Raw genomic sequence first — 71,850 nt, forward strand, 5'->3', positions numbered from 1 at the left:
TCACTTTCTCTTTCTGAAATGTCATTCCTAGGAGTATTTTTCCTTTTTTCTTTTGAACTTGTTTTATTTTATATTTTTTTAAATGTACATCCAAATTAGTTAGCATCTAGTGCAACAGTGATTTCAGGAGTAGATTCCTTAGTGCCCCTTCCCCATTTAGCCCACCCCCCCTCCCACAACCCCTCCTGTAACCCTCAGTTTGTTCTCCATATTTATGAGTCTCTTCTGTTTTGTCCCCCTCCCTGTTTTTATATTATTTTTGTTTCTCTTCCCTTATGTTCATCTGTTTTTTCTCTTAAAGTCCTCATATGAGTGAAGTCATATGATTTTGGGCTTTCTCTAATTTCGCTTAGCATAATACCCTCCAGTTCCATCCGGGTAGTTGCAAATGGCAAGATTTCATTCTTTTTCATTGCCGAGTAATACTCCACTGTATATATATACCACATATTCTTTATCCATTCCTCCATCAATGGACATTTGGGCTCTTTCCATACTTTGGCTATTGTTGATAGTGCTGCTATAAACATGGGGGTGCATGTGTCCCTTTGCAACAGCACACCTGTATCCCGTGGATAAATGCCTAGTAGTGCAATTGCTGGGTCGTAAGGTAGTTCTATTTTTAGTTTTTTGAGGAACCTTCACACTGTTTTCCAGAATGGCTGCACTGGCTTGCATTCCCGTAAGAGTATTTTTCCTTGAAGACTTTTGTTTTTGATGGATTTCCATTTGAAAAGTTTGCTGTGACTTTTCTGGTCCTTGTAGTTGCTCATTATTTGTATTCACCATTCATTTATTTCAAGACCAAACTGCTTTTAAGTAATCACAGGACCTTAAAGGGTCTGATCTATTGAAATAGGGTCTTGGTACCAGCCGGTGTGTTTCCACCACTAATACGATATATTGTTCTCTCCCCCCACTGCTGCTGCATCCAGGTAACAAACTTCCAGACTGATTTCTACAGCACAAGAAGGCATAACCATATCTGGGTGGACACGTGTTAATGTTACTAAGGTCTACTACAAAGACAGAATAGAGCATGGTATGTGTACAAGTAGAAATGCTTTGAAATTCCCTTTCATTTCCCCCTTCCCGCCCTCCTTACTGACAACACCAGAGATGAGTGGGTGTTAAGACACACTGATGTGCATTCTCACGAACTGCCTGTCATCTACTCCATTGTTCCTTCCATTCAACTAGCCAATTGTTTCACAACATCTGTTCTGTCATCGTTTTCCTTCTTGCCTCTGTAGTCTTTGATGAGCCTGATGGGAGCTTGATTCCTGTCTGGTATTGTAAGCGTCAGACAGTTTGGGATCTTCAAAAACACCGTGCCAGGTTTTAATAACAAGAATCTGGGAGGGTTGGACACAAATAGAATTGCTCTTTGCCGTGGTTGTCATTGGGTCATATAGGAATGGAAAAAAGGGGCATGGAGAGCTTTCTGTTCTGCTGAATAAGGGTCAAATAAACTTCTCTGAGACGAACTAAAGCTGTAGCATTGCTCTCCTTTGGGCAGTCTCTTCAGTTCGTGATAGTGGAAAGGAACTTGGCTTCTTTTCCAAGTTGGTCTTCTCTAGATGACCTCTGTGCTCTCCAGGGCCCATCATGTCTAAGGGGAAATGGTTGTGGATTAGACCATCTGTGTCTGACAATTTAATCATAAGTTTGCCAACTTAAGGCTTTCTTTCATTGGGGGAGGGGAGATTTTTTTCTTCATTACCATTTGTGGATCCTTAGAAAATGGCATTGAATAGCATATTTGCATGTTTCAAGATGCCGGATTTAGTGAGATAAATGTGGACTAGTGGAAAAATCATAGCAGATTTTCAGTCGGAGAACCTGTGTGGTTTACTTTTTTCTCTTGTGGCCACTTGAGTGAGTGGCGTTTAATGAGACTCGTAAGTACCCTGTCTTGACTGTTTTCTCTCTAACGTGAGGATGATGACACTGCAGGTTCCGGTCCTCAGCTAGGGCCCAGCCCAGTAATGTTTATATACTTGGCGTTCAGTACATGTTTGTTAAGAACATGGGGATGGGGAAGCAGAAACAGAAAAGAACTAAGATGTAGTGGGGAATGGGGGTGAGAGATAATTTGGGATCTTTGCTGCTGTCAGTAAAACGTGACAAAGTTTAATTGTAACTGAAGTACATTAAAAACTTTCCTCTTCAGACTTAGGGTAGGGCTCTAATACTTGACGTCTGCTGACAGTAGAAGTTTTGGGAAAGCAGTAATTACACTTTAATTCGTCAAATATACATGCAAACAAATGTAGTGAGACCCAAACTGCTTAACATACAAATAGGGATAATTGCATATTATAGGATACTTACATCACGCCGATTGTCGCACAGTCGGTATTTTCTCCATTCAAGTATGTTAACAAACTCAAATCTGGGTATGTTTTTCCTCCTGCATCCCATCCGTTTTTCTTTAAATTCTGTTACTGCTTCAGTGTTGGATTCTGTGTAAATCTCAGTCTTAGCCTGAGTCTGTTTTCCCACGTGGTACTTAACCGCCCTTTCAGAACCACACCAAATGGTTATTCGCTGCTTGCTGAAGTGTTCCATCCGTCTTCCTCTGAATGGAAAACGGTCCTTTTTAGTAATTTCTATCAGTTTTTTTTCAGTTCTTTTTTGTATTTCCACAGAAAAATTTAAATCTTGACTTACACCAGGATGAATCCAAGTGGTGTATTATCATTTAATCTTTCATGTTACACGTCCAGTGACTCTCCATCTCAGGTATTCCTCTGAGTTTCAAGTGATGTGGATTCTGAAGCACATTTTTGCCAAGAAGAGCAGAAGAGTGAGGTTTGGCGAGGAATGGGGGAGTCCCACACAACCGAATCACGAGCAGGTCCTCTGACTCCTATTTTGGATCTCTGGCAAAAGTGACCAAAAGCTTCTCAAATTTCAGTTGGGTTTGTGTTTCTTTGTTTGGTTTTAGTTGCAGGAATGTAATTTCCTCTCTATTTAGTGAATTTCTCTTTCTTCTGTGGATGCACCCAGAAACGTGGAATTATTCAAACACAGGACGTTAGACCAGAAGAGAACTCCACAGGCGGATGAGTCAGCCGGCCCCCAAATATCCTGCAATGTCTCCACCAAGGTACTGCCCAGTGATGCTAAACTCACTGTTTCTTGGGACAACTCATTCTACCCTCATGGGCCTGATTGTCAGGAGAATTCATATTTGCTTTCACTGAAACATCTCTCTGAACTGTCACCCTTTGTTAGGTCACCCCTGTTCATTCATTGGGGATATTGTGACTTGATTGTAAATGTAACCGTCTTTATTTACTCTCTCCAGAAAATAACATTACTCTGCCTCTATTGAATATGAACTTTGATAGGTAATGAGATTCTGTGTTCACCTTCAGAGATTTGGTTTACAATGGCACCTGGGATTATGGCATAAAAAAAGGTTAATTATGACTACTGCAATCACAGAACATGAGAATTGAAGTAAGGAATCTGTTATGAAGTTAAGGTCTCCTGGGAGAATCTCTTGGTTGTTTATTTTATTTATTTAAAGAGAAATTTATAGAGCTGGTAAAGCCTTAGGGAACTAGAAACTTGGAAAACTTAAAGCATGTTTTTTCTGAAATGACCATAATGTACTGAAATAAGCTTTAAGTTGCTTTTCAAACAGATCATTTACATAGATTTTTATGTCTATGTACATATTTTAAATCTATTTTATTGCTGTGTGATGTACACATAATAGAAAATTCAAGTGTACAGTTGGTTGAGTTTTGACACGTAGATACGCTCATTTAGCCACCAGTACCTTTATGATGGTTAACAGTATTTCATTCTCCTAGAAATTTCCCTGTGCCCTTAGTAAATGCACTCCCCTCCCCACCTCTGCTCCTGATAACCACTGATGCATTTTCTGTCAATGTAATGTTGAATTTTCTGGAAATTTCTCTAAATGCAGTCTTACTGCATATAGTTTTTTTTGCGTTTGTTTTCTTTCACTTAATCAGATGCTTTGAGATTAATCCAAGTGTTTCTGGTATCAGAAGTTTCTTTCTTTGTATAACTGAGGATTATCTATAATATAGATTGTGTAGATATATCACAGTTTGTTTCTCTAGTCACTAGATGATGGATACTTGAGTTTTTTTCAGTATTTGGCTATTATGAATAAAACATCTATAAAGAGCTCATTTTTTAATGTCTATTTATGTATTTTCAGAGAGAGAGAGAGAGAGAAAGAGAGAGTGAGAGAAAGCACACACACAAGAGCAGGGGGAGGGAGAGAGAGAATCTCAAGCAGGGTCCCTGCTGTCAGCTCACAGACCACCCAATTTGAGGTTCGACCCCTTGAACTGTGAGATCATGACCTAAGCTGAAATCAAGGATTGGAAGTTTAACTGACTGAGACACCCAGCTGCCCAGAACAGTTCATGCATTATCTGAGCATCTGCTTTCACTTCTGTTAGATACATCCTAGACGTAGGATTCCTATGTTTCATGGTAAGTAAATGTTTATTTATAAGAAACTGTCAAGATGTTCTCCAAAGTCATTGTGCCATTTTCATTTGTATTGGTAATCTATCAGACTCTCCTAGTCCCATACTCTTGCGTGTTGGTGTCAGTCTTTTACATTTTAGCCATTTTAGTGCACGTTTGGTGGCATAATCTAAGGTATTACATTAAAAAAATTTTTAAGCTTTATTGATGTATGATTGATAAATGAAATGCATCTATTTGAAGTGTACATCATGAAGATTTGACATAAATATATATTTTGGAAAATTATCGTCACATCCTTCACCACATACAGTTTCCTTTCCTTTCCTTTCCTTTCCTTTTTCTTTCCTTCCTTCTTCCTTCCTTCCTTCCTTCCTTCCTTCCTTCCTTCCTCCTTCCTTCCTTCCTTCCCTTCTCCTTTCTTTCTTTCTTTCTTTCTTCTTTCTGCTTCTTTTTGGTGAGCATCTTTAAGGTCTACTGTGTTAGCAAATTTCAAGCACATTGTACAGCATTACTAACTGTGGTCCTCATGCTGTATGTTAGATATACAGAGCTTATTCATTTTATAACTGAGGGTTTTGTGTCTCTGCCTAGCACCTCTCCATCTTCCTTTATTCCTTAGCTTCTGATAACCACCATTCTACTCTCTGTTTCTGCAAGTTTGACTTTTTTTTATTGCATGAAAAGGTGAGAGCATATATAGTATTTTTTTACATGTTCTATTTTCACTTAGCATAATATCCTCTAGGCTCATCCATGTTATTGTAAGTGGCAGGATTCTCTTCTTTTTTAGGCAGAATAATATTTTATTGTATATATACCGCATCTTCTTTCTCTACTCATCCATCAATGGACACTGAAGATGTTTCCCTATCTTGGCTATTGTGAATCATGATATGATGAACATGAGAGTGCAGATATCTCTTTGAGACACCGATTTTGTTTCCTTTGGATATATACCCAGCAGCGGAATTGCTGAATCTTATGGGCTTTCTATTTTTATGTGTTTGAGGAACCTCCACAGTGTATTCCATAGTACCTGAACGATTCATATCACCAACAATAATGCTCAAAAATGCCATTTTCCCACATCCTTGCCGCCATGTTATCTGTTGTCTTTTTGATGACAGCCGTTCTTTTTTTTTTTAATGTTTATTTTTATTTTGAGAGAGAGTACAAGCAGAGGAGGGGGAGGGAAGGAGAGACAGAGAGAGAGAGAGAGAGAGAGAGTGAAAATCCCAAGCAGGCTCTACCCTGTCAGCCCAGAGCCCAATGTGGGGTTGGATCCCACGAACCATGAGATTATGACCTGAGCCGAAATCAAGAGTCAGATGCTTAACCTACTGAGCCACCAGGAGACCCTTGATGACAGCCATTCTAACAGGTGTGGGTGATTTCTCATTGTGTTGTGATTTGCATTTCCCTGATTAGTGATATTGAACACTTTTTAGTGTATTGACCATTTGCAGGTCTTCTTTGGAGAAATGTCTATTCAAATACTTTGCCCATTTTTCAATGGGTTATATGTTTTTGTTTTGTTTTGTTTTGTTTGTTATTTGTTTGCTTCGCTATTTGAGTTGTATAAGTTTCTTATGTATTTTAAATATTGAACCCCTATCAGGATATATAATTTTCTTTTTTTATTTTTTAAAAAAATTTTTTTTTTCAACATTTATTTATTTTTGGGACAGAGAGAGACAGAGCATGAACGGGGGAGGGGCAGAGAGAGAGGGAGACACAGAATCGGAAACAGGCTCCAGGCTCTGAGCCATCAGCCCAGAGCCCGACGCGGGGCTCGAACTCACGGACCGCGAGATCGTGACCTGGCTGAAGTCGGACGCTTAACCGACTGCGCCACCCAGGCGCCCCAAGGATATATAATTTTCAAAGATTTTTCTCATTCTGTATGTTGCCTTGTCACTCTGTTGGTTGTTTCCTTTGCTGTGAAGAAGTTTTGTAGTCTGATGGTAGTCTCGTTTGTTTATTTTTGTTTTTTTGTTGCCTGTGCTTCTGATGTCATATCCAAAAAAACAAAACAAAACAAAACAAAACAAGACAAAAAACAAACAAAAAAACCAAAAACCAAAAACACACTGCAAAGGCCAATGTCAAGGGGCATTTTCTCTATGTTTTTTTGTTTGTTTGTTTTTTTCCGGGAGTTTGATGATTTCAGGTCCTACATTGAAGTCTTTAATCAATTTTGAGGTACTTTTTGTGATTGGTGTAGGGCAAGGGTCCAGTTTCATTCTTTTGCATGTCGATGTCCAGTTTTCCTATTATCATTTGTTTGAAGAAGCTCTCCCCTTTGTGTGTTCTGGGCACTCTTGCAAAGCATGGATTGATGACTTATGCATGGGTTTATATCTGGGCTTTGAATTCTCTTCCACTGGTCTATGTGTCTATTTTTATGTCAGTACTGTATTGTTTTGATTACTAGAGCTATATTTATAAGATAGCTTGAAATCAGGAAGTGCAATGCCTCCAAATTTGTTCTTCTTTCTTAAAATTTCTTTGGCTATTTGGTATCTTTTATGGTTTCACATGAATTTTAGGATTGTTTTCCTATATTTGTGAAAAATGCCCGAAGAATTTTAAGAAAAATTGCATCGAATCTGCAGATCACTTTGGTTAGCATGAACATGTTTGCAATGTACATTCTTCTAATCCATAAACAGCTTTCCTCTCGTCACTGATTTCCACATATTTGTAGTTTTTCCAGTTCTCTTCTTGTGATTGATTTCCAGTTTCATACCATTGTGGTTAGGAAATTCTGGTGCCTGGTATGATTTCAATCTCCTTGAATTTCTTAAGACTTGTATCGTGACCTGACATAGTCTCTGTCCTGAGAATGTTCTATGTGTGCTTGAGCATAAGATGTGTTCTGTTGCTGTTGGATGTGATGTTTTGAAGGTGCTAGTTCTGTTCAGTCTAACGTATAGTTCAAGTCCAATGTTTTCTTACTGATTTTCTGTCTGAATGATCTTTCCATTGTTGAAAGTGGGAAATTGAAACCCTCTATTATTTTACTGTATTGTTGTCTACTTCTTCCTTCAGATCTGCTAGTATTTGCTTCATTTATTTAAGTACTCTGATATTGGGTGCCTTTATACTTATAATTGTTATATCGTCTTGATGAATTGACACCTTTATCACTATTATCAGCCACTCTTTCTAATCTCCCTCCTCCAACCATGTCAACACTGGTTATTGTCTTTATATTTTGAGATTATCTGAGTTGATCAGGGTAAGTTGTCTTGCTTCTCACAGAGATCTCTGTCTCTGAATACTTACATCTTAGCTTAGCTTAGCTCTGAGACAATAGTAAACAGTTCTTTACCCTCTAAATATTGTTATAATCTCTTATCACTTTAAAGAAGCCATTGCATCATATACTGGCCTCCTTTGTCTCTTTTAAAAAAAAAAAAATTTAATGTTGATTTGTATTTGAGAGAGAGAGAGAACAAGCAGGGGAGGGGCAGAGACAGAGGGAGACACAGAATCCAAAGCAGGATCCAGGCTCTGAGCTGTCAGCACAGAGCCTGATGTGGGGCTCGAACTCACAAGCTGTGAGATTATGAGCTGAACCGAAGTTGATGCCTGAGCCACCCAGGTGCCCCATGGCCTCCATTATTTCTGATGAGAAGTGAAGCATAATGCTTTTTGTTGTCTATTTTTTAATATTGTCTCTTTGTTTTTGCATTTCAGCAATTTTTAGTGATTTCTTTTTTTTGAATTTATCCTAATTGGGCTTCCTAAGAACACACATCCCCTGTGTTCTTAGACCTTTGGGCTGATATGTTTCATTACATTTGGAAAATGTTTTCTCTTCTCTCTTCTAATAGTCTTCTGTCCTGTTTTTTCTCTATTCTATTCTGGAACTCCACTTACACATGTGTAAGACCTTTTGCTATTAGCCCATATGTCTTGGATACCTTTAAAAACTCTTCTTTTTCTTTGTATTGTATTGAAGGTTACTGATCCTTTCCTCTTCTGTTAACACCCTGGAATGACTTGTTGGGATGAGCATTGGGTGTTGTATGGAAACGAATTAGTCAATAAATTATATTTAAAAAAACCGCCATTGAATGGATTTGTTATTTTTCATAGTATAGCTTTTGCTTCCAGCCTTTCATTAAATTCATTTTATATTCTTTTTTTAAAGTTTATTTATCTTGAGAGAGAGAGTGTGTGAGTGGGGTGGGGGGCAGAGAGAGAATTTCAAGCAGGCTCCACACTTGAGCCTGACAAGAAGCTCCAACTCACAAACCTCGGGATCATGACCTGAGCAGAAACCGAGTGCTGGATGCTTAACCAATGGAGACACCCAGGTGCTCCCGTTAAATTCATTTTAATATTGCCCATATCTCTGAGTAAATTTTACATCTTTTCATGGTTGTTTTCCACCATTTTCTTTTTTCAACGTTTTTTTTTTTTTTTTTTTTTTTTTTTTTTTATTTATTTTTGGGGCAGAGAGAGACAGAGCATGAATGGGGGAGGGGCAGAGAGAGAGGGAGACACAGAATCGGAAACAGGCTCCAGGCTCTGAGCCATCAGCCCAGAGCCCGACGCGGGGCTCAAACTCACGGACCGCGAGATCGTGACCTGGCTGAAGTTGGACGCTTAACCGACTGCGCCACCCAGGCGCCCCTCCACCATTTTCACTAATTTCTTTAGCAGATGAACTGTAGTGAGTTTGAAGTTCTTGTCTACAAATTCTAGCATCTGGGAGTATGCTCTCATTGACTAATCTTTTCTCTCAATTTGGGATTATTTTCTTGCTTATTTGCATATCTCATACTTTTTTTATGTTCAACGTTATGATAAAAGATCATGACAGACCAAAGTAGATCGCATGTATCCAAAAAAGACCATTTCCCTTTCTGTCAGGTCACCAGGAAAGACTTCTGGTTTATTGATTTTCTTTGTGATTTTTCTCTATTAATTTTACTGGTTCCTCGTTTTTGCGGTTTCTTTCCTTTTGAATTAATTTGTTCTTCTTTTGCCAGATTATTAAGGTGCAAGCTTAGATCATTGATATGAGACTTCACTTCTTTTTGAATCTAAGCTTTATATAAAAATTAATTGATTAATTATTTTAATTTACATCCAAGTTAGTTATCATATAATGCAATAATGATTTCAGGAGTAGATTCTAGTGATTCATCCCCTATGTATGACACCCAGTGCTCATTCATCCCAACAAGTGTCTTCCTTAATGCCCCTGACCCATTTAGACCATCCCACCATCACAATCCCTCCAGCAACCCTCTGTTCTCTGTATTTAAGAGTCTCTTATGTTTTGTCCCCCTCCCGTTTCTATATTATTTTTGCTTCCCTTCCCTTGTGTTCATCTGTTTTGTATCTTAAATTCCTCATATGAATGAAGTTATATGATATTTGTCTTTCTCTGACTGACTAATTTCATTTAGCATAATACCCTCTAGTTCCATCCGCATTGCTCAAATGGCAAGATTTCATTCTTTTTGATTGCAGGTTAGTACTCCATTGTGTGTGTGTGTATATGTGTGTGTGTGTGTATATATATATATATATATATATATATATATATATATACACCACATCGTCTTTATTCATTCATCCATTGATGGAAATTTGTGCTCTTTCCATACTTTGGCTATTGTTGATACAATGTGGTGCTATAAACATTGTGGTGCATGTGTCCCTTCGAAACAGCACACCTGTATCCCTTGGATAAATACCTAGTAATGTGATTGCTGAGTTGTAGGGTAGTTCTATTTTTAATTTTTTGAGGAATGTCCATACTATTTTCCAGAGTGGCTGCACCAGTTTGCATTCCCACCAGCAGTGCAAAAATGATCCTACCAATCTAGGCTTTTAATGCTATATTTTTCTCTTTAAACTTTCCCTTCGTTGTGTGCTACTAATTTTGTTATATTGTGTTTTTATTTTCTTTGTCTTTTCCTTTGTCTTTTCTAAGATTTTGTTTTTAAAGTAATCTCTACACCCAACGTGGGTATTGAAATCACAACCCTGAGATCAAGAGTCGCAGGCTCCCCCGACTGAGCCAGCCAGGTGCCCCTGTGTTTTTATTTTCATTCAATTCAAAATATTTTAAAATTTCCCACCCGACCCCCTCTTTGGACCATAGATCATTTAATGTCTTTGTTTTATAATTTCCAAATATTTTGGGATTTCATACATACCCCTTTTATTAGTTTAACTCTGTTTTGGTCAGAGAATATATTTTGCACAATTTTGAATATATGATCTTTCTCCTTTTTAGTATGACTATTGCTATTTTAAGTTGAGTGTATTGCTGCCTGAAAAAAGAGACTATTTCCTTAATCTTTTTTTCACGTAGGTGAAACTATGTGACTAATACTAGCCTAACAGATGCAAATAGAATTTTTGAGTGGCTCTACTACTAAGGTTTCTTAAAAGAGAGGGAATAATCCTTTTCTCCTTTATTCCTTCTTGCATGTTTGGGGGTTAACATGTAATAGCTAGAGTGCCAAAAACCATTCAGGACCACAAGTTGACCTTGAGGATGGAAGTGGTTTGTAAGGGTGATAGAGCAAAAAGATAAGAGTTTTCCACTCATGTTGTGCTTGAATCTTGCAAAACAGTCTTACTTTTTATTCATTCCTTATACCTTCTAATTTTTCTTTTTTCTTACTCCATAGGCTAGACTTTAATGGATGATATTTAATATTTAATAGAAATAGTGATATGTTTTCTCATTTGTTATTTTATTTGTTTGTTTGTTTATTTATATTTATTTTATTAAGTAGGCCCCATGCCCAACGTGGAGCCCAATTCAGGACTTGAACTCACAACCCTGATATCAAGACCTGAGCTGAGATCAAGAGTTGGATGCTGAACCGACTGAGCCACTCAGGCACCCCTCATTTGTTATTTTAAGGGGGAATGTGTATCATTATTAAAAATGATAATATTTGAATGTGTTACATATAGATACTGTTTATCAAATTAAGTCAATTTTCCTCTAGACTTAGTTTGCAAAGAAGTTTTATAATTAATGGAGGTTGAATATTATCAGCTATATTCTGCGTTTCTTACGAAGAAAAATAGTTTGTGTTGGCATGGTAAATTGTGGCTTTTGATTTTTTGATGTCAAACTATTTTTGCATTCCTGGCATACACCCAACTCTTGCACATATCTGAATCCTGTTTGCTAGTATTTTCTTGAAGATTTTTTCATCTGGATTCATGGGTGAGATTAGCCCATACTTTTTCTTTCTTATATAATCTGATGTTGGGATCTAAGTTAAAGTAGCCTTTAAAACTTTACATACTGCTTTGTTAGCCAAGTTAACAATAAATTATATTAAAAATTAGTAAGAGTTTTTACATTAAAAAGTTCTCTTGGTGAGTTATATACTTGATAAATTCACTTGTAAATTTATCTGAGCCTGGAATTTTCCTTATGTGGGGATATAAGAAAATTTTTTATTGAGGTTTAATTTATACATAAAAGGCACCATAATTTAAAATTCAGTTTGAGGGGCACCTGGGTGGCTCAGTCGGTTAAGCGGCCAACTTCGGTCATGATCTCACAGTTCATGAGTTCGGTCATGATCTCACAGTTCATGAGTTCGAGCCCTGCATAGGGCTCTATGCTGATAGGTCGGAGCCTGGAGCCTGCTTCGAATTCTGTGTCTTCTTCTCTCTCTGGTCTTCCCCCACTCATGCTCTTTCTCTCCTTCAAAAATAAATAAATTTTAAAAAATTAAAAAAAAATTTAGTTTGAAAGCTTTGATGGTGGTATATGACCATAAACCACCTACCTGTTCAAAGAAGATATAGAACATTTTATTTGTCCTAGAAAGTTCCTTCACATCCTTCCCAGTCATTGTATACCTTTCATTGCCTGCAATAATTTTCTGATTTCTATTAGCATAGGTCAGAATTGCCTGTTTGTGGACTTCACAAAATGTAATCATATGGTTCTTTTGCATTTGGGTGATTTTGTTCAACATAATATTTTTCAAAATTCATGCAGGTTATTGTATGCCTCAGTAGCTTCCTCCATATTAATGTTGAATAATATTCCATTGCCGAAACATACCACATCTGTCTATTCAGTATCCTGTGGATAGACATTTGGGTTATGTTTAGTGTTTAGCTATTATGAATAAATATGTTTTGCACACTTAAGTATTTTTTTTATAGACCTATGTTTTCATTTCTCTTGGTTAAATTGGATACAGTACTAGATATAGTATTGTCAGCTCATAGGGTAGAGAGGTATGTTTAACTTTACCAAAAAAATACTGAATTTCCAAAAGTGATTGTACTATTTTATACTCATGCCAGAATTTTGTATTTCAGATTCTCGTTGCCAGCACTTAATGTTGCCTGCTTCAAAAAAAAAAAAAAGTTTTAGCTAATTTTGTAGATGTAAAATGTCTCCATATGATGTTAATATGCATTTTCCTGATGCCCAATAATGCTGAGATTCTTTTCATGTTACCAGTGGTCAAAAATAAGTCTTCTCTACAGTTCCTGTTCAAGTTTATTGTGCATTTAAAAAACTTTTTTTATTGTTGATTTGTAGGAGTTTTCCATATAATCAAGATACGTATTTTTTGTTAAATGTGTGTATCGCAGATATTTTTCTAAGTCTTTATCTTACTGATTCATTTACTTAACTTTGTCTTTGGACTAGAAGGAAATTTTAATGTTGATGGAATCTATTCTATAAATTGTGTTTTGAAGGTTAGCATTGATTTTTTTTCTTTTTTTCCTTTTCTAAGAAGTTTGTTACTCCAAGGTCACAGGTTTTTTTCCCTGTGTCTTCTCCTACGAACTTTGTGGTTTTAGCTTAGTTTATGTATGGACGGATGCAATTGTGATTTTTTTATATGAATATTTGGTTGTTATAGCACCATTTCTTGGAAAAGCTAGGATTTTTGATTAGGCTTGTCATCTTTGCAAGAATATCGGTGGGTTTATCTCTCAATTTTCTGTTTTGTTCCACTGATTTTAACCTGTCCTTATGCTGATCCCATGTACTCCGTATTTATAAAAAATCTGGAAATCTTGAAATCAGTTGTAAATGCCCTCAACTTTATTCTTTCTTTTTGATGATTTTGTCAGTTTTATTTTATTTTTTATTTTTTAATGTTTTTATTTATTTTTGAGAGAGAGAGAGAGAGAGAACATGAGCAGGGGAGGGGCAGAGAGAGAGAGGGAGACAGAATCTGAAGCAGGCTCCAGGCTCTGAGCTGTCAGTACAGAGCCTGATGCGGGCTCAAACTCGTAAACCAGGAGATCATGAGCTGAACTGAAATCAGAAGCTTAACTGACTGAGCCTCCCAGGTGCCCTGATTTTGTCAATAGATGTTTTAAAATTCTATTATCTGGAATATTTTCTATAAGATAGGAATTATTTGCTTACCCAAATTTGTCAGAAGTCATCTATATGGTTTTCTGCTCCTCGTTTGCTGGGAGTTTTAAATGATTATTTTAATATACATAAACGCTAACTTGCCTGTTTATGTTTTCTGTTTCTCTCAGTACACCTTTTGACATTTTGTATTCTTTTGGGAATTCGTGTATTGAATCTCAGGTTTTAATATCTTTGTTTAAAACTCATCTGGATTTTAAAATTTATTCCATGCTTGTATCTGTATTTTCTACTTTTTATTCTATATTTCATTTATTTTTTTATCTTTTCTCTCTTTACTTTCTCTCTCCCACTGATAAATCTTGACAGGGGTGTACTTATGTTAGAAAGCTTTTCTCAGAACTGGGTTTTGGTTTGTGGGTTTTTGTTGTTGTTGTTGTCATTTATATATAGTCCTATTTCATTTATATCTGAAATTATCTTTATAATTTCCACTTTTTTGTTGTTGTTCTTTATTTGTTCTATCCCTCTTTTCCTATTCTGTTGAGTTTAATGTTCAGTTGTTTTATTTTAAAGTTTATAAAAAATTATTGATAAATGAATTTAAATGTGGAAATTATTCCACAGGCAGTAATTAGCTGTGTTATATTTTCATTGTTACTCAATTTAAAATATTTCATACTTCCCTTTGAAATATCAGTAAAAAAATTTCTTTTAAAGTTTATTTATCTTTGAGAGACAAATTTAGACAGAACATGAGCAGGGGAGGGGCAGAGAGAGAGAGGAAGACACGGAATCCGAAGCAGGCTCCAGGCTCTGAGCTGTCAGCATAGAGCCCGACGCAGGGCTTGAACCCACAAGCCATGAGACCATGACCTGAGCTGAAGTCAGACGCTCAACCCACTGATCCACCCAGGTGCCCTGAAATACCATTTTAAATAAAAAGATGATTTAACATTATTTACTTCAAGTCTAGGAGATTTTGTTTAGTCACCTTTTATCATTGATTTGCAGTTTGCCCCTGCATGACAAGAGAATACAGGGACAAGTTGCTATAGCTTGTATTACCTACTCAAGAAAAGGGGGCAGTGAGGGTACACTGTATGCCAGGGTCTAGCAATCCCAGACAACTTTTTCCACCAAGCTGTTTCTTGTTTTTTATCATTTCATTTCCACCTCTTAATTCATTGCTATAACCATAGCAGAATAACCTCTTTCTTGGATTTAATGGGATGAACGTAGTAAGTGTAAGCACTAATGAGGGGAAACTAATTTCCTGGATTCATGCAGAATATAGCCTTGCCCAAATCAGTCGTATTCTCTGTGGCCTACATGGGATGAGACGTGTTTGCCTACACAAGTGAAATGATACACTGCACTTTTTATATACTCTCCTAAAGTTAGGTGATGACTCTGAATTCAGTTCTACATCAGGAGGGCGTATGCATGCATTTCAGCACATGAAGAGACTATATAATTATTAATAGCAATAGAATAACTTGATATTTTATCTACTGGTCATATATATATAGTGTTCTTTTAAATACCGTGTTATTTCAAGTTCCTCTTTTTTACAATAATTGATGGTTGGGGAGCCTGGGTGGCTCAGTTGGTTAAGTGTCCGACTTAAACTCAGGTCATGATCTCATGGTCCGTGGGTTTGGGCCCCACGTCAGGCTCTGTGCTGACAGCTCAGAGCCTGGAGCCTGCTTCAGATTCTGTGTCTCCCTCTCTCTCCGCATCTCCTCTGCTTTTGGTCTCTCTCTCTCTCTCTCTCTCAAAACTAAATAAATGAACATTAAAGAAAATAAACAAAAAAACCCAATAATTACATGGTTATATGATGGTCGTTTCTTTTCAAGGTCTGTGCTCAGAATGGCTAAAAAACCTAAAAGAAGGTAAGATTTAAAAAACTATTCATTACTATAAATTTTGTAACCAGAAAGAACTTATACATTATTATTTTTGACATTATCATATTTTAAAAAGAGGAGCCTTATTTAGTGCCAAATGCTGAAAATCAGAAAGCATCTTGGGGCCCGAGGGTGGCTCAGTAGGTTAAGAGTCTGACTTTGGCTCAGGTCATGATCTGATGGTTCATGAGTTTGAGTCCTGTGTGGGGCTCTGTGCTGACAGCTCGGAGCCTGGAACCTGCTTCAGATTCTGTGTTTCCCTCTCTCTGCCCCTCTCCCACTTACGCTCACTCTCTCTGTCTCTCTGTCTTTCTCAAAAATAAATAATAAATCAATAAATCAATAAATAAAACATTAAAAAAAGAAAATGTGTTACTGAATGAATCCCTTGTTAATGTTAAAGAACATCCTTGGGATAAGCCAGCAATTCTAGATGATAAATAATTGTTTTTTATAAACAATAAACAATTGTTTTTTATAAATAATAAAGAGTTTTTAAAGATATCAGACAAAATACACAACTCTGAAATGTACCACGTGTGTACACACACACACACATTTTAGTATATTTCAAGAATGAAGCAAATACTCATCTGTGGTTGTACCCCCCTGTTATTAATTTGTCAAGTTAACATTTCTTAAGTGGAGAAGAGGGTGCCTGCTGAGGGTGAGCTGCAGTCGAACAGACCACAAGAGGAGTTATGATAGAGTTTATTACTCACAGGTCTTGGAGGAGGCACCTGGCATACCTTGGGGGGGTTTCTCTTGGAGACAGAATGCAGACAGAGAGGAATCACCCGGGACATATGCCTTCATTAGAACCTGGAGGGCTTTGGGGTTCCCGGGCTAAAGCCACATTCGTCAATTGTAACCAAAAGAGTGAGTTTTGGTAAGTTGCACTGGGGCCTTGTTGAAGGGGCGCATAAAGGGAAGGTGCTGGTGGATGGGGAAGACGGTTGAGCACAAGAACCGTGGGGGAGGTCGGGTCAGAAAGTGATCTATGTCTGTGACTCTGCAGACTGCTATCTAGGGTGTGTGCTTACATGAGGGGACTAGTGTCAGTTTAAAGTCACAGCGGGCTGCTTGGCCAAATGGGTTGGCCAAATGGGTGCCGGTTGGCCAAATGGTTGGCCAAATGGGTGCCAAACGGAGTAGCTTATCTAAACTCTTGACTACCGATGACAATAATTTGGTATGTTTTGTTGCATTCTTGTGATGTGATTGAGGTGTATGTTCATAATTGTTGTTGCTGAATATTGTATTACAACTGAGTCAGGAGGAAGGAGCACGTGAGAATTACCTGGCAAGTGGAAGGATCAGTGAATTTATTAAACTCATTACATTTGACAGTGTTTCCCTGGTTGGGATGCCCTTCATCCATAGTTGGAGGAAGTTATCTAGCTTATCCAGCAAGTGGATGTGCTTTGAATTTTCTACTGGCTCTTTTGGCTATTCCTCTTCCTTCTCTCATATTGAAAAAGGTAAAATGCCTTGTCATGGTTGAATATGGGAAAAGTAATGGACTTTACAGGTGTCCCAAAATTTGGGACAGATCTTGAGCCAAAACTAACCCAAACAACCATAAATTCAACTAATATTAGACAGTAAAAGAAAACATTGTTACCCGACAAGAAACAATTATCTCAAACTGACATTGATTGTCAATCCAAACTCTTAAACTATCACTAAGTTTTAAACTAGACTACTTCTCAGTCATCTTTGTACTAACTTAACTTATTAGAATCAATGTAGAAACTGCTATTATTATCCTCTCTTATAACAACATTGATCATGGGGTGCTTGGGTGGCTCAGTTGGTTAAGTGTCCAACTCTGGTTTTGGCTCAGGTCATGATCTCACGGTTTGTGGGACTGGACCCTGTATCAGTCTCTGTGCTGACAGTAGTGAGTCTGCTTGGGATTCTCTCTCTCCCTCTTTCTCTGTCCCACCCCCCCCCACGGATGCTCTCTCTCTCTCTCAAAATAAATAAACATTAAAGAAGTGTTGATCATAAGAATAATAATCAACATCAAAGTAAAACAGTATATTTACGTTATTTTTCAGAGTTTATGAAGTTTTTTTATATTTGCAGTTGCAAGCCTGGCCAACGTGGGGCCAGCCCCAGGTGGGGACCAAAATTATGCTTTATTTCCCTTATGCACTCCAGTTTCTCTTTTCTGTATTAATGATGCTAGAATAGGGTATTGAGTAACATGGGAACTCACGAAAAACAGGAAAACAGCACAAAGGGACACCATATCATCTCTGCCTAACAATAATTTAAAGAAAAACAAACATGGTTAATTTAAAATATGCATTGCCCAGATATTTTGCTGATTTTTTTCTAGTCTGTCATTATCTGGGGTTTATAAATACTTCTGGTTTTAAGTGATGACAATGAGAGAGTTTAGGATTTAATATTTGCTTTAAAAAATCCTACTGTGCTCTGTTCTTTATTTTTCCTTTCTTGGATCATGACCACTAGCAACATAATGCTGGCAAGCAGAATAATGACACCTAAAGATATTCATGTCTTAATTCCCAGAATCTGTGAATATGTTACTTTACTTGGCAGAAAGGATTTTGTAAATGTAATGCAGGAAAAGGACCTTGAGTTGGTGATATTTTTCTGGATATTAGGGTGGGCCCACTGCTATCCAATGAGTCCTTACAAGTGGAGAACTTTGTCAGCCAAGTCATAGGGGAGATGGAAGAAGGAGAGATTTGAGACTTGAGAGATACATGTCCTGCTATTGTTGGCTTTGAAGGTAGAGGAAGGGGGGGCCATGAGTCAAGGACTGAAGCATCTTCTAGAAACTGGGAACGGCCCTTGGGTGATAGCCAGCAAGCAAGAAAACAGGACCTTGGTCCCACAGCTTCAAGGAAGGGAATTCTGTCAACGAGTCAGATGGATAGGGAATGGATTTTCCCCTAGAGCCCCTGGAAAGGAATGCAGCCTGCTGAATTTGGGCTGGGGAGGCTTGTATTGAACTTGTGACTCACCGAACAGTCGGATGATAAATCTGTGTTATTTTAAGCTGCTAACTTTGTTATGGCAGCATTAGGAAGCTAATATACTAACGTTCCAAATCTTATTTTATTTAGTGTCTGAAAATGAGGGCAGAGAAGATCCTATATGAGTGCTTCATTCCTGGTGATATTGTTCTAGTTTCTTCTGATCTTTAGACATTTGTTTGCCGCAGTATCTTAGGATGGATGGTGTTCCTTTATGACATTCTGAATCCATCCTTAAGGCAGCACTTTCTCTGCCTGTTTTCCCAAGATAGAGTCACGTCAATTCTTAAGGTGTCAGTCATTGTTCATGCAGCTAGAAGGTTAATGACCACTCCAGTCATAACCTATTTTGATCTTACAGATGCTTATTGTCTTATTCCTATATTTACACTGTCTTTCAGAGTACTTGTCCCATAGCACCTGTTCAGTGATGGTAAGAACAGAAGGCAATGTAACTCTTTGCCAATCTTTCCTCTTACAAAGAACCGAATCAGGGGAGGACATCTCACTTCGATTGGGCCAATTGCATCCTCTTTCCAGGAATGTGGATTTTGAACTGAGAGGAGTTATAATATATATTCTTATAAATTCCGTGTATATCGATACATAAGTTCTTATTTAGGCATGCTATAGAAACCCTGGGATATGTTACAGCTCTTCCTTATTTTTGTAGTACTACTCCTACTATATTTTTCTATAGTATTTAGCTGTCAAGAATGAAGCCAATCATCTTTCATCATCTTAAATACTGAGAGGGAGCATTATTTTATATTTACCTGTGTTTGGTTTTCTTTTTTTTTTAAATTTTTTTAATGTTTATTTCTTTTTGAGACAGAGAGAGACAGAGCATGAATGGGGGAGGGGCAGAGAGAGAGACAGACACAGAATCGGAAGCAGGCTCCAGTCTCTGAGCCATCAGCCCAGAGCCTGACGCAGGGCTCGAACTCACGAACTGTGAGATCGTGACCTGAGCTGAAGTCGGACGCTCAACCGACTGAGCCACCCAGGCGCTCCTGTGTTTGGTTTTCTTAGTTTATCTTGGTTAAGCCTATAGTAAAAAGTAAAAAAAAAAAAAAAAGAGAAAGGAAAGGCATAAACTATTTCCTACTTTACTGATGAGTAAACTAAGGTTCAGATAGGCTAAGTTTCACGGGATAAAAAAATAATAGAGCCAGGCTTAAATTTCAGATTTTTGACATAAGTATTTGTCATTAATTTATGTTATCCTGTGCATGAATTGCCCAAAAAAGGGCTCAAACATATTATTTTCTCTATGCTCGAATTGTCTGCTCTGCACCTTGACTACAATACTTTGTATCTGATGTGACATGAAGCCTTTTTATATCTTCCCAGAAATCTGTGATTTTATGGTCTTCAAGCATGCTTTTCTCCACATAGAGTCCAAGAGTTGAAAAAAAAAGCCATTCTTAACAAACGAACGTTCAGGTTCTCTTGTGTAATAAGGATATAATTTTGTTGATTGCTTCTCTCAAAACTTCTTTTACCTTTTCATTTCTCAGACTGTAAATGAAAGGGTTCAGAAGAGGGGTCACCATTACAGTCATGACAGCAGTCACTTTGTCAAAATCCAGCGAACGGCTCTGGCTGGGCCTCACATACATGAAGATGTTGCTCCCATAGGCAATGGAGACGACCGTGATGTGAGAAGCACAGGTGGAAAATGCCTTCTGACGTCCTTGGGCTGAGGGGATGCGCAAAATGGTAGAAATGATATAGGTGTAAGACACAATGGTGAGTACCAGCGAGGTCAGGAGGATGAGGGAAGATAAGAGGAAGTTTATCATCTCAATGAAGTGAGTGTCTATGCAGGCCACCTGTAGCAGAGGGGCAATGTCACAGAAAAAATGACTGATTTCTTTATAACAGTAGGGCAGTCTGGACACCACAATAATTGGGCACAGCACTGAGAAGAAGGCTCCTACCCAGCATCCCAGAACCAGTAGGAGACAGGCGTTGCTGTTCATGATGATGGTATAGCGCAGGGGGTTACAGATGGCCACGTAGCGGTCAAAGGACATCACCGCTAGGAGGATAAACTCCACTGTCCCCAAGAAAAAGAAGAAGTATATTTGAATCATGCAGCCAGCAAAAGATATGATCTTCCTGTCCTCTAGAAGACAAGCTAATAGCTTTGGGGTAACTGAGGTAGTGTATAAAATGTCCAGAAATGACAAATTACTGAGGAAGAAGTACATTGGGGTTTGGAGGCGATTATCAGCCCATATTAGGGAAATGATGACAATATTTCCTGTGAGAGTTAACATGTAAATAAACAAGAGGACCACAAAGAGGGAGATCTGAAGCTTCCAGATAACAGGGAAGGCAGTCAGGGTGAATTCAGTCACTGTGGTCTGATTTTGCATATCCATGGCATGCAATACTTAGTGGGCAGCGCTTCTCTGAAAAAAAAAATTATGGAAATGAAAATGAGCTTAAATGAGTTTTCAACTCTCAGTATCAGTGATAAATGTAAAGTAGTAAAAGCTTTGAATGAAGTGTCAGACTGATTTCATCCTGCCACTCACTCTAATAAATATAGGACCTTGATAAGTTACATGACATCTTCTAACCTTGGTACTCTCACATTTAACATTTTTGGTTGAATGACATTTTCTCCATGGTCTCATTAAGCTCTAGCCTTTATGATGGTCATCTCTTGGACCCCGTGCTCCTTCCCTTCTCTCTTTCATTTTTCCTGATCTACTCTTTCCCTGGCTAAGTTCTGTGCTTGAGAAGAGAGAATCCTTAACTGAGAAACCCGTCAGTCCATTTGCAAAATGGGAAAAGGGAATGTTAAGGAAAGTTGAGTTACTTTTCTCCAAGTCATTTCAACCCTTCAGGTATCATCTACATAAAGGAGCAGAAACTACGAAACTGACCAAGAGCATCATATGAAAGAGAACCTGTCTTGGTCTCTCCTCACATTTGTGATTGGTATCGCATGAGTCTTAAGGTGATCTCTGGTTGTCCCTGAGTTGTTCTGATGTGATAATAATTGATCTCCATAAGGCCACATAGTTTTTCTTTGTTTTTATTTCTTATACTGATATAAAGGTTTTGATGTCTACACTGTTAAAGAACAAGTAGGTGCATATATATGGCTCATCATTTGAATAACCTATTTCAGACATTTAAAAAACCTCTACTGGGAAAATGATCAGTGTGTTTCTTTTTTGTTCCCTGCAATGCCATGTGTATGGCAGGATCCAAAAGAATACCAAAGCTTTTCCCTCCCATTCCTTGACTGGGAATTCTTACAGGTTGTCTTAAATCGGTCTCTTATACCTCACATTGTTTTCAGCAATTTGGACAATCAGCTTGTTAATAGTAGTGAAAGAAAGTGAATGCAGATGGTGTTGTTGGAAATGCTCATCTTGGAATACCGCTCAGGGGTGCTGAACATGTACTACATGTCTGTATAGTTCAGTGAAGCTGAATTTATTTTGTAGCTAATCCTTTAGTTTTATGTTAAAATGAAATTGGTTCAAATGACCAATAATGAACCTGAACTAGGTTGTCTCTAGGTGTGGAACCCACTGAGTTCGTCTTGAAAAAAGGTCACTTTCTCTTTCTGAAATGTCATTCCTAGGAGTATTTTTCCTTTTTTCTTTTGAACTTGTTTTATTTTATATTTTTTTAAATGTACATCCAAATTAGTTAGCATCTAGTGCAACAGTGATTTCAGGAGTAGATTCCTTAGTGCCCCTTCCCCATTTAGCCCACCCCCCCTCCCACAACCCCTCCTGTAACCCTCAGTTTGTTCTCCATATTTATGAGTCTCTTCTGTTTTGTCCCCCTCCCTGTTTTTATATTATTTTTGTTTCTCTTCCCTTATGTTCATCTGTTTTTTCTCTTAAAGTCCTCATATGAGTGAAGTCATATGATTTTGGGCTTTCTCTAATTTCGCTTAGCATAATACCCTCCAGTTCCATCCGGGTAGTTGCAAATGGCAAGATTTCATTCTTTTTCATTGCCGAGTAATACTCCACTGTATATATATACCACATATTCTTTATCCATTCCTCCATCAATGGACATTTGGGCTCTTTCCATACTTTGGCTATTGTTGATAGTGCTGCTATAAACATGGGGGTGCATGTGTCCCTTTGCAACAGCACACCTGTATCCCGTGGATAAATGCCTAGTAGTGCAATTGCTGGGTCGTAAGGTAGTTCTATTTTTAGTTTTTTGAGGAACCTTCACACTGTTTTCCAGAATGGCTGCACTGGCTTGCATTCCCGTAAGAGTATTTTTCCTTGAAGACTTTTGTTTTTGATGGATTTCCATTTGAAAAGTTTGCTGTGACTTTTCTGGTCCTTGTAGTTGCTCATTATTTGTATTCACCATTCATTTATTTCAAGACCAAACTGCTTTTAAGTAATCACAGGACCTTAAAGGGTCTGATCTATTGAAATAGGGTCTTGGTACCAGCCGGTGTGTTTCCACCACTAATACGATATATTGTTCTCTCCCCCCACTGCTGCTGCATCCAGGTAACAAACTTCCAGACTGATTTCTACAGCACAAGAAGGCATAACCATATCTGGGTGGACACGTGTTAATGTTACTAAGGTCTAATACAAAGACAGAATAGAGCATGGTATGTGTACAAGTAGAAATGCTTTGAAATTCCCTTTCATTTCCCCCTTCCCGCCCTCCTTACTGACAACACCAGGGATGAGTGGGTGTTAAGACACACTGATGTGCATTCTCACGAACTGCCTGTCATCTACTCCATTGTTCCTTCCATTCAACTAGCCAATTGTTTCACAACATCTGTTCTGTCATCGTTTTCCTTCTTGCCTCTGTAGTCTTTGATGAGCCTGATGGGAGCTTGATTCCTGTCTGGTATTGTAAGCGTCAGACAGTTTGGGATCTTCAAAAACACCGTGCCAGGTTTTAATAACAAGAATCTGGGAGGGTTGGACACAAATAGAATTGCTCTTTGCCGTGGTTGTCATTGGGTCATATAGGAATGGAAAAAAGGGGCATGGAGAGCTTTCTGTTCTGCTGAATAAGGGTCAAATAAACTTCTCTGAGACGAACTAAAGCTGTAGCATTGCTCTCCTTTGGGCAGTCTCTTCAGTTCGTGATAGTGGAAAGGAACTTGGCTTCTTTTCCAAGTTGGTCTTCTCTAGATGACCTCTGTGCTCTCCAGGGCCCATCATGTCTAAGAGGAAATGGTTGTGGATTAGACCATCTGTGTCTGACAATTTAATTATAAGTTTGCCAACTTAAGGCTTTCTTTCATTGGGGGAGGGGAGATTTTTTTCTTCATTACCATTTGTGGATCCTTAGAAAATGGCATTGAATGGCATATTTGCATGTTTCAAGATGCCGGATTTAGTGAGATAAATGTGGACTAGTGGAAAAATCATAGCAGATTTTCAGTCGGAGAACCTGTGTGGTTTACTTTTTTCTCTTGTGGCCGCTTGAGTGAGTGGCGTTTAATGAGACTCGTAAGTACCCTGTCTTGACTGTTTTCTCTGTAACGTGAGGATGATGACACTCCAGGTTCCGGTCCTCAGCTAGGGCCCAGCCCAGTAATGTTTATATACTTGGCGTTCAGTACATGTTTGTTAAGAACATGGGGATGGGGAAGCAGAAACAGAAAAGAACTAAGATGTAGTGGGGAATGGGGGTGAGAGATAATTTGGGATCTTTGCTGCTGTCAGTAAAACGTGACAAAGTTTAATTGTAACTGAAGTACATTAAAAACTTTCATCTTCAGACTTAGGGTAGGGCTCTAATACTTGACGTCTGCTGACAGTAGAAGTTTTGGGAAAGCAGTAATTACACTTTAATTCGTCAAATATACATGCAAACAAATGTAGTGAGACCCAAACTGCTTAACATATAAATAGGGATAATTGCATATTATAGGATACTTACATCACGCCGATTGTCGCACAGTCGGTATTTTCTCCATTCAAGTATGTTAACAAACTCAAATCTGGGTATGTTTTTCCTCCTGCATCCCATCCGTTTTTCTTTAAATTCTGTTACTGCTTCAGTGTTGGATTCTGTGTAAATCTCAGTCTTAGCCTGAGTCTGTTTTCCCACGTGGTACTTAACCGCCCTTTCAGAACCACACCAAATGGTTATTCGCTGCTTGCTGAAGTGTTCCATCCGTCTTCCTCTGAATGGAAAACGGTCCTTTTTAGTAATTTCTATCAGTTTTTTTTCAGTTCTTTTTTGTATTTCCACAGAAAAATTTAAATCTTGACTTACACCAGGATGAATCCAAGTGGTATATTATCATTTAATCTTTCATGTTACACGTCCAGTGACTCTCCATCTCAGGTATTCCTCTGAGTTTCAAGTGATGTGGATTCTGAAGCACATTTTTGCCAAGAAGAGCAGAGGAGTGAGGTTTGGCGATGAATGGGGGAGTCCCACACAACCGAATCACGAGCAGGTCCTCTGACTCCTATTTTGGATCTCTGGCAAAAGTGACCAAAAGCTTCTCAAATTTCAGTTGGGTTCGTGTTTCTTTGTTTGGTTTTAGTTGCAGGAATGTAATTTCCTCTCTATTTAGTGAATTTCTCTTTCTTCTGTGGATGCACCCAGAAACGTGGAATTATTCAAACACAGGACGTTAGACCAGAAGAGAACTCCACAGGCGGATGAGTCAGCCGGCCCCCAAATATCCTGCAATGTCTCCACCAAGGTACTGCCCAGTGATGCTAAACTCACTGTTTCTTGAGGCAACTCATTCTACCCTCATGGGCCTGATTGTCAGGAGAATTCATATTTGCTTTCACTGAAACATCTCTCTGAACTGTCACCCTTTGTTAGGTCACCCCTGTTCATTCATTGGGGATATTGTGACTTGACTGTAAATGTAACCGTCTTTATTTACTCTCTCCAGAAAATAACATTACTCTGCCTCTATTGAATATGAACTTTGATAGGTAATGAGATTCTGTGTTCACCTTCAGAGATTTGGTTTACAATGGCACCTGGGATTATGGCATAAAAAAAGGTTAATTATGACTACTGCAATCACAGAACATGAGAATTGAAGTAAGGAATCTGTTATAAAGTTAAGGTCTCCTGGGAGAATCTCTTGGTTGTTTATTTTATTTATTTAAAGAGAAACTTATACAGCTGCTTTAAAACCTCAGGGAACTAGAAACTTGGAAAACTTCAAACACATTTTTTTTTTCTGAAATGATCGTAGTGTATTAAAATAAGCTGTAAGAGCGATGAACCATTGGAATCTACCCTAAAAGCCAGGAGTACACTTTACTCACTGTGTGCTAGCCAGTATGAGAATAAATTATATTTAAAAAATAAAGATTATGCAACAAAAATAAAATGAAATTGACAAAAAAGCTTTAAGTTGCTTTCCAAACATAGATTATTTACGTAGATTTTATGTCTATGTACATATTTCAATTGATGCGTGATGTACAAATAATAACCAGTTTAAGGGTACAGTGATTGAGGTTTGGCACATCTTCACCAGAAGATACCACCAGTGCCATTATGAGGGTTTACAATATTTCCATTATCTTAGAAACACTCCTGCACCCTTTTGCAGCAAAAATGTTCCCCTCCTCACCTCTGCCCCTGATAACTACCAACGCATTTCCTGTCAATGTAATTTTGAATTTTCTAGAATTTTATCTAAACGCAGTCTTACTGTGTATAGTCTTTTGTGTTTCTTTCCTTCACTTAATCAGATGCTTTGAGATTAATCCATGTGTTTCTGGTATCACAAGTTTCTTTTTTTGTATTCCTGGAGGATTATCTATTGTATAGATTGTGTAGATATATCACAGTTTGTTTACCTAGTCACCAGATGATGGACACTTGGGTGGTTTTCAGTATTTGTCTATTTTGAATCAAGCCCCTCTGAGAAGTGGGTCCATGTTTTTATGTGAATATTTATTTTCGTTTTTCTTGGAAACATCCCTAGGAGTAGAATTGCTATGTTTTATGGTAAGTATATGTTTAACTATATAAGAAACTGCCATGGTGTTTTCCAATTTTATTTTCATTTCCTTTTCATCTTATTAGTTGTTTTTGGCTTTCTAAAAAACATTTTTTAACATTTATTAATTTTTGTGAGAGACAGAGTGCAAGCGGGGAGGGACAGAGAGAGAGGAGACACAGAATCTGAAGCAGGCTGTAGGCTCTGAGCTGTTAGCACAGAGCCCGACACGGGACTCGAACTCACAAGCCATGAGATCATGACCTGAGCTGAAGTAGGATGCTCATCTGACTGAGCCACCGAGGCTTCTCTGTTTTGGCTTTTTATGGTTCCCTTATGCCTTTCTTCCTCCCTTGGTGTCTTACTTTGTGAACTGATGATTTTCCATAGTGGTATGCTTTGATTTCCTTCTCTTTGTTTTTGGATATCCACTGTTGGTTTTTGCTTGGTGGTTACAAAGAAGTGTATGTAAAATGTCTTATAGTTAGATCCAACTATTTTATGCTGATAACAACTTCACTTTGATCACATACAGAAACTCTACCCTTTTATTCCCTACCTCCTCCCTGATATTTTATGGTTTTGATGTCACAATGGACAGTTGACCCTTGAACAATGTGGGAGTTGGGGGTGCTGACCTCCCGCACAGTTGAAAATTTATGTAAAACTTTTGACTTCCCCAAAAGTTAACTACTAATAGCCTACAGTTGACCAGAAGCCTTACCATTAACATAAAGCCATTTAATACACATTTTGCTTATGTATTATATATTGTGTTTGTATAGACTTGAAACTAGGTAACATTGTGTGTCAACTGTATTTCAATTAAAATAAAAGTTATTTAAAATATCAGATTAATCAGCATTAACTATTTGGGACATTTCCTTATAGCCTTTAAGAGATTCTGAAGTGTAAAATAACTATGAATCAATTCAGAATTGTTGAAAATCCCTTTTCTAAACACTTACATATTTACCTTATATAGACTTCCCTTTGTATACCAGGGAAAGCATTTCAATTCTCATGTGAACATAATTTTGCCTCCTCCAGACCTCCACTGTGTAAGCTGAATAGAATGTAGGTCTTCTTAAAGCAAATCCTGGAAATTTAAATACTTGGCTGAAATCAGTTACCGCTACTTAAATCCAATCTTTACCAGGATGTCAAAAATGTGTGCATAAATAGAAAAAACATTATTAACATATAAATAATTTCAACTTAGCCTTTTAGTTTATAGGCTATAAGCTTGTGTTTAGAGAACAGTTCTCCAAGGGATTTGGGGGTGGTTGTCAGTCTGCTTCCTCTTAGACCAATGATAATGGCGAAAAGAAAACAGAATGAAAAAGACATTTAAAAAGTAGTAACTGATTTTATAACTGGCAAGTAACAGTACCTTCCAATTGTCGCAAAATTGTATGAGAAGATCTAGGGAGTGAAAGGAATTTAGTAAGTTGGATTCATAAATGAATTCAAACAGATCTCTTTGGGTGTAGGGTCTGGACCCATGAGCAAAAGACAATAGGGTTTAAAAAGTGGGCTGTTCCAAAGGAAAAAAATCAAAATCAAAATAGGGTTTGGGGAAGATATAATGAAAAGATGGCTCTTCTGATTACAAAGTGTGACTCAGATCTGTCTGCAATTGTATATGGGGCCATTTGTTTTGCATATTGTCTGGGCTGCAAGTGTTCCTGTACCTGACGCCTTCATAGGCATCTGGCACAAAAACCATAAATGAATACTGGTTGTGCTCACTTATATTTGGATGTTTCGCATGAACAACACCTGAATGGAGTTCTTTAACCCAGGGATTTAATAACCTAGGTATTATTGATAACTGACAGCACAAAACCAATTTTATGGGTAAACAAAACCCAGCTTTGTATACACTTTATTTAGGCATGCAAAGACATAACAAAATCTAACTCTGGTCTCATTTAATCATCTATCTCTTCTCGTCAGGGACTGTTAGACTCATTGGGTGATGAAGTGCCTGAGGTACATTCTTGGTCCTTTTCCTGGTCCCTTTTTGCATCTTACTGTTTTTGTCCACTGTTTCTTATTTTTGGGTTTCTCAGATATCCTGGAAACTGGATTGTTCTGCTTTTCATCAGGGCCTTATGACCCACTCTGCGTCATTGCCCTTACCCCAAAGTCTACCGGGAGTATATCTATAGTTGAAGAAATTGGGTTTATCATTCATTGCAGTGAGGGAAAACCCAAACTGTGGAGAGAGTGAAATGTCTCACTAAGTGTACTTATCATAGGATTTAGGCTTTCTTTGGGAACTTTTGGGGAGGGTCTATGGAAGCAGCAGCCTGTTTTGGATTGAGTGCTCTCAGAAGGATGGGGACAGAGTAAGGTAAAGCTGTAATTAGTAAAGAGGTAACAGCCATTCAATTTGGTAAGGCAGGGGATTGCTTGGTATTTTGTGTTGCACAGTGATCCTGTATGAAATGGATGTTCAGTGAAACTGTTTACGTCCAATGGGAGAAAAACACGACTTATCCGTAAGTATCACATCAGTTTGTAATAATACCAAGAAATATCTGTGAACACCAGATCCATTCTGGATGTTAGGGGCTCCCTTCTTTGGGCTGAATCCTGCTTTATTTCTTAAGATTATAGTTCATTGTTGAACACCTCATCCCCCTTTGATGTAAATCAGGCTTTCTTATTCTCTCAGGCAACAAGATCTGAATTTCCATGGTTACTTCCCTCTTTGTAATCTTGCTTCCTAATAACCCTCTCCTTCCTACCTCTTCCTGGATATGCTGGGTATAGAGTTCGGTTGTCCTTTGTCACCTGGGAAGACCCAGCAGAATATAAAAGTTTGAAGAACTGTGCTATGCACATAGTTATAGAAATGATAATAACACTAAGGGATTCTAGGGCACCTGGATGGATGGTGTCCAACTCCTGATTTCATCTCAGGTCATGATCCCAGGGTGGTAGGATCGAGCCCTGAATTGGGCTCTGCGTTGAGCGTGGAGCCTGCCTAAGGTTGTCTCTTTCTTTCTCTCTCTCTCTCACTCCCCCACCTCTTCCCCCCCGTGCTCATGCTCTCTCTCTAAAATAAACAAACAAACAAATAAATAAGCAAATAAAAATAAAAGGTGATTCTGCCTTCTAGATATATACTTTGTAGGGTCATATTATGTTGATAAATTCAGCACATTTCTATTTATCATCACAATGAATCTGAGATGAGATTCACATTAATCAAAAAGATAATAGTAATTAATTTACAAGAACAAAGACAGTATTTCATGGCTAGACAACCTTTGCCATGAGTATTTTCTCCAACTAGGCAAGCTAGATGGGAAGGCAAAAACAGATACAAAGGTGCTTGGTGAACTTAGAGTCAGAACAAGGAAAAGTTAGTAATTCAAATAAAATGCTTAATGGGATCAGATAAAGATAAAGGTAACCTGACTCTGCCAGTGTCACAGCAGGCACAATACTAATTTGTGTGCAGGATAGACCTTCTTCCTAGAGCAACATTTGATAGTCTTTGCATTTGCCAGTCTTTTAAACTTTTTTTGTCCATATTGACTGACAGAATTAAAACTCTTGCTTCTTAATCTAGTCAAGATCATCAAAGGAGAAGCATCTCGGTGGGGGCGGGCTGGTGAAAATGTCTCACTTTCTACTTACCAATATCTATGTGTGATGACAATATTACTTTCATACATATGATCTCATTTTATTTATTTATTTTAAGTTTTTTCTTTTTTATGTTTATTTATTTTTGAGAGAAAGAGAGAGACAAAGTGCGAGTGGGGGGAGGAGCAGAGAGAGAGGGAGACACAGAATCTGAAGCAGGCTCCAGGCTCCAAGCAGTCAGCACAGAGCCCAACGTGGGGCTTGAACTCTCGAAACATGAGATCATGACCTGAGCCAAAGTTGGATGCTTAACCGACTGAGCCATCAAGGCGCCCCTTAATGATCTCATTTTATAGCCACAAGTGCCTTGGAAAATAATCAGAGCAGACAGTCCTGCCACCATTTTGCAGATGGGCAGGTGGAATCTTGGAGAAATCATGCAACCTAAGTAACTAAGTTCCCAAGTCCATTGAAGTTAGTGCCTAAACAAATATTAGACATTAGCTCTTGTGACTCAGGGCCTGGAGTGTTTCCATGATCTTATGTTACTATTTGAAAAATATTTCAAAGACTGAACAGACATAGAATTCTTTTTTTTTTCCATCTGGTTTTCCATACTTCACTGTTGATGATGTGTGATGGTTAATCATCCTGCTGACAGATTCTGAGACTTCAGTTGTACTTTGGTGTCAGTCTTCATACGGCACAAGGTGCTATAGAGAGAAGGCATAGCTTACATGTCCTGAAATTGCTTAGTGTTATGTTCCCTTGGAATGTGGTGGAACTATCCTGCTAACTGACTCTTTCAAGACTTCCTTTACCTTTTCATTCCTCAAGCTATAAATGAAAGGATTCAGAAGAGGGGTCACCACTGTAGTGAGGACAGCTGTCACTTTATCAAAATCCAGTGAATGGCTCTGGTTGGGCCTCACGTACGTGAAGATGGAGCTTCCATAGGCAATGGAGACGACCGTGATGTGAGAAGCACAGGTGGAAAAGGCCTTCTGACGTCCTTGGGCTGAGGGGATGCGCATGATGGTAGAAATGATGTAGGTGTAGGATGTGGTGGTGAGCACCAGTGAACTCAGGATCACTAGGGAAGATAAGAGGAAGTTTATCATCTCAATGAAGTGGGTATCAATGCAGGCCACCTGCAGTAAAGGGGCAATGTCACAGAAGAAATGACTAATTTCTCTATGACAGTAGGGCAATCTGGACACCACAATAATTGGGCATAGCACTGAGAGAAAGGCTCCCGCCCAGCAGCCCAGAACCAGCAGGAGACAGACCCTCCTGTTCATGATGATGGTATAGCGCAGGGGGTTACAGATGGCTACATAGCGGTCAAAGGACATCACCGCTAAGAGGATAAACTCCACTGTCCCCAGAAAGAAGTAGAAATAAACTTGAGTGATGCAGCCAGCAAAGGATATGGTTTTCTTCTTTTCTAAGAGACAAGCTAGCAACTTTGGGGCAATAGTAGTTGTGAACAAAATGTCCAAAAATGACAAATTACTAAGGAAGAAATACATTGGTGTCTGGAGACGATTATCAGTCCATATTAAGGAAATGATGACAATGTTTCCTGTTATGATGAGCATATAAACCAGCAGGAGAATGACAAACAGCAAGACTTGAAGCTCCTGGATGACAGGAAGGGAGACCAATGTGAATTCACTCAATGTACTCTGGTTTCTCATAGCCATTTCAACTGGAAGGGGGAAGAAACAAACAAAGAAAAGCAGAATAGTTGAAGACATCTTTCAGGTTTTTCTATGATCTTATTAAATATAGATTTAATATAAATATTAAATATAGAGGGTGTGGTCCTAGTGTTTTCTCTGACCATATCATGTGGCCTCAGGCAAATCACATGAGCTCTTGGCCTCAGTTCTCATCTTCATAGTTGATGGGTTGGAAAAAAAATGTCTATGGTTCCTTTAAACTTTAACTTTTCAACTTCAATGACATGCATATATTTCCTCTCTTTCCTTCCTTAAATCCAAATCTGTTCAAGTTAACTGAAGTGTATAATTAACTGAAATTCACTCAAGTCATTTTGATCATGTTATACTTTAATCTCTAATAATATGGGTATCTTAGCTGATAACGTCATATCATACTTTATTGGGGAAAGAGAAGTCATCAGACAAAAATTCTATTATCATTCCTGTATCAAGGCTGACCAGCATATTATGATCTGAAATGAAGAATCCTCTTAAGCCACAACAAGAATTGGATAAGACACACTCTCTGAGACATTGCTGGTTGCATCAAAAGTTAGGAGAGGTATCTGGATCCATTTGATAAATAACTAATAAAGAAACAGTAGGAGGGGCCGAGGCCAGGCAGTCAGGTGTCAAAGCTTCAGCGGCTGGAGCTGGAGCGCAAAGAGCCGGTAGCCAAGATCAGGGTGGCTGGCATCAGAATCAGCCAAAACAGAGAATTGGTAAGGGAAACACAGAGAACTGAAGGGGCAGGGAACCAAAGCAGAAGATTTGTACCAACAAGCGTCAGTGAGAAGGGTTGCCCTGTGATCATACCTTTATGGAGACATTTCTACGGGACATCCGGCACTGGAAAATCAGTGAAGCTGGAAAAGCAAATCCTGAGACTTTCTCTCTGAACCAAATCTTTGAGAAGGTGAAGTGTTCCTGGGTGAGGCATGCTGAATAGGAGAAGCAAATCCCTTCCAGAAGAAAAATTCCCCAACTTAGGCACCAAGAACTCCCAGATATTAAGGAGAAACAAAGAACTTTTGGACAAAGATTTCCAAACATGATAACAATTGTGCTGCTATAAATGGGAGTGGAAGAAAAGAAATGATGCAGTAAGAGATTTAGCACAAGGACAACAGAATTTGGAATGGTTAGAGGTGTTATATAGTACACTTATATATGGAATATTTCAAGAAGTAAAGGATGCAATTTTAAAAGTGAGAATGCCACAAAAATCAGGTCTTTTAAAAACTACCAAATTGACTTTTAAAAAGACCCAGTGTTGGGAGCCTGGGTGGCTCAGTCCACTGAGCACCTGACTCTCGATTTCAGCTCCCACGATTGTGGGATCGAGCCTGGGCATCAACCTGCTTCGGATTCTGTGTCTTTCTCTCTCTCTCTCTGCCCCTCCCCCATTCACTCTGTCTCTGTCTCTCTCTCTCTCTCAAAAATAAACATTAAATAAATAAATAAATAAATAATAAAAATAAAAAAGCCCAGTGGACCTTACAGAACTAAAAAAAAAAAGATTATTGTTGAAGTAACAACTCAATTGTTTCAAGTGAGGTGGGAGGAGACAATGGATTAGATAGAATTTAAAACACCATGTTATACACCTGAAACTAACATAACATTGTGTGCCAACTGCACTCAAAATAGAACAAAACAAAACAAAAACCCCTCTTACTAGGTTATCTCATGCACCCTAAAATTAAAAAAAAAAAAAAAAGGATTAGTAAATAGGAAGATATATGTAAAGAATTCCTCTTTAATGAAACAGAGATAAGCTTGCAAAGTATGGAAGAGTGTTCAAAGGAATGGAATTTTGTTAAAAAAAAATAGAAACGATGGAATGGGAACATTTATATGTGTATTCTGTGTCCTGCAGGAGAGAACACAGGAAGTGATGCTGGATGGTATTTACAGAGAAACAGAGCACCAAAGGGAGGATATGAAAAACAGCAAGAAAGCGTAGATCACTTTTACGGGAACAGCAGTGAGAATGACCCATTGGCTTCTCCACAGCAGCAATGAAAGCCAAGAATTAGTTAAATAATATCTCTAAAGCGTGGCAAGAAAGTAACTGCCAACGCAGAATTAGATATCCAGTAAAATTCTCTTCCATCGTAAAATAAATATAGTTCAGATAAAAACTTCAGGAATTTACTGTCAAGGGACAAATGATAAAGTAATTTCTAAATATAATTCAAGAATAAAGAAAATAATGGAGATCATTTAAGACATGAAGAGGAATAATAAAGAAATGAAATGGTAAACACGTACATAAATCTAAGTAGAAATTCTCTGTGAAAGGTACTAACAGTGTTAGGGCGCCTGGGTGGTTCAGTGGGTTAAGCGTCCGACTTCTGCTCAGGTCATGAGCTTGTGGTTCGCAGGTTTGAGTCCTGCATTGGGCTCTGCGCTGACAGCTCAGGGTTGGGAGCCTGCTTCAGATTCTGTGTCTCTGTGTCTCTCTGCTCCTCCCCCTGCTTGTTCTCATTTTCATTCTCTCTCTCAAAAATAAATAAACATTTAAAAAATTTTAAAAATGTAATAACTGTTGAATTTCTGGAGTTAATCTAGAATTGGCACGTGAATGATGACAGGAAAAAAATGTGGAGAAGAAAATTGGAGCCAAAGACTTCTTGTATCATTTGTGAGGGGATGAAACATTGTTTTCTTTAGTTTTTGTTTGTTTGTTTGTTTGTTTGTTTTGTTTTAGTAGGCTCCATGCCCAGTGCTGATCCCAAAGTAGGGCTCGAACTCACCACTCTCAGCTCAAGGCCTGAGCTGAGATCAAGAGTTGGACGCTTAACCACTGAGCCACTCAGGCACCTGTCTTTTAGGTTTTAAGTTAAAAAACCCCAATAAATCTTCTAGGATACTCACTGAAAGGATAGTAATAGAATAGATAATTTTCAAATTTATAGAAGGGAAAAAGTGATATAAGGGAAGCAAAACTCAACTATAACAAAGATATAAATAAATACCAACAGTCAAAGCAGTCCATCAATTCCAAAAAAAAAAAAAAAAAAAAAAAAAAAAAAAAGAAAGGAAGAAAGAAAGAATAAGAAATTGTGGAAAAAGAAGCATAGAAAAATAGGAAATTGGGACAAATAGAAATAAAAAGCTGTATAAATCAGTTCTAATATATCAATTTTCACAATAAAGAAAAACTAAATTCTTTAAAGACATACATTTGTAATATTGTACTAAAAAACAATTCCTGGTGTATTCTATTTATAAGAGATATAAAAGGCAAGAACATGGAAAAATTGAAAATAAAAGGATTTTTAAAAAAGTATATGCCAAACATATACTAATCCCCAAGAAAGTTAATGTGGCTGTGCAAGTAACCCCTGCTGTTTGAAAGTTCCCATTTTGCCACTTCATTTTCATGGACAATGTATTGTTACCTGTTTTTGCTGTCTTAGAGGAACCCAGAAATCCCGTGAGAATTTCCGTGTGTGTTTTGCAGGGAGCCAAGCCATTGCAGAGGCAGCACCCAGCCCGAGCAGAGCGTTTTTCCCAAGGAACTACATTCAGTGTGTCCGCATTGAGCTCAGCTTTGAACTGGGTCTGCCAGTATCTGTGTTTTATCTTAATTTATTTTGTGCATCTATCAGCAAGATGTGTTCTGAAGGCATCAAAGAAGCCTAAGAGAGGTTATTTTTGGCGTCCTGGAATGCTCAAAAAGTTTTCCGTATAAATTAATGGCAATCGCATCTTCATTTTCTGCCATTTTGGCTTACGACAGGTTTCATAGGAATGTTCTATTTCTGCATAGTAGAGAAATCTGTATTAATAACTGGTAAAGCAGAAAGTAAGACAAAATCATTAGGGATTGACAGGGCCGCTGTTGGATTTTAAAAATTTCAATTCATCATTATCGTCTAAATATGTATATACCTAATAACCAGCTTCAACACATATAAAGAAAAAAAAATCACAGAACTGTAAGATCAAAGTATCATCATAGTGGAAGAATTCAGTACATAAACGTATTTTATCATATTTTTAAAGGTTTATTTATTTTGAGAGAGAGAGTGTGAGTGAGCGGGGGAGGGGCAGAGAGAGAGGGAGACAGAGAATCCCAAACAGGCTTCATGCTGTCAGCACAGAGCTCCATGTGGGTCTGGAACTTATGAACTGTGATATCATGACTTGAGCTGAAATCAAGTCAGATGCTTAACCAATTGAGCCACCCATGCGCCCCTATTTTATAACATTTTAAATTCTAAAATATTTGTGTGTGTGTGTGTGTAACAAGCTCAACAAATCACTGTTTATGTGAATAATTCATCAAAGACACAAAGAATTTTATATGACCTCTTTTGCTAGTTACTAAGGCCTACCTCTTTCAAAGGTTAGCCAAGGTTCCTGTGCATGTGTCAGTATTCCTTCTAGCCAAATAAATTTGTTCCCTGCTGACTGGACTATAAACAAAACAGGTCACTGAACTTGAACTGAAAACCAAAAATAATTACGTATTTTATCTTTTAACAATCTCTTTTAAATTCCAGGTCTCAGTCTCCTTCCTAATGTTTATATTTCCCTTCATTTATGTGGGTCAGTTCATATAAATACAAATTACTCTGAAATCCTTTCACAAACCCTAAACATCCAAGATTGTGGATGCATCTTTCAAAAGGCAAATAATTTCTCACTTCAAGTTTTATGTATAAGCTGAGCGATACGGTGCAGTGGTTAAGTGTGTTTGCGGTTTAAGACTGTAGTATGAGCTCTGGTGCCATGATTTCTAGATGTGGCTTTAGTATTCTCACTTGTAAATGGAAATGCCTTAAATGTCTTCTGTTTAGGATGATAGTAAGGTCTGGAACGACATAAGGTTCTTATCAGCAAGCAACTAACAGTACTTGATACAAATGTTCAATAAATGTCTTGCTAACAAGCAAACAAATAGATAGGACTGGGAGTAGTGGACGGAAGTGAAGGAGGCACCTATAAGGATAAAACACGAAGAGAAAAATACTGACAATTCCATCTCCATGAGTAATAAAAATGTAAAATTTTTTTTTAGGTTTATTTATTTTTGACAGAGACAGAGTGCAAGCATGAGCTGGGGAGGTGCAGACTGAGAGAGGGAGACACAGAATCTGAAGTATGTTCCAGGCTCCGAGCTGTCAGCACAGAGCCCGATGCGGGGCTCGAACTCACGAACCGTGAGATCATGACCTGGGCTGAAGTTGGATGCTTAACCGGCTGAGCCACCCAGGTGCCCCAAAATATTTTTAAGTTTATTTATTTTGAGAGAGAGACAGAGAGAGCAAGTGGGGGAGGGGTAGAGAGACAGGGAGACAGAGAATCCCAAGCAGACTCCGTGCTGTCGGCACAGAGACCGATGTGGGACTCGAACTCACAAACCGCGAGCTCGTGACCTGAGCTGAAACCAAGAGTCGCACGCTTAACAGACTGAGCTACTCAGGTGCCCCAACATGTAAAAATATTAATATGCAGTAGATATGTGATAACACAGATCTCTATTAAACCTGCTTGACTTCTGTCCACAATAAAATTTGTGTGAAGATCCTAAAACTACTTGACCTTGTAAACCACACTTCTTCCTGCATATGCATGTGTTTTTAGCATATGCTTCCATCATAACAATAAAATGGAAGATATTCTTATACCCTGAAGACAACTAAAAACTGACCCCACAATTCTCAGCATCTGTTTTTCACATTTAAACATAAAAAGATGGGGCACACGGGTGACTCAGTCCGTTAAGCGCTGACTCTTGATTTCGGCTGGGGTCATGATCTCACGGTTGGTGAGTTTGAGCTCCACATTGGGCTCTGCGCTGACAGCGTGGAGCCTGCTTGGGATTCTCTCTCTCTCTCTCTCTCTCTCTCTCTCTCTCTCTCTTTCTTCTTCTTCTTCTTCTTCTTCTTCTTCTCTCTGTACCTTCCCCTCTCATGCTCTCTCTCGAAATAAATAAAAAACCATAAAAAGAACCTTAATTTTTCAGAATTGCATTTGTTTGATTCCCTCTAAATGTTGTATGATGAAAGAAATTTTCCCTCTTCTGACTCGGATTTCTTGGAAAATTTCACAGTATTGGTTGCCCAGGGGTCATTGTACAAACTTACTGCTTCTTCTACAGCAAACGTCAAACCATCTATGCTTAGAATCTGTAGTTGTGGGAAACTCACTTCTAATTCATGTATCTTATTTCATATTTTATTGTCTCTGACCCTTTGAAAGTCCTTTATTAACTTGGGGTAGTACCTTTTTTCCCATTTACTGACACCTGTTGTTCCTAGTACTGGACTGAGGCTTATTCAGGCAAAGTTACTCTTCTCATCATCTCCTCAAGATGTCTTGGTTTCTAGTTTTAGGGTTCAAGTCATACTGTGATACTGGCTAACATATACTGAGTTCTTGGCATTTTGTTCCAAGAACTCTGTTAGCCACTTAAAAACTTTAAGTGGCATCAGAAAAGAATGTGTATCATCTATTCCTTAAATGCAGTATTTTGTTGCTAATTTTTAGATTTGCAGCTTTTGGTTCCATACAACCTTTTTGGTTTGAGCTGTTTCTGATAGATGAATATTAAAGCATCTCAATGATTGATTTTGAGTTTGTCATATTCTCCTGGTAGTTGTTTTAATTTATTCCAGGCTCTGCTCTTTCATATGTATAAATTCAAAAACCTTCTGAAGTAGGAAGTAGGTGTGGCTGTGATCTACATTTTGCACATGAAAAAACTGAAATTTACAGAGGTTGAATAACTTACCCAAAGTCCCATAGCTAGTGTGTTCACAGAGCCAGATTCAAATATAGTTCTGTCTGACTCCAAAGCCTGTGTTCTTCAGAGATAAGCATAATATAGACTCTTACCCAACTTTTGTAGAGAGAAAAAACAAGGTCAGTGTGGTTTAAGTGAGTGGTAAGACACATAAAGCTGAATTAAGGCTCAGCTCTCTAGTTCAGCCAGAACAGAAATGTTACTGTCACCTCACGTTACAAGTCTGGAAATGCTAGCCTTGCTATGCTGAGTAATTGAATAGTCAGAATGTTTTAGATTCAGAAAAATCTCAGAGTTGGAAGAGATTTTTAAGATCGTGCAGTTCTATCAAAGTCTAAATGTCAGTATCCTTCCCAAATAGTTCTGTCCCCTGAGAGACTTACTATATATAGATGGCCTGTTGTATCTTTGTACAGTTCTGTACAAAATCCATCATCACATTGACCTGGAAGCTGATTACCACTTGTTTTCTGCGTTTATTCTGAAAACCCAGAATCCTTTATAAGATAAATGGAACTTTGAATCTCTACCTCTTTTTTTCTGTATCTGGGTTGTGATGAGTCCTTTCCTCTGTGAAAATAGGCCTCGAATCAACAGTAATATTTGAAGCTCTTGCTTGCTCTCAAGGATTTAATGGAGAGTAGCTCTTGGGAATATGAGGTGAAAGAGGTTAATTACTACTTTGTAATTAAAGAATCTTAATCATGAAAAACCAATCACAATCACAAAGTTTAGTTGGAGATGCCAAATAGACATATTCAGGACTCCAGGGCAATTGTCCCAGGGGTGTTGTTTCATTCTGTTAATCAAAGCTTGGTGGCCTGCTTTCAAGCTTTAGGGTAGCAAAACAGAAAACTTTTGATGTTCCCCAATAACTGACAAAATGATGTTGGTTTTCCTTTCCCAGGAATGCTGGCAGTAATAATCCTTCCAATGCTCTGAAAATGATAAATTTTCCTATTTTTCCTCTGTTAAAATGAAGAAAAATTCTCCTATTGCCAAAACCTATAAAAGGTGACTTTCTCTTCATTTATTACACTAGGCTATACCTAATCCTTATAGTAGCCTAAAAATCCTTAGGCTGGTGAATTGGGGTAATGATTAAGCTCCAGGAAGTGAATACAGACATTTTCTAAATTGACTGAATGTAATCGCCAAAAGATATGGGGTAGACACCTTCCCAAGCAGCCAGACATATAATGGAGAAGGGTCCAATTGATACTACTCTCTGGCAGTGACCTCCTGTGCATATTGTTTCCATGGTGGCTCTTGTCTATTTAATTCTACAACACAACATCCCTTAGTTTCTGGGGCCCATCAATTCCTCCTATCAAAGCCTTGAAACTTTGACATATCTATTAAAAGCCAGAAATTTGGATTAGATTAAAAAATCCAACTATAGTCTGGTTACTGGAGACACATCTAAAACAGAAGCAGAAATAATGGTGGATAAAGAAAAGGATACAAAAGGGATATACAGGGCAAACATTTACCAACTTTGGTAGATTGTATTATTGTTCCCAACTCTTATGTACTTTTCTTCTTTAAAAAAATTTTTTTTACCGAAATATAGTTAACACACAATATTACCTTAGTTTCAGGTGTACAATACAGCGATTCAACAAATCTATGTGTTATTGCTATGCTGACTGCAAGTGTAGCTACTATCTGTCACCGTATGACACTATTGCAATACCATTGACTGTATTCCCTGTGTTGTGCCTTCTGCTCCCTTGACTTATTCATTCGATCCCTGGAAGTCTTCTTTTTTTATATATTTTTTACATTTATTTATTTTTGAGAGACAGAGAGAGACAAACGTGAGCAGGGGAGGGGCAGAGAGAGAGGAAGACACAGAATTCAAAGCAGGCTCCAGGCCCTGAGCTGTCAACACAGAGCCTGACGTGGGGCTCGAACCCATGAACTGTGAGATCGTGACCTGAGCTGAAATCAGGCGCCCAGCTGACTGAGCCACCCAGGTGCCCCTAGATCCCTGGAATTTTTTATCACCCTCTCCCCTTCACACATTTTGCCCATCTCCCCTACTCCCTTCCCCCCTTTCTCTATAAGATGATTACGTATTTCCACTTACACATCCCATTGTTTCACTTTACTATGTGACATGCCTAAAGTGAACAATGTTTGAGCTAAAATTTGTGGCATTCTTTTATTCCCTCTGTCACAAGAATGGGATGTTGCTGGTAGGGGGTGTCTTTAGTTTGAATTTAAAATGAAAATATACGTGGAACAGAGACCGAGCAGTTTGGGATCCACCAACATGCAATGTGAGGGGAAAAAAATCCTCCAGAATTTTTGTTAGCTATTGAAATTTGGGAGATTGCTTGTTAATGCAGATAACGTAACCAAGACATAATATAACATAACCTAGACTCTAAGTCCAGAAAAAAAAATCCATCAAAAATAAACACCGTGAGAAGGGAATCTGGCAAGAGCAAATAAAGAAGGCCAGCCAGATGTCTGAGGCTAGATACTCCCCTTGCATGCTTTGGGCTTCTGTAATCTTGCTTGCCTCTTGCATCAGGCAACTGCCCGTGAAGCACAAATGATAGTGTTCTCCCCCTTGTGCAGCCAAGGGAATGTTTCCAAGTACGTGGAAGTTAGCCAAGCATAAAAGAAGGCCAGCACCAGGGCTCTGGGCTCAGCCTTTGGAGGTGACTTTGCTGGGCCAGCATTGGTGTGAAATAAACAATCTTTTCTGATTCCCGGAGTGTGTGTCTCTTGTCTCTTCCTGGGCACTATTTGCTGTAACATTTTTGGGGCGTTGGCCACGAAGCTGTCTGGTAAAGTGGAACATATGAACCGGGCCCTTTAATCGGCCATGGCAAACTCCCTGATAACCCTATAAGACCAGGTGGACACTTTAGCAGCAGTATTGTTATGAAATAGAAGAGGGTTAGACCTGTTAACTGCTGAGAAGAGGGGGGAATATGTCTCTTCCTAAATGAGGAATGCTGCTTCTATGTTAACCAATCAGGGATAGTTAGAGATATGGCCCAACAACTAAAGGAATGGATCATCAAATGGAGGCAAGAATTAGCAGACTCATGGAACTCTTGGAGCAACATATGGAATTGGGCATCCTGACTCCTCTCTTTAGCTGGTCCTCTCCTAATGCTTTTCATAGCCCTACTGTTTGGCCTTTGTATTCTTAATATGCTAGACAGCTTTGTTTCCTCTTGCCTAGAAGCTATAAAACTCCAGGTGATGCTCCAGCTGGACCATTCTAGCTATCACTACTCTCCTTTGGATGGTGAAAAGCCCTAGCTGTCATACCCCTCCCTTTGACATCCTTGTCCAGCAGGAAAAAGCCAGAATGGTCTTTGCTCCTCTTCTTGTGATAGAAAGGGGTTCTCCAGCCCCTACAAACTGATTTTCTCTAAGGCTGCTATAGCAGCTTGAGAATCAAGAGTGGGGAATGAGAAGGTAAGCCAGCAAGAGCAGATGAAGGAGGCCAGCCTGATATCTGAGGCTGGATACTCCCTTTGCATGCTTTTGGCTTCTGTAATCTTGCTTGCCTCTTGCATTAGCCAACTGCCCACATAGCACAACTGATAGTGCCCCTCCACCCCCACCCTGTGCAGCCAATAGAATATTTCCAAGTACCTGGAAGCTAACCAGGCATAAAAGAAGGCCAACACCAGGGTTCTGGGCTCAGCCTTTGGAGGTGACTCCATCGGGCTGGCACCAGTGCTAAATAAACAGTTTTCTGATTCCTCAAGTGCGTGTTGCTTGTCTCTTCCTGGGTGCAGACTATTTGGTGTAACAACAGGGGTGCCTGGGTGGCTCAATGGGTCAAGCCTCCGACTTTGGCGCAGGTCACGATCTCGCCATTCCTGAGTTTGAGCTCTGCATCAGGCTCTATGCTGACAGTTCAGAGGCTGGAGCCTGTTTCATATTCTGTGTCTCCTCCTCTCTCTCTGCCCCTTCCCCACCCATGCTCTGTCTGTCTCTCTCAAGAATAAACATTTAAAAAAATTAAAAACACACAAAATAAAGTGATTTTTAGGTAAAAAAAAAAATGGACACCTAAGAGTGACCATTATCAACACATTTGCACACACACAAAATACTAAAGGTAGTTATTAAGGTGGAAAAAAAATAATCTCAAGGAGAAATTATAAAGAAAGAAACTAAGAATAACATAGAAGGTAAATACATGGATAATAAGAATTAATCTTGACTTTACAAAAAAATACAATGATTTTATGAAGCTTAAAGTATATTTATAATAAAAATTCATGATAATAAAGTACAATGGAGTTCAGGATCCTAAATTTCTAACACAATTGGGGAACTAATAAAAGAGTCATTTGTACACAATTTTAATAATTTGAAGATGTATTTTTAATTTCTGGTGTAACCGCTAAAAATCCCATGTATGACTAAAAATTAACAGAAAAATAGAATAATTAAAAAACTTGCTCAATCCAAAAGAAAGCAGTCAATGAAAGAAAAACAAATAAAACTGGTTGATTAAGTAGAAAAAACAATGAGATGGAAAATATGTACACAAATGTCAGTGTATACTACACGTAAATGTGTTAAAATTTCAAATTAAAAGAGCTACATCACCAGACTAGGTGCAAATCCCAACCATATAAAGACCTTGGGGCGCCTGGGTGGCGCAGTCGGTTAAGCGTCCGACTTCAGCCAGGTCACGATCTCGCGGTCCGTGAGTTCGAGCCCCGCATCAGGCTCTGGGCTGATGGCTCAGAGCCTGGAGCCTGTTTCCGATTCTGTGTCTCCCTCTCTCTCTGCCCCTCCCCCGTTCATGCTCTGTCTCTCTCTGTCCCAAAAATAAATAAACGTTGAAAAAAAAAATTAAAAAAAAAAATAAAGACCTTAAATTTAAGAGCACAGACATGTTAAAGGTGAAAGAATTGAAAAAGACACACTATGTAAACTTTAACAAAACAGTTTTTAAAAGTATTTTGTTTTTCTAGTTGTTTATGGCAGGAAATTTACTCTGATCTCAATGATTTTATCACAGAGTGTAGAAGCTTCTCATTTATTAGAGTTTTGTTTTCTTTTGACTCAGGAATTATTCTAAGGAGTTTGGTTGTTTTTAAATGTCCAAATATAAGACTTGTCATGCTTAAACAGCACCTACTAATTTCAGCTTTATTGTGTTGTGGTTAGTGACTTCTCTGCTACTTGAATTTATTGACTTTTCCTCCATAAAATTAATTTTTTTTTTCAACGTTTATTTATTTTTGGGACAGAGAGAGACAGAGCATGAACAGGGGAGGGGCAGAGAGAGAGGGAGACACAGAATCGGAAACAGGCTCCAGGCTCTGAGCCATCAGCCCAGAGCCTGATGCGGGGCTCAAACTCACGGACCGCGAGATCGTGACCTGGCTGAAGTCGGACGCTTAACCGACTGCGCCACCCAGGCGCCCCTCCTCCATAAAATTATATCTGCTTTATACATCATGGATTGAAATGAAGAGATATTCTCAGGAGAGTACAAATTTTAATAAACAGATATTAATTTAAATGTTTATTTACTTTTGAGAGAGAGAGAGCCTAGTTGAGGGTCAGAGAGAAAGAGAGAGAGTCCCAAGCAACCTCCACACTATTAGCACAGGGCACAACGTGGGGATCAAACTCACGAACCATGAGATAATGACCTGAGCCAAAATCAAGAGTCAGACACTGAACTGACTAAGTCACCCAGGCGCCTAATTTATAAAATTAGGTATATATTTTCACTTCACTTCAAATTACTTTTAAAGAGTCAGGGTATAAACACAAACACATACATACTATGATTATAAATACATAAATAAGCCTTCCTAAAGAGCACATTCTTTATAAAGGTATTTTTCTTTTTAAGCTTTTTATCAGTGCATCTTTCACTTCCTTGTTCCTCAGACTATATATCAGGGGATTCAACATGGGAATCACGGTGGTGTAAAATACTGAGGATACTTTCTCCTGGATGAGTGAGCTGTGGGAAGCAGGTTTGAAATACATGAACATGAGAGTCCCATAAAATGTAAGAATAGCTGTCAAGTGGGAACTGCAGGTGCTGAAGGCTTTGGACCTGCCCTCTGTCGAGTGCATGCGGAGGATGCTGGAGAGAATAAAGACATAAGAAACGATGATTGTCAGGCTGGTGGCTATCATGTTAAATCCACCAATGACAAAAATCAAAAGCTCATCAATATAAGTGCTTGAACAAGAGAGTTTAATAAGTGGGATGATGTCACAGAAATAATGTTTAATGATGTTCGAGCCACAGAAATTCAGCCTTAATATACAACCGCCATGAATCATAGCATCGGTAAATCCTATTGAGAAGCCAGAAGCCACCAGCAGAGAACAGACTCGAGGGGACATGATGACATTGTAGAGCAGGGGGCTGCAGATGGCGACATAGCGATCGTAGGCCATTACAGCTAACATGTAGCACTCAGAAATGCCAAAGATACAGAAAAAAAATAGCTGAGTCATGCATCCAGAATAGGAGATAGCTGTATCCCCGCATAAAAGCTCTGCCAGCAACTTGGGAGTAATAACAGAAGAATAGCACAAATCTACCAAAGACAGACTACCGAGGAAATGGTACATAGGGGTGTGAAGTTGGGAACTGAACCTAATTATTGAGATCATGCCGAGATTTCCTACCACTGTGACTATATAAATCCCTAAGAAGAGGCAGAAAAGAGGCAGCTGAAGCTCTGGTTGGTCAGTTAGTCCCCAAAGAAGAAACTCAGTCACTGTGGAATGATTTCTTGTGCCCATTGTCTCCTGAGAAATCTGTGGAAATGAGAGGAAGACAGGCAGGGTCCCAGCTTGCCTCCGATTCCCTGTAGCCAGGTATCTCTAGTATGGAAACATGCAACAAAGGTTATCTTATCCCCTTGACACTGAGCTTGTACCTTCATTGATGTTCAGGGACTTTGACACCCCCACCCCACCCACCTGCCCAAAGCCGATAACATAGCAAGTAAGCATCTATTTAACTATGCTATGAATAAACTTTAGCAATCTCTCCAGTGTCTCAAATTCTTTTAGCCAAGTATAAAGCCTTTAACTCTAGAGTCAGAAGACAAAAGACATAGGAGAGGCTTTCTAAAGCAAATCAGCCAAAGGTGGTCGTAAAAAAAGGGCCGTGGACTGAGAAAATACTTTTGTGAATGACACATTTGCCTAGGGCTGGCCTGCCCCTAGGATTTCCTACAGAGAAGATGTCCATTGTTAGGTCAACTAGAGTTGCCACGCCAAGGTTTCCAAGGGTGTTCAACAGAATTCTCAGGAGCTATTCATAGGTCTTACATGAAATAAGTAGCCCATGATTTCAGACACACAGAATTACAGAAAGTTAAAAAGGTTTCTTAACTGAGGGATATTTCAGAATCTCCTAGAGAGCTCTGCAACATACAGTACTTTCCAAACTTATCTGATGATAGAGTCCCCCACCCACTGTTTAACAAAACCTATTTTAGACTCCGAAAACCTATTTTGGCTCAGAACCTTTTCAGAAACTGGTTTCATTTGCATGTGTGTTCCATTTTTCATCTGGTCCCAAGCGAATTTTCAGGTAGGAAGTTCATTCTTCATATACTTCAGTAAAGCGGAACGATGATAGAACAGCAGACTTCCCAAACGGTTTTTGCCTTCTGACTCTCTGGCCATCCTGTGGGCTAAGCCCACCTTTCTCATCAAGGCCCCTGAGCATGATTTAATGCCCTACGGCTGGCGCTGATGCTTCTGGCAATGCCAACAACCAGATAGTGGTGCTTCCACTGGAAGTTCCCAGGTAGTGCCTGCTATCTTCCACTCACGCTTTTTCCATGAGGGGACGGGATGGCACATGGTCTGGCGCTGCCCGCTCTGGGGCCAGCCAAGGCCTCATCTCTGAAAAACTGACCATTTGTCTTTAGTGTTGGGCTGTCATAAAGCCCTATCTAGACTCTCTCATGTTTACCCAGTTTATACGTAACTCTGCTCAGACATCTGGTTTAGCATTTTCTCAACCTGCTTGGCCCAGCACCTACCTTTCTGCTTGGCTCTTCAAGAAGTTCTTCACGACGTCTTACTTTCAATCCGAGGACACATGAGGACAAGGCACAGCTCCCGTGGCCACTGGCCTTCCCGGGGATGCAGGTGCCTCCTTCTGATTTCCCAAACTAACTAAAAACAAAGAAGCTTCATAACACTGGATAGCTGCTTTCTGAGAAGGTTTCCAAATTCTGCAGAACACATGACTTTTGCAGCTGTCCTTCTCCCATCTTTCTAAATTAATTTAATTATTTCTTTTAAAGGTTTTTACTTAAGCTTGAAGAACAGCGAGAGTGAGCAGAGGAGGGGGCAGAGATAGAGGGAGACAGAGGATCCGAAGCAGGCTCCGTGCTGACAGCAGAGAGCCCGATGCGGGGCTCGAACTGTGAGATCATGACCTGAGCGAAGTCAAACGCTTAACCAACGGAAACACCCAGGCGCCCCTCTTCTTCTCCCATCATGAGGGATGCAAATAGGAGAACCATGGGCAAAAGAGATTGTCCAGTTGCTCTTAGCCTGATGTTGAAATACCCCGGAGTCTTCCTTCCCCTTTAGCCCTTACCAATCAGCAGGCACAGGTGTAGTCTAGTCTCAGAGACAACACAGAGAGAAATGTCAAAGAATGTTCAAGAAGACACATTTGCTCAGTTTTGGCTTTTAATCTCTTCCCATGTGTGCCTTCAGACCTTCCTGAGCATCGCAAACACACCAACCGGTCTGGCCACGTGTCTAATTCTCCCACACCTCCCCTACCTCCTACGGGCCTCTATCGAAGTAACTTGTCCTCCATCCTGTTCCTGTTCGTTGCTCTGTTGGGGGACCCTGAACCCGTCTGCCCTTTATTCAGGTGAGGATTCTCTCTCCCGTGTCTTTCCTACTCTTCACCCATTTCAGTGATTTAGGTCCTAGCTACTCGATGCAGAGTCAACAAACCCAGCACCAGCATCATTTGGAAATTTGTAAGAAAGGCATCATCTCAAAACCTCAACCATACCAACTGCATCAGGATCTAGATTTTAGCAAGATTCCCCACAGGATCGGTGTGCACATTAACGTGTGAGAAGCACTGTTGGAGGTTATTCTCTCCCGGAGCTGAAATCACCTTTCTTTGTTGTTTCTTCCCCTGAATCTCTCTTTTCTGCTTTTTCGCTGTGCCAGAAAGCATCCCGCCATCATGAAAAGCCCAGCTTTGAAGAACAGTGTTTTGTTTTTTTAATGAAGAGGTTTCTTTAGTCTTTTTTGCTTGCTTATTTATTCATTTGGTGGGGGAGGGGCAGGGGAGGAGGGGAGGGTATCTGAGGTGGGCTCTGGGCTGATAGCAGAGAGCCCGACGCAGGGCCTGAACCCACAAACCGTGAGAGTCATGACCTGAGCTGAAGCCAGATGCTCAACCGACTGAGCCACCCAGGTGCCCCTGAGAACAGCTTCCTAAGAACAGCTTTCTTGGATGAAGGATACAAAACTGTAATTTACATTTCAGTATTTTGCCATCTGTATGTAGACTCAGAGACTTCATGGCAGAGAAATGTGCATGTCCAATAGCTTATTGTGACAAATTGTATTACGCAGGGAAGACATGTTATAAAATGATACCTTAATCCACATAGAACAATGCTAGCAATGTTACACGTTAGCATTGTTAACAATGTTAGCAACGTGAGCTAGCACTCTGCAGAAAAATACTTTATTTAACCATCTGCTAAACAGTAAGTTCCACCATTAAGGGGTTAAAACTTTTTATGTTGTTTTGGAACACTTTCCAAAGTGATCTGCTTACACTGACCCAGACCTGATTCAGATTCTCACATAATTTCAGGAACTCGAAAGTAATATGGTCATGTCAAAGGTGTTTTTAAACATTTTAATGCACCACACGGTACTGTTAAAACCATGACAATTGAAACTATTTTACAAAGGTGGAGTCCAGATTAGCATTGCCGAGTAGAAATATGTGCAGGCATATGGGTAATTTAAAATTCTAGAAGTCCATTTTTTTCCAAAAGTAAAAACAAGCAGCTGAAGTCAATTGTAATACTTCAGTTTACTTAACTTGATATATCCAAAATTTTCTCATTTCAACATGTTAAGATATGAAAATCCTAATGAACTATTTCATGGTTTTGTGTTTTTGGTGCAGATCTTTAAAGTTGTTAATGGATTTTATACCTACAGCACTTCTCAAATCAAATTAGCCACATTTTAAACGCTTAGTGGCTGCATATGGCTGGTGGCTATGATTTGGACAGCACAGGTCCAGAATATATATATTTTTAAATCTGACCTAATTGTCAAATCCCCATGATCCCCACCTTTTTAAAAAAAAAATGTTTTGAAAGACAGAGAGCATGAGTGGGGAAGAGGTAGAGATAGAGGGAGAAAGAGAAGACCAAGTGGGCTCTGCACCATCAGTGTGGAGCGTGATGTGGGGCTCGAACTCACCAACAGTGAGATCACGACCTGAGCCGAAATCAAGAGTTGGATGCTTAACTGACTGAGCCACCCCAGGCTCAAGAAGGAAACCATCAGCACAGAGGTGCAAAAAGAGGACTGAACTATGAGTCATAAGATTTAGTTCAACCACGGCTCTAAGACTTACTATATAATATTGGACTCCTCGTAAATTCTCTTAGAGGTTCATGTTTTAACCTGTAAAAGACAATAAATACTTTAATTTTTTTGTGCCAATTAAACAAGACAATAAGTATAAACACATTCTGTGCATTGCAAGGTCTATATAAATGTATTTGTAAAATTCCTACTTTAGATGTTGTGATCTCACAGCTTTATTCACAGATTCGAGTCTATTTGCCCCTTTTTGGATGAGGGGGCAACACACAGCTGTGTCCAAGATGAGTGTCCACGGCCTCTGACAGCTATTGCTATGGTTCAGTGGACTGCAAACGTTGGAACCTCCGGAGCTCCTGTGGATAATCAGGAGTTGATGTTAGAATCTGTTGCCATACTTCTCCAACATGAGCATTGTGAGTGTGAAACTCCCTTTCCTCCTCGGGACATGCTTGCTGAGTGCCTCTTCCTCTTCCTATCCTTTTTACGTTGGGAATAAAGTCGGGTTAATTATACCTTTTCATCCTTAAGTGTCTACAAGACCACAGCGAAAATGAAGAGCAGATTTAAATGAATCTGTGACTTCTAGTCTCAGTTTACGTATTGTATGTCTGGAAAAATAAAGATCAGTAATTCTCAAGAGTTTCTTATCTCCTGGGGTTTACCGTATTTGTATATTTGTAAGAACTGTCCCTATCATCCTCTTTTTACATAAGTAAACTTAGCCGATTTAATGTGGTCATGTTTCTAGAGTCATGCAACTAATATAACCCAACATTAGGAATTATTTAGGACACAATGCTAAAGAAATGGAATGGATTTAAAAAAAGTGTATTATTTTCTCATAGAAATTCTTTTAAACTATAGAAGTAGATTTCTAGTTTTATGTATATATTTTAAAGTTTATTTATTTTGAGGGAAAAAGTGAGAGAGAGAGAGACAGAGAGAGAGAGAGAGAATGAATTGGGGAGGGGCAAAGAGAGAGGGAGAGAGAGAGAATCCCAAGCAGGTTCCACACTATCAGTGCAGAGCTTGATGTGGGGCTTGAACTCACGGACTGTGGGATCATGACCTGAGCTGAAATCAAGTTGGCTGCTCAACCAACTGAGCCACCTAGGCACCCCTAGTTGTACATTTTTAAATGACAAATGATGAAGCCTTTTTATTTTTTTTAATTAAAAATTTTAGGGGCACCTGGGTGGCTCAGTCGGTTAAGTGTCTGACTTTGGCTCAGGTCATGATCTAGCAGTTCATGAGTTTGAGCTCCGCGTGGGGCTCTGTGCTGGCAGCTCAGAGACTGGAGCCTGCTTCGAATTCTGTGTCTCCCTCTCTCTCTGCCCCTCCTCCACTCATGCTCTGTCTTTGTCCCTGTCTCTCTCTCTGTCTCTTGAAAATAAACAAAAACATTAAAAAATTTTTCTAAGTTAAAAAAAATTTAAATTTTTATTTAAATTCCCATTAATTCACATACAGTGTAATATTAATTTCAGCTGTACATTATAGTGATTCAACATTTCCATACAACACCTGGTGTTCATCACATGATGAAATCTTTTTGATTTGTTTATTAAGCATACTTAAGCCCTCTATCATAGATTAGGCATACTGAAAGAGGATTTAACATGAATCCCTTCAGAACTTTGCAATCTAGTGAGGCAGGGTATATTGTTCAACACACGACTAGCCTGACAAATGATTGTATGAATGAAGGATCGTATACAGTCCTCCGTGTACTAAGCAGTGGGTAGTGTTTGAGCTCAGAGAGTAGCAGAGCACTACTGTCTATAGTGATAAAGATAATCTTTACGGAAGGGTAGATTACATTTTTTAAAAATGTTTATTCATTTTGAGAGACAGAAAGAGAGAACATGAATGGAGAAGGGGCAGAAAGAGAGGGAGACACAGAATCTGAAGCAGGCTCCAGGCTCTGAGCTGTCAGCACAGAGCTTGATGTGGGGCTCGAGCCCACGAACCATGAGATCGTGACCTGAACTGAAGTCAGACACCCAACCGACTGAGCCACCCAGGCATGGCTGGGAGGGTAGATTTTACACTGAGCCTTCAAAAGTGGGGACAGTTTGCTCAAACTGAGTGAATACAAAAGGATATTCAAGGAGTAGAAAGGTCCTAAGCAGAAAAAGTCTAGGAAGCAGAAAGTGGAAAGAGTATGTAAAGAACCTTGGGATAAAGGCAGCAGGGTCAATGCTTCCTCTTTTCGATTATGGGCAACTCATGTCAGGGATGGCTCTGGGGCCAGCCAGTCAGTCCCTAGCAGTGGCTTTCCGGGACGGTGAGCGCCATGTGCCTGGCGACCTCCGGACGAGCCCCTAGTGGCACCCTTAACTGACAAATGCACTTGCAAACTCCAAACTTTCAGAACAAACTATTGAAAACAAACACAGGTCCAGCTGTGGCAGAAATTATGACACTATTTGTTTTCAATGACTTCACAATTAATTAGTGTCTGCTACCGGAAGACATATGCTAAATTTTTGGAAGTGGCGAAAAGGTGGATCAAACCTAGTACTTGCTGTGAAACAATTTCTGTTCTTAGGTAAAAGCGCTTTTGGTGCCAGTCATATTTCCCCAGCTATTTTTCTTGTTTTTAAATTTTTTTTGAAGTGTGTTTGTTTTGTTGATTGATTGATTGATTTTTTTTTTTTAATTTTTTTTTTCAACGTTTATTTATTTTTGGGACAGAGAGAGACAGAGCATGAACAGGGGAGGGGCAGAGAGAGAGGGAGACACAGAATCGGAAACAGGCTCCAGGCTCTGAGCCATCAGCCCAGAGCCTGATGCGGGGCTCGAACTCACGGACCACGAGATCGTGACCTGGCTGAAGTCGGACGCTTAACCGACTGCGCCACCCAGGCACCCCAATGTATTTATTTATTTATTTGAGATTGAGAGAGAGAGAGAGAGAGCAGGGGAGGAGCAGGGAGAGAGGGAGAGAGAGAATCCCAGGCAGGCTCTGCGCTGTCAGCACGGAGCTTGATGCGGGGCTCGAACCCACAAACCGTGAGATCATGACCCAAGCCAAAACCAAAAGCCGCACTTTTAACACACTGTGCCACCCAGGAAACCCCCTTCCCCCCCAACTATCTTTCTTCTGTGCTGACCACCACTTTGGCACCTTCTTCCACCACACGTATGCACATGTACGCAGGCCTCCTTACTGTTTGGAACTTGTTGAAAGAGGGATAATTTCTCATTCATCACTGTGTTCCTAGAACCTAACACGATGCCTGGAATATAGTTGAATTTGCTCTTTTCACCATCTTATCCCCACCAGGCATCTAATTCAATCAATATACTTTGTTTTTGGGTGCCTGGGTGGCTCAGTAGCTTAATCATCTGACTCTTGGTTCGGCTCTCGCTGCTAGCTCTCTGTCTCTCTCCGAATCTCACATGCTTATTCTCTCTCTCTCTCTGTGTCAAAACAAATGAATAAACTTAAAAAAACTTTGTTTTCTCCTATCTAGAAAATCATGATCTGAGAAACCTGAAAATAGGCCAACTTAGAGGGGAGGATTTCCATTTACCAGAAAAATTGCAAAATGAGATCAACTTTTTCATCCAGCTTTATTGAGATATAGTTGGCAAATAAAAATGGCATATATTTAAGTTGTATAATGTTATGATTTGATATACACCCATGCACACACACATTGTGGATGGTTTCCACAATCAAGCTAATTAATGCATCCAAAACCTCACATACTCGCAATTTTAAAAAGCTTTCATTTTTAAGATGAATAAGTTTTGGGGATCTAATACACAGCTTGGTGCCTCTAGGTCAGAATATCATATTGTATACTCAAAATTTGGTATGAGATCAACTCTTAACCAAAAGAAATCAGTCATGAATGATAAATTTTATGGTATTAGAAAAGCATATACTTATTACACAATATTCTTCCTTATTCTTAAAATCAAATATTATCTATTTTATTTATACTTGTTCTAGCAATATTATTTCATAGGGGTCTACTGGAAGTGTATTTTAAACACAACACTTTAAGTGTAGTAAAGATACCCACTGACAGCTCATGAATCATACATATTGTGAATAATGTTTAGTAAAATAAATCTCAGATCGCCCTATTATGGTGTGTGTGTGTGTGTGTGTGTGTGCGTGCGCATGTGTGTGTGTGTGTGTGTGTGTGTGTGTGTGACTGCCTTGCCATGAAAGTAGTTTATTTCAGAACAAAAAGCTATTTGTGGGGTGCTTGGCTGGCTCAGTCACTAGAGCCTGTGACTCCTGATCTCAGGGTTGTAACTTTCAGCCCTGCATTGGGTGTAGAGATTACTTAAATAAGAAATTATATTTTGAAAAAGCAATTTGTAATTTGTTATGTAAATATGTGGGGTTGTCTGATTGTAAAATGCAATATGATCCAAAGGCCAAGAGAAATGTTCAGATTATCTGGTATACTTCATTGTAATATGGATAAGTCAAAGTTGAGTCAACAAAAGCAACGTCTTAATAGTTATAGCCAGAGTTCCTTCCAATGTGCAATGTTATTCTGTGTTCTACTTTATTACTATTGAATCGAAGGTGAGCTGAGACCCTATATATAACTGTTAATGTACTGTTTGACTTAGAATAATCATTCTTGATAGATCAAACCCTTTCTCTGATGACCCCAGTAAGTCATTTGATCCTCATTCCCACACACATAATTACGTGATTTATTTTCCACCACTGGCATGGTAGAATCAACTGAAAAAATGCTAGGGTATATGTTGCCTAGGAGGGCATTCTCTTTAATTCTTAGGCAAAGGGTATAGGATTTGACATGTTGGATCAAGTGAAATAACTAATATGAAAACCAACTTAGATACTACTTTGGAGATAAAATTATAGAAGATTGATCTGACTTTACACCCAGTTACTCTCCCATGCCTCATCTGGGGAAGTTTCTATAATGAAATCGAACATGGAGATCAAGAAGTCACGCAGAGATAGACATATAAAGATAGAGAATGGTTTGGATGAAGTTCTCTTCCTTGTCTCACTCGTCTACACTCAAACACAAAGATTCAGGATGCTGTCACTAGGCAGAGAAATGAGAAAATTATAAAGTCAGGTGAACTGGTATAAGGCCAGGATGCTAGAGGTGGTTTTGTGTTTTTGTTTTTGTCTTTGCTTTTGTTGTTGTACAGTTTTGTTTGTTTGTTGTTCTGCTTTTTAACCCCTTTAAAACCCAGAGCTTTCCGAGGCTTTTAGTTAGCGCACTTAGGTTTGGGCCAAACTGTAAGATCCACACACAGCCTCAGATGCTCTCATTGTCACTGTCATCAGTACTAGAAACACCCCCTTGGGAGAGTCTACCCAAGAGTGTGGGGCAGCCTCCACCAGATGTTGCTAGCTATTCTAGCTCTAACAGAGTAGAGGTCCACCACTGAAGGTCGTAAGTGGAGACACGTTTTTACATTTGGCCTACGTGTTGTATTTTGCTAGGTGTTGATCCAAGAAATATTAATGGTGCAGCCACATCTTACAGAGACTTCCACTAAAATTAGATTTTTGTTTTTTGTTCCCTCCAATCCCACGAAAAGGCAAAGAGAGAAGGTGCAGAGTCAAATCTCAGTGACAGCTCCGTACTGTTCTCAGATTCTATACCTCTCTGAGGGTGGATATTGTTTATTTTACTAGGTCAAACTCATCATCAGGTTCCTGCTTTGTCTTCATTTAAATTCTTCAAGAATTCTTGGCCTTGATGTAAATGGAAACTTGAAGGTGGCCCCCATTATATCATGTGATATGTCCAGATGTGTCTGTACTGCCCACTGCCCACAGACACACCACGTACACACACACACACACACACACACACACACACACACGGGGAAGATAAGGGGAAAGACTTGATATTTGTTGAGTACTGATCCAGACATTTGGAAAACATTATCCCAGTTGCTAGCAGTAACAACTCAATGAGCTAAACATGGGACTCCATTTTACCCTTGAGATTACCCAAGCTCAGAGTGATTGCAAAATCTACTCAAGGCCACACAGCTGGCAAGTGGCAGATCCGCAAAGAAGCAAATCCACAAAGCCTCAGACCAGAGCCCATGCCCTGCCGCCCCAAGAGGAGAGTGAGCAAGAAGAAGGCTGCTTATATTTGGAGAGAGAAAGAGGACGTTCAGTGTCTCCTAGGGGATTTAGCCCATATCACCAAATCTGAAAAGCAAACCGATTTGGAGCAAATATCTTCCCCAATAATAAAGCCGGTGAACCTGGCTAGAGAAGTATCTGCTAATCTTTTTCTCACTGACCTCTCCAAAAAATGCACCAGACTCATAATCCGCATAGGTATTCAGGTGATTCATGAAAAGAAGCCCCAGAAGTAAAGCCCCTCTTGTTTCAGGATTCTTGGACTCCATCTCAAAGACCCTGGGCACTGTGGAAAGGGGCCTAGAGAATAAGGAACACATCCAAAGACCAAGCACCACAACATTCCCAGGTGGTCAGTGCTATGACTGCAAGAGATTCTTAAATGTTAGTGTGCTGAAAAATCTTTCAGCGCATCTGGAAAAAGTTGGTCCCCCCCACCCACCCGCAAAGTTCTGATTCCATAAATCTGGGGTTGGAAAAAACAATCTTCAACTTCCGTAAGCATTCCAGGGAGGTACTGAATCAAGAAATCCTGGGTGTGGCAAAATGTCATCACCCAGTTTTGTCCTTCAGGGAATTCTTTCTGCAAGCCCAGGCCCAACCTCAGGAAGGCATCCCGATGAAGAAGAGAACAGGGCAGCCAAGTGACAGGAAAAATCATCTGGGTGGAGGTTTAGACACAGACCACAAACATATGCTGTGTTAAACACTATCTGCCCATAAACACCACAGTTAACCACCATCACTGAGGCCAACAGGTGGAAGGGGAAATTCCAGTTTTATGTACGTGCCCCAGGGTTTCACGTTGATTCTTTATGCTTTCTCTTCAGGAGATGTCAGGAATAGCTGTTTCAGCACAGGGAATATGAAACAGCCTTGCCTTGAATACATGTTCCTCGGGCAGGAATCAGACAAGTCAGGTCTCAGATTGTGAGGTCTGTTAGCGGATGGTCTCTCAATCCCAAACTGGAGTATTTCTGGGGGAGCACAGGGAGGTAGCCACATTTCCCTTTATTTTTTTATTTTTTTATTTATTTAAAATTTTTTTTAATGTTTATTTATTTTTGAGACAGAGAGAGACACAGCATGAACGGGGGAGGGTCAGAGAGAGAGGGAGACACAGAATCTGAAACAGGCTCCAGGCTCTGAGCAGTCAGCACAGAGCCCGACGCGGGGCTTGAACTCACGGACTGCGAGATCATGACCTGAGCCGAAGTTGGACGCTCAACAGACTGAGCCACCCAGGCGCCCCTCCACCTTTCCCTTTAAAGTGAAGGAAAACACTTTATCCAGGTGAGAGTCCCAGAACAGTACAGTTAATGAATTGCCCATTAATTCCCAGCCCTTGGAGACAGAGCCTCACAACGCCCTCATTCTTGAAATAATTGTTGCGATCATGGAGGTACCTAATCAAGCGAATAAGTGATGGAGACATTGATTTAGTGAATAGTTATTCCATTTTCCTTTATGGTCTCTGGAGTTTGTTTCATTTAGGAAAAGTTTTAATTGCCCCAGATGGGACTATATTCAATTATGTACAAGGGAATCTTGTAATTGGGGATGCTACAGTATTACAGTTTCTACTTTCCACGATACCTTCAGGTGAGAGAACATTCGTACGTATGTACACAGTCCTCAGTGGATTCCAATGTTCATAACTGGACTTTCCATGGTTATCTGTCTTAGGAGTGACATGATTCATGATTTGTGCTCTACAGTTCTTTTGCAGATCCTAGTAAATGGCTAAATGTGTGCATGGAGTGGATATTCAGAGAGAGAGAAAGAGAGAACACACATGGGTTTCTCATTTTGAAGATATTTTGAGATCCTTTCCTGCTATTTACTAGCTATTGTGTGGCCTTTGGGCGAATTATCTCCTCTTTCTAAGTAAAGTTTCTCATTGATAAGATAGATATAATTCCAACGTGTTCTAACTGAACGTTAATGTTTTTTGAAGGTCAAATAAGAAATACATGCAGAAGTGTTTTATAAGGTATAAAGAGATTTGGGGTGCCTGAGTGGCTCAGTCGGTTAAGTGGCCAACTTCATTTCAGGTCATAATCTTGCAGTCTGTAAGTTTGAGCCCCGCGTCGGGCTCTGTGCTGGCAGCTCAGAGCCTGGAGCCGGCTTTCGATTCTGTGTCTCCCTCCCTCTCTGCCCCTCCCCTGCTTGCTCTCTGTCTCTCTCTGTCTCAAAAATAATAAACATTAAAAAAAAATTAAAAAATATAAAGAGATTATACTAATGTATCTATGGAGTACTTGGGGAGGAAGAAGGGGGGCAGGGAAGACACAGTGAGGGAGTACCGATGTGACCCCCTGACTCCTCTGATTCCACCCATTTTTCTGGATGGGTGCCTGTACAATTCATGAAAACCAACTTTTACAAAAAAAAAAAAAAAAAAAAAAAAGAAAGCAAACTATTTCAGGAGAATGTTATACTTTTGTATATCAACCCAATGGACTTTTGTGTGCTCATTGAAGCTATTTTAGAGTTTCTAACTGCCCATGCTATTAGCTGCATATAGTACCTTTGGTTGCAACCATGTAGAACCATGAACATGTGTCATATAACCAGAAACTGGAGGGTAACAAGCAAAAGGAAATTAGCTGTTGTTGTAGGATAGTAGGATTTATGACTTTTTTTCCTAAATATTCTGTCATGCGTTGTTCTCTTTTCTTCGTTTTTGATTTTAATTTTTTTCTTTTCTTAAAAAAATTTTTTTTGGGGGGAGCCTGGGTGGCTCAGTCGGTTAAGCGTCCGACTTCAGCTCAGGTCACGATCTCGCGGTCCGCAAGTTCGAGCCCCTCGTCGGTCTCTGGGCTGATGGCTCAGAGCCTGGAGCCTGCTTCCGATTCTGTGTCTCCCTCTCTCTCTGCCCACCCCCCCCCCCGCCCCGTTCATGCTGTGTCTCTCTCTGTCTCTCAAAAATAAATAAACGTTAAAAAAATTTTTTTTTTAAATTTCTTTTTAACGTTTATTTATTTTTGAGAGACAGAGCATGAGCGAAAGAGGAGCAGAGAGAGAGGGAGACACAGAATCCGAAGCAGGCTCCAGGCTCCGGAGCTGTCAGCCCAGACCCTGGTGGAGGCTTGAACTCACAAACTGTGAGATCATGATCTGAGCTGAAGTCGGATGCTTATCTGACAGAGCCACAGGCGTCACTTTTCTTTTTAATAATGATGCAAAATGCTTTGTTTCTCACCAGTTAGATCTCTCTTTGCCTTTTTTAAAACATATTTTCTAACTTTGTCAGTTTCTAAGTCATCAGAGACTAAAAACTTCTGCCTTTCCAAGATCTCTCTCTTTAGCTCTTGCTGTTAGAGAGGTAGAAGGGAATGAAACTTCATTGCAATACAAGTCCGTGGTGAGAGAAAATTATATCACCCTTGCGGCCTCTTCTACATTTCCTCTGCAGCAACAACCTGGGAAAGAAAGCCCGGAGTTTTTTAACCCTCAAGAGAACCAAATGATGGGGCAAAAAAAATCACAGTACAGGGATTGGAATGGAGGGCAGAAGACAAAATGGGTGAAATAAAGAAAGCATGTGTACTAATAACTGAGGGGAGAAAACATCTCACAGGTGAAACATGAAATGCTCTGGTGACTATATACATAGAAATCCTTTATCTGGGGGGTAGAGATGAGGAACATAAATCGCTAAGCCCTCCTTTTCCAACACTTTTCTAACACCATAGGTCAGATCCTTGAGGTACTGCTTCCCTTATTCACATGTCCCCTCCTAGTGCATTTTGGGGTGGGGAAAGGTGGACGCTAGGGTGTGTGGTCAATGTCAGGGCGGTGGAAATTCATCTCCCCAACAAATGTTGTATAAGGGGAGACAGGCACTATTTCAGACACTGAGGATACGATTATAAACCAAAAAATATGCCTTCTAAGAGCATATGGTCTATGAAAATACACATGCCTACAAAATATTTTAACATTTTGTAACAAATAATTCCAGAAGTATGGATAGGGTGAAGCAGAAGTACAGAAAGGAGACATTTATTGTTATGTATAATATGTGTTGAAAGGTTTGTTCCTACCAAAAAATGAGACTTGGGGTGCCTGGGTGGCTCAGTCGGTTGAGCATCCAACTCTTGATTTCGGTTCAGGTCATGATCAGGCCATGATTTTGGCTCAGGTTGTGGGATGGAGCCCTGTAGGAGGCTCTGTGCTGAGCGTGGAGATTGCTTAAGATTCTCCCTCTCTTCCTTTACCCCTCTCTCCCACTTGCACGCTTTCTCTCTAAAATTAAAAATTAAAAAAAAAAAATGCAACCTGAAAGTGAATGATTGAATGAATAATTAGATTCCTTTTCCAATACCAAAACCACAAAGACATTGTCCAGTCATAGCGAGAAAGAAGGTACTTGACCTACTCTTTGGTCGGATTTCAGCTATGCAAATCCCAAACACTGAATGAAAACAAAGACATCTCATTTCCCTTTTCTACAGAGATTTAATACCCACACAGAGGTTTAATACCTCACATATTAAAGTTACTGCTTGAGACAATGAGCAAGATTAAATAAAATCACCTCATTTAAACTTAAAGTTCAAAAGAAAGAAATCACTTGCCCACTAACCAAAAGGCCAGTTAGTGGCAGAATGGGGACTAGAGTGCAGGGTTGTTTTTTGTTTTCCCCCTGCTTGATAGCACCCTTTACATCGATTCACACAGATTGTTAAAGAGATTCCTCTTGGATATGCATGGAAATGTTTTACATTCTTCATAACTATTCATAGCTATATCTTAGAGGATATTCTATTCTCAAAGGCTCTAAAACTGCTCTGAGCATTTGGAAATTGCTTAAGTATTACAGGTAGTAATAAATCATCTTTGTTCCATAATTCTTCATTTTGAGACTGTTTCCTATGACACTGCTCAACATTTCTGTACTTTCTTCAATTTCTTGATGACAAATGAAGCAGAGAACCTTTACAATATGTTTTTATTTACCATTTGGATATTCTCTTGTGATGTGTCTGGTTCATGTGTTTTGCACATTTTTCTACTAGAAAATTTTTCTTTCTCTTATTTATTTATATCAGTTCCTATATATTCTGGATACCAGCCCTATATCAGAGATGTGTATTTCAAATGTATTCTTTTACCCAACTATAGGCTTTCCCTTTGACATGAATACAACTAAGGCTCTCTGGTGAAACTAAGGCTCTTTACTGGAACAATCTAGTGAATACTTCTGGAGGTCATGAAGGGTACCTCCTTACCACATAGTCCACAAATGCAGGAGCAGAATCCTACTGTGGTCTTGTCAGAAGGAAATAACAATATAGCAGTCTAATAGAAAGTGAAATTTATTACAAAGATGGTGAAAAAAAAGCCTTAACACTCAGGTTTGAATACTTAGATCCCGCGGAGCGGAAACTGAAAGGGCTCTACATAGGCCAAAGGAAAGACCATATCAAATGAGGCAAAATTCTGAAACTAGGTCTCTGTCACATGAAGTGGATTATATACTCAATTTTGCAAATCTTTGCTTCCTCTTTTCTCCTCACCAATTCTGAGAAGCCTGGATTCAGGTCTAGAGTACGTTCCATAGATTCCAGTGGACCTGGGGTCGATCAATGGATACACTTTTATATGAGTGCTTTAAGTTTGGTAATACTTACCAATATCACAGGATGTAATATACCCCTATTGCAACTTATTACACCAATGGTGAAGCATATTGCCTTGTGATGCTGGGTTTCTTCATTAGCAATTAATCCTCTTGGAGGAACATGGATGATAGATGTTAGTGCTCTCCATTAGAAGGGAAGAATCTCCTTCTGAGCAAGCAATCCTGAGAAGAGGTCTGATGAAGAAGAAGTCATATGAAAATGTTAAACATAACCAACAGTGAACCCTAATGTAAACTATAGACTGGGGGTTAAAACGTTGTATCAGTGAGGGTTTATTAATTGTTAACAAATGTACCACTCTGGTGGGGGATATTGATAATGGATGAGGTTGTGCATGTGTGGGAGCAGAGAATTGTCTGTGCTCAATTTTGATGTGACTCTAAAATACTCTTAAAACGTCTATTTTAAAAAATGTAGAAAAAATTCCTAAGACATAGAAAGCAGTGCAGAGAAAAAAAAATAACCTTAAATCCTGGCATATTAAAAAAGAATTTTAAGCTATCTTAAGAAATTCAAGGGGATAAAAGCAAAAAAAAAAAAAAAAAAAAAAAGGGGGGGGGGAGGGAACAAGGTAGCAGCCTAAAGTAGTGAATATATTAAAAATAATGTTTTTGGGATACCTGGGTGGCTCAGTCAGTTAAGTGTCTGGGTCTTATTTTTGGCTTAGGTCATGCATGATCTCACAGTTTGTGGGTTTGAACCCTGCATTGGGCTCTGCTCTGGCATCGTGGAGCCTACTTGGGATTCTTTCTCTCCCTCTCTCTTGGTCTGTACCCTGTTTTCACGCTCTCTCTCAAAATAAATAAGTAAACTCTAAAAAATGAAAATAAAAGACAAATATCCCACGATTTCACTTATATGTGGAATTTAAGAAACACAACAGATGAACACAGGGGAAGGGAAGGAAAAACAAGATGAAAATGGAGATGGAGGCAAACCATAAGAGTCTCAAATGCAGAGAACAAACTGAGGGTTGCTGGAGGGGTTTTGGGAGGGGATGGGCTTTGCGGGTGATGGGCATTAAGGAGGGCACTTGTTGGGTTGAACAGTGGGTGTTCTATGCAAGTGATGAATCACTGGGCTCTACTCCTGAAAGCAATCCTACACTTTATGTGAACTAACTTGACTTTAAATTAAAAATAAATAAAAAGCTACAACCTGTAAAATAGATAAAATAAAAAAGTGAAATTACCTTTTAAAACATAAAAATAATGTTTTCAAATGGATAAATACACAAGGACCTGTTGAAGTGATGAACAAAAGTGATAACCTCCTAATAAACCAGATTAAGGTGGGGAGGGAGAGGGAGGAAGTAAATCTGCAGGAAAAAAATCAATCCTTATCTTTTTGTGACACAAACAAATATTTCAAGATGAAATTGTCTGCGATTGTTTCAGAATAATTCAGGGGAGGGCCATTGAAATTGGATGAAGGGTACCTGGGAATCACTATGTTATTCTCTATTTTTTCCAATATTGCACATTTCCCTCTTGAAACTACAATTCTACTTTTCTTTTTCCCTTTTTTGCTATTTATTTCATCTAGTTGCCTGTTACAAACAAAACAACAACAAAAACTGCCTGTTTCTCTTCTGCCTCCACTCCCGCCCTCATTTTATTGAAGATGCTGTGACCCAAACCACCAGTGACATTCTGATTGTCCCTAAAGTGATATTTGTTCAGCTCCTACAAAATGTGATTTCCTTTCAGCATTAGCTATCATTGCCCAATCTCTCCTCAAAACTCCAGCCTCTTTTTACTTCCTCAGCAACACTTGTATTTCTCTACCTTCTCTCTGACTGGTCCTCCTTTGCTCTTTATCATAAATATTGACGTTCTCCAGAATTTCCTTCTCTGTCTCTTGTTACATCCCTACATAAGGATATGCACACATGTTTCAACTGCCATCCCTAGACTGATTGATGACCCTTAATCTGTTGTCAAGTTCCAGAACAAAATTCTGTCTGTCGTGTGCCCTGTAGACACCTTAAACTGAACCCAAACCAGTATTTACTAGCTTCTTCAACAGGCTTGTGTTTCCAGCCATATTTTACATCTTACTTAATGGCATCGTTGACTACTGTTCTCCCTAGCTGAAAACATGATTTCCTCCTTGACCTGTCTCTCGCAAATCCCTCACATCCTACCAGTTTCTCTAATCTGGCTACATCTTTATATCCTTAGTGCCATCATCTATAAGTTTAAAGGAGGCTTAAGTCTTTCAGCCCAGGAATCCTACTCTTAAGGATCTATTGCATAGAAATAAAAGCATCAGTATGTAAGAGCATAATAATATAAGTTGCCAAAGTGTGCTCTTATGCTATGACCCTCTTGGTCCTTCCACTACACTAGTCCCCAAGGGTCAAGGGTCAAACAAATAGGTGATTCTATGGCAGTTGGCAGCCCTAACAGCAAACCGGCCCTGATAAAGAAAGGAAAGGGGAAGGGGGGAGCTCATTTTCAAGACTACCCGAGGTGCTGGCTGCTGAGGCTCGCAGGTCCTGAGAGATAAAGGAATTGCCCTGGACGCAGAAGGGAGTTACCAGCCCAGGAACAGCCTGCATTCCAGGGCAAACTGAGCTCTCTTGCTGCACTCAGGATGACTCCAAAAGCCACACCAGGTCCAAATCTCCTGGTGGTGTTGGCTAACATTTCTTTTCTTGCAACTACATCTCAGCTCAACCTCTCCTCAAATCTGCTTCCTTAAACACTGGCAGATGTGACTCTTGGCTAAGTAGTCCCCAATAAACTCTCCACACACAATTCTCTGCCTCAGAGGTGCTTTTCCAAGGAGTCCAAATTAATACTATGGTAATTGCCTACATGTCATTTGTTATGTGCCAAGAACGCTTTTTAAGTGCTTTACATTCCTAAACTCATGCAATCTTTTTACAAAATTCTTGTGTAGTAGGAAGCATTATTATCTCTAAGATCACAAAACTGCTCAGCGGTAGAGCCAGGATGTAAAGCCAGGATTGTGAGTCCATTTTCTTAACCACGGAGTCTCCCTTGTGAGATTAAATATATTGAGCATTGTTTTTTTAAAAAAAATTTAGAATAAAATATACCAAGATATGTACAGAGGTCTGGAAGAAAGAAAGCACAGCATGTTTGAAGCAATGAAAGAAATCCAGTTGTCCCATGGAAAGGTCAAAGAAATAGGCGGAGAGAGGCCAGTAGATATGACTTTTATCTTAGTTCAGTAAAAGGCTTTTTTTCGGGGTAGGGGGAGGATTTTAATACAAGTCCTTTGACTCTGAGCTTACTGAATACCATAGTTGCCTACTCAAGGATCCATAAATGTTTTCTCTGCCAAGTTACAAAGACAATTGTCAAGAAATAATGGTCTGGCCTTATAAATGATGTTGGAGTGCAATGCTTTGGTGTATCAAGCCAGCTTTTGTGGTTTCAAGGTGCTGGTCTACTTCCCAGATGCCTACCTAACTAAACTTCTTTAGGCGTTCCAAATGAGGACACAAGTTTCTCTAAAACATCCTATATTCTGAATGGTCATTCCCTTTTGTGGTACTAGCTGGCTGACTATTCCTGTCAACGATCTTGAATGCCTTTTTCTCTTCACTGATCCCTACCTAATGTCAAGTAATCCTGGAACATATAATCCTAGCTCTAAAATTGGACCTCTTTAGTCAGGCATGCCTAACCTCTTTCAAGGCCTCTAATTATCACTAAAGCTGGCAGCTCTCTCTAATATGTGATATTTTATCTCCCTCTATATTGGGTAGCTCTCTCATGACCTGTAGTCAGCCATGGTCCTCCTACTGCACCAGCCATCAGGGTCAAGGGTCAAGTCAATAGATGATTCCATGGCAGTTAGCAGCCCTGACAGCAGGGCAGGCCACATATAGGAGTGGTGGGGGGTGGGATTTATCTTCTTTGGTCCACAGGCTTTATCAGCTCTGCCCCTGCCAATAGCTCAGCAATCACTAAAAGTTTAGATTTTGCTCTTCCTCTTGTGAAGAAATAATCAAATCAGAGAAGAGCCATCTGAGATATTGGTAGTGGTCTCGGCTTGAAATCCCCACTCACAATGGGGAACATATCACCCAGAGGTATCCAGGCCACCAACATGGTCTTCTCCTCCTGGGCCTTAGTCTTCTTGGCCATAGGAATCATCATGGAAGAATGGGTTGAACTGACATTGGAAACAAAGAAAAATACAGTAAGCCACAGTCCCTGGATATGTTGCACTACTCTTTGGCCAGAAGGTCAGAACTGCACTATGGAAAGAGACGGGTGGAGAGGGAGGGCTCATCTTTCCTTGACTTCCATTTATCTCACCGGCTTACTCATTATTATTCTCTGGGGCAACTTCTGCTGGCTGCATTGCACCCAGCTCCATAATCAAGAGTCAAGGCTGACTCTAAAATCTCGCCATTTTGAATATTTTGGAGAAAAGTTTAGAAGCTCACAGACTTCACTGCTGGACATTTGAGAGACATTGGCAGTAGCAGCAGGGTGGTCAGCACATCTAGAACATGAGGGAATAAAAGAAAGGTAACTGGCAACAAGGAAAGTAGCTTGTTTTGCCACTGGAGGAGGGCAGGATGAATTATATTTAACAAGAAATCTGTTCTGTGAAAAGAATAGAAGAGAAAGAAACTTACAGAAACACTAAGAGAACAGTTTCTTCTGGTTCTCTTTCCCACTCAGCTTAAGGCCCCCTACCTCTTTATTCTTTCCCCTTGTTCCTCTTTATTATTTAAAGAAATATTTTTACCTCATTCTGATTTTTACCTAGAGAATTGTGGAAATTTCCAGGTGGAAATGAGCCTAGAAAAAATATCTGTCCCTCTTTCAACATAGCGTCTGCTTTCCAACAGATGGCCTGGAAGTGGTCAGGACCATGATGATTTTGGTTCTCATCCTTTCCTTCATCCATAACTTGTTCCTGGGTTTGGAATCCACCTACCTGATTCCTCAGACTAAACATACCCTCTTCATCGCTGTCTTCCTCAGTTTCTTTACAGGTAACCTCTTGGCTCCCCTAACACAGGCTTGGAGATAAATTTGGTTTAAGGATCTAGGCTGCAAGCATCCTAGTTCTTTGGCTCAGATATGCAGCTTCTGAATTGAATGTACCACTTAGCAAGGTTGGGGTTTTTTTTTTAAATGTTTATTTATTTTTGAGAGAGAGAGAGAGAGCACAAATTGGGGAGGGGCAGAGAGAGAGGGAGACACAGAATCCAAAGCAGGCTCCAGGCTCTGAACTGTCAGCACAGAGTGCAAGGTGAGGCTTGAACTCACGAACCATGAGATCATGACCTGAGCTGAAGTCAGACGCTTAACCGACCAAGCTACCCAGGGCCCCGATTTTTGAACATAGTGCAGTTGTATGTAGGAGGTTTGGAAGTTAGGCATATCTTGGGTTAAGACTTGAGTAGAAGAGCCAAAGTTCCTTAGAAGGGATTCCCCCCACCTCCCCTGCCTTCTTTTGTCTGGACATTAGGTCTCCTTCTGCTCTGTGCACTCCTAATGTATCACCAAAAGCTAAGTCAAGGTAAATCCGTGTACTACTCCAGTTACAAGATCACCTGGATCATTTTCACTGCCTACTTAAATGTCTCCCTCTTTGTGGCCTCTGGTGAGTGTTTTCAGGGCCCCTGATAGGTGATTAGAACCAGTCTATCCCCGTTAGAGGAGAGTAAAAGGATGGGAAAGCGAGATGGGGAAAAGTGCCAATCCTTACATTTTAAAGGGCTAAAGTTCAGGTGACTCACTCTCTGAGGGCAGTTCCTTCAAGGGCAGAGTTGGAGATGAGGGCTGTGTGAAATATTCAATAAGCTTGCCTCAAGGGCAGCTCTCATTTCTGCCCTTTCTACTGTCTTTCACACCATCCCCACTTCAGGACAGAGGTAACCATCCAAGTCATGACTAAGGAGAGTTGCTGATGGGGAATGTTTATTGATGTGACAAGGGACAGTATACCCTGGGTGTCCCGTGTAGTGTTGAGTCACTTGGAGGTCAGAGACAAGCAATATCTGATGTTACGTGGTCACCTGACAACCCTGGAGACCCTCATTTTCTTAAAAAGTCTTGAAAATTTCATTTGGAATTGCACTCACAACCCAGAAGCATGTCTTCTTTCAAAATGACATGAACAGCATTTAAGCTATTGTGGATACACTTCTGGTCTCTTCCACTAAAGCATCCTCCTCTCCAGTGGCCTGGGGCAGTTCAAAGGGACCCACAGGGCTTTGGGTTGGAGTATCTCTGCTGACATAGAGGGAAGTATTTCTGTAACTCTCCATTGACCCCTCATCACCCTTCCCTGGCTTCTCTTTTCCCCAGGAGTCCTCTCTCTCCTACAGTACAAACAATCCATCAAGAGCTTTGCCTGCCTGACCATCCTCCGTACATCCAGCAGAGAAATTAAGGACAGACAGGAGTCTGAGAGTTCTATCAAAGTTATTTCCTTACCAGAACAGCCCGCAATGCTTCGTAGTATTGTTCACACAAAGGAAGATTTTCCAAACAGAGCACACATCCAAACACGTCGTGTAACCTGGGCTGTATGATTTGACAATGTATCTTTCAGTGTGTGCTTGTCTTAATAGAAACAACGTTGTGTGTATGTGCATTGTGTCTCTACAGCCGTGGTGTCTTTGTTTGGCATTATTTAATGCATGTGACTGGGTTAGGGTCTGTAAGAAGATCCGGAAGGTGGTTTTTTTCATTTTTATTATTTTTTTTCGATCCTGACCTGCTGAACAGTTTCTTTTATTTGTTCTCACCATTTAATAACATTTGTTATTCATTTAATAAATATTATCATTAACTAATACTTGCTGTATTGTTAACTCTATACATCACACTTATTTTATTGTGAAATATTTCAGACATTCAGAAAGAATACAAAACATGATAAACATCTGTGCACACATCACTCAGCCTTATGAAATTTTACAATTATGCCTTATTTGCTTTAGATGTTTTCAAATTAAATTTATAGACAAAACGGATGTTCCTCTAAAAAGTTCCCTAATCTCATTTCCCTCCCTTGCTGCTCATCACAAAACACTTTCAATGATGCATCGCTGATCATTTTACATTCACATTGTCATTTTTTAGAACTTAATGCATCTTAAAAAATCATATAGATTAGCTTTACAAATCTTCAAAGATCATTAAAAGTCAGACTGTACAGATCATTTTTGCAGCTTGTTTTTTTCACTCAACTGCGTGTATGGTTTTGGGATTCATTACGTTTTGTTTGACTTCATTCATTGAAACTACTGCTAAGTTTTCCATTGTAGAGATATAATGTAAAATATTCATTCTCCAGTTGATGAAAATCTAGTTGTTTTCTTTTATTCTGTTATAAATAGTGCTGTTATGAACTTTCTTATACACAACTCCCTCTGTCCATGAGCTAGAGTTTCTCTTAGGGTATTTATCTAATACTAGAATAGCAGAAACTATCTTTATTGGGGCGCCTGGGTGGCTCAATCAGTTCGGTGTTGGACTTCGACTCGGGATTTGTGAGTTTGAGCACCGCATTGGGCTCTCTGCTGTCAGCACAGAGCCCACTTTGGATCCTCTGTCCCTCCCCCCCTTCTGCCCCTCCCCCCTCTGCCCCTCCCCCATTTGCACGTGCGCGTGCGCTCTCTCTCAAAAGTAAACATTAAAAAAAAGAAAGTATCTTCATTTTCAAGTTAACTAAATATTGACAAAGTGATGCAAAAGATGGCTGTTATAATTTACACTTCTGCCAGCAATGTATGAAAATTCTAGTTTCTTTGTACCTTGCCAGTCCTTCAGTGATCAGTCTTTTTAATCTCTGATCACTGAGTTTGCTCACTTTTTAAGAAAATGAGGGTCTCCAGGGTTGTCAGGTGACCACGTAACATCAGATATTGCTTGTCTCTGACCTCCAAGTGCCTCAACACTACACTGGACACTCAGGGTATACTGTCCCTTGCCACATCAATAAACATTCCCTCTCAGCAACTCTCCTTTTCATTTCATTATTGAGATTTTGGATTTCCTCTTCTCTGAATTACTGTGCTTGACCATTTTTAAAATGAATGATTTGTCTATTTCTTATTGATTTGTAGTTCTTATATATTGGAAACTAATACTAACTGGTTGTGCCTTGGCTTTTAACCCTGTTTATGAGGTTTTTTTGTTTTACAGAGGTATTCAAATGAAATGTAATACAATAGATCAACTTTTCCCTTTTAGTTGGTGCTTTATTGTGTCTTATTTAACAATTTCTTCCTTGCTCTCTTTAGTCTTATTGGGAATAATCTCTGCGTATTATATAAGGTAAAGATCCAATTTTACCTACTTTCCATGTGGATAACTATCTATTCAGAATATTTTTATGGCTTAATTCCTTATCTTACTGCGTTGTAACATAATCTCCTACATATACCAAATATACATAAAAGTCAGTCTGTTTCTGATCTCCATAGCTTATTCCATTGGTCTATTTTTATATCCCTGCATGGCACAACGATCTTAATTACTATGTAGAGAAAGAAAGTGTTGATGTTCAATATGCCCAAGTCCTTATTCTTGTTCAAAATTATCTTGACTTGTTCTTGGTCTTTGGTCTTCATATAAATAGCAAGATTAGCTTGTATAGTTCCAGAAAAATCCTACTTATGATTTGATTCAGAATCATATTAATTTATTAACTAATTTGGGGATAATTAACAATGCTAATAATATTTTTTCATCCAATGCCAAAATATGATACTATTTATTTAGGTCTTCTTTCACGTTCTTCAATAATGTTTTGTGATTTATTTTTTCCAGACAGATCTTTTTGTTAAGGTTGATTCATAGGTAACCTGCAGTTTTATGCTTTTCTGAATTGCAATATTTTATAACATTTTCTAGTTGCCTATTACTGGTGTAAAGTTGTTGATTTTTTGTCTCTAGAAACTTTACCGAATTCTTATTTTAGTACTTATAATTTTACCTGTATGCTCTCTTAGGTTATCCTTGGAGGAAAACAAACTGTCCGCAGAAAAGATGTTCACTTCATTCCAATACTTATATCACTTACTTCTTTTGTGTTGTCTTATTCATTGGCTCAGATCTCCAAGATAAGTTTGAATGGGAAAAAAGATAGTAAGCATCCTTTCTATGTTCCTTACTTTAATAAGAATGCCTCCATAATCCTAATAGTTGATATTATATGCACTGTAGAATTTGTCATATTTGCCTCATCAAATTAAAGGACTTCTTGGGGCACCTGGGTGGCTCAGTGGGTTAAGCATCTGACTTCGGCTCAGGTCATGATCTCATGGTTCGTGGGTTCAAGCCCTGTGTCAGGCTCTGTGCTGACAGCTCAGAGCCTGGAGCCTGCTTCAGATTCTGTGTCTCCCTCACTCTCTGCCCCTCCCCCACTCATGCTCTGTCTCTCTCTGTCTCTCAAAAATGAATAAGCATTAAAAAAATTAAAAAAAAAAAAAGGACTTCTTCTATATCTAATTTGCAGAGTGAGTTTACCAAAAGTAAATGATTAATTTTATTGAAAATTTCTATGCGTCTATTGAGATCAGTTGATTTTTTTCCTATTCCAATAATAGGATGTATCTTTTATATAAATTATAATTTGTGAAAATTTTCTCTGTATTTTATTGTGAAATATTTTAAACATACAGAACAAAGTAGAAAGCAATGTGATAACCACTTATGTACCTATTGCCTAACTTTTTAAAACTTTAACGCTGTGCCCCATTTGTTTTAGATTGTTTTAAATTAAATTTGCAGACTCATCTGATGTGCCTGTACAAATTTTAGCACACCAACTTTCCTCTCTTGTTTCTCATTGTTAAACAGTTTGCATACCTGGGAAAATTCCCGTTTAGTCATGTTTCTCTTAATAAATTGCTGAAATAAATTTTCTAATTATTTTAGAATTCTTGAATCTATGTAAGTCAAATTTGGCTGCGATTTCTCTTCTCGTACTCTCTTTGCCCCCTTTATTTTATTTTCATGTGTTATTTTGTTTTGGTTTTGGAAGAAAGTTTGAGTAATCTTTTTTGACATATGACACGCATATATACAAGTTCGCAAATGGTAAGCGTATAGCTCTTTAAATGTTCACAAAGAGAACACCCCTGTGTAATGAACACTCAAATAAAGAAACAGAATCTGAACAGCACTCTAGAAGTCTCCCTCATGCCATTTGAAGATAATATTTCATATTATTGTTGTAAATTTTTATTATGAATATATTATATGTATTTAAAGTTTATTTATTTATTTTGAGAGAGAGAGAGCATGCTAGAGCGTGAGCAGAGAAATGGCAGAAAGAGAAGAGAAAGAATCCCAAGCAGGTTCCACAATGTCAGCACAGAGCCCAATGTGGGGCCCAGACTCATGAACTGTGAGATCATGACCTGAGCTGAAATCAACAGTCAGATGCTTAACCAACTGAGCCACCCAGGTGCCCCTCGTGGTAGTGTTTTTCCTTTTTAATGCTTATTCATTTTTGAGAGACAGAGAGACAGAGCACGAGTGGGGGGAGGGGCAGAGAGAGAGGGAGACTCAGAATCTGGAGCAGGATCCAGGCTTTGAGCTGTCAGCACAGAGCCTGATGCAGGGCTCAAACTCATGAGATCATGAGATAATGACCTGAGCCGAAGTCAGATGCTTAGCTGACTCAGCCACCCAGGCGCCCCTGCCCCTCATTGTAGTT

General features: G+C 39.4%; 4 protein-coding genes and 1 long non-coding RNA gene across 8 annotated transcripts; 2 read left to right on the top strand and 3 right to left on the bottom strand.

Annotated features, from left to right (window-relative positions):
- Nucleotides 1-17,373: 17,373 nt before the first annotated feature.
- LOC123602373 lies at nucleotides 17,374-35,561 on the top strand. Its single transcript, XR_006714465.1, has 3 exons — nucleotides 17,374-17,468; nucleotides 19,721-19,723; nucleotides 35,552-35,561. It is a non-coding gene; the product is annotated as an uncharacterized LOC123602373 (long non-coding RNA).
- On the bottom strand, nucleotides 20,204-21,151 carry LOC123602372 (olfactory receptor 6M1-like). Its single transcript, XM_045486880.1, has one exon. The coding sequence runs from the start codon at nucleotides 21,149-21,151 to the stop codon at nucleotides 20,204-20,206; it is 948 nt and encodes a 315-aa protein (XP_045342836.1).
- Nucleotides 31,083-32,030, bottom strand: LOC123602370 (olfactory receptor 6M1-like). Its single transcript, XM_045486878.1, has one exon. It carries the CDS (start codon nucleotides 32,028-32,030, stop codon nucleotides 31,083-31,085), a length of 948 nt encoding a protein of 315 aa, XP_045342834.1.
- Nucleotides 35,562-44,643: 9,082 nt separating the features above from the next.
- On the bottom strand, nucleotides 44,644-45,580 carry LOC123602374 (olfactory receptor 8D4). The gene has a single exon (XM_045486882.1). It carries the CDS (start codon nucleotides 45,577-45,579, stop codon nucleotides 44,644-44,646), a length of 936 nt encoding a protein of 311 aa, XP_045342838.1. The 5' UTR covers nucleotide 45,580.
- Nucleotides 45,581-63,628: 18,048 nt separating this feature from the next.
- Nucleotides 63,629-68,183, top strand: TMEM225 (transmembrane protein 225). 4 transcript variants are annotated; one of them, XM_045483264.1, is made up of 5 exons: nucleotides 63,632-63,986; nucleotides 64,084-65,401; nucleotides 66,017-66,163; nucleotides 66,643-66,777; nucleotides 67,485-68,174. In XM_045483264.1, the coding sequence occupies exons 2-5, from the start codon at nucleotides 65,224-65,226 to the stop codon at nucleotides 67,709-67,711; spliced, it is 687 nt and encodes a 228-aa protein (XP_045339220.1). In that variant the 5' UTR covers nucleotides 63,632-63,986; nucleotides 64,084-65,223; the 3' UTR covers nucleotides 67,712-68,174. The 4 variants fall into 4 exon arrangements, with proteins under 4 accessions (XP_045339222.1, XP_045339220.1, XP_045339221.1 ...); XM_045483265.1 differs by having other exon boundaries at nucleotides 64,087-65,401; XM_045483267.1 differs by having other exon boundaries at nucleotides 63,632-65,401.
- Nucleotides 68,184-71,850: the final 3,667 nt, after the last annotated feature.

The sequence above is a fragment of the Leopardus geoffroyi genome, chromosome D1, assembly GCF_018350155.1.
Source record: "Leopardus geoffroyi isolate Oge1 chromosome D1, O.geoffroyi_Oge1_pat1.0, whole genome shotgun sequence".
Taxonomy (NCBI): Eukaryota; Metazoa; Chordata; class Mammalia; order Carnivora; family Felidae; genus Leopardus; species Leopardus geoffroyi.

What these genes read in the sequence shown, in the direction of transcription:
- LOC123602372 (XM_045486880.1), bottom strand. Translation starts at nt 21,151, where the DNA reads ATGGATATGCAAAATCAGACCACAGTGACTGAATTCACCCTGACTGCC.
- LOC123602370 (XM_045486878.1), bottom strand. Translation starts at nt 32,030, where the DNA reads ATGGCTATGAGAAACCAGAGTACATTGAGTGAATTCACATTGGTCTCC.
- LOC123602374 (XM_045486882.1), bottom strand. Translation starts at nt 45,579, where the DNA reads ATGGGCACAAGAAATCATTCCACAGTGACTGAGTTTCTTCTTTGGGGA.
- TMEM225 (XM_045483267.1), top strand. Translation starts at nt 65,224, where the DNA reads ATGGGGAACATATCACCCAGAGGTATCCAGGCCACCAACATGGTCTTC. An exon ending in CACTACTCTTTGGCCAGAAG is followed by an intron (nt 65,402 to 66,016) that starts GTCAGAACTGCA and finishes GCTTTCCAACAG; the next exon opens with ATGGCCTGGAAGTGGTCAGG. An exon ending in CTCCCTCTTTGTGGCCTCTG is followed by an intron (nt 66,778 to 67,484) that starts GTGAGTGTTTTC and finishes TCTTTTCCCCAG; the next exon opens with GAGTCCTCTCTCTCCTACAG.